The 72,089-nt window shown below is 41.4% G+C and overlaps 2 protein-coding genes across 6 annotated transcripts in view; one reads left to right on the plus strand and one right to left on the minus strand.

Moving 5' to 3' along the window:
* Nucleotides 1-13,864: 13,864 nt before the first annotated feature.
* GNE (glucosamine (UDP-N-acetyl)-2-epimerase/N-acetylmannosamine kinase) lies at nt 13,865-52,684 on the plus strand. 4 transcript variants are annotated; one of them, XM_072860064.1, is made up of 12 exons: nt 13,865-14,008; nt 32,791-32,999; nt 35,902-36,353; nt 37,493-37,645; nt 38,112-38,324; nt 39,029-39,116; nt 40,205-40,415; nt 43,954-44,083; nt 47,253-47,474; nt 48,479-48,661; nt 49,332-49,448; nt 50,173-52,684. In XM_072860064.1, exons 1-12 carry the CDS (start codon nt 13,958-13,960, stop codon nt 50,406-50,408), a joined length of 2,265 nt encoding a protein of 754 aa, XP_072716165.1. In that variant the 5' UTR covers nt 13,865-13,957; the 3' UTR covers nt 50,409-52,684. The 4 variants fall into 4 exon arrangements, with proteins under 4 accessions (XP_072716165.1, XP_072716167.1, XP_072716166.1 ...); XM_072860066.1 differs by lacking the exon at nt 13,865-14,008 and adding an exon at nt 28,782-28,932; XM_072860065.1 differs by lacking the exon at nt 13,865-14,008 and adding an exon at nt 29,022-29,038.
* Nucleotides 52,685-58,403: 5,719 nt separating this feature from the next.
* Nucleotides 58,404-72,089, minus strand: part of CLTA (clathrin light chain A) — a 15,134-nt gene continuing 1,448 nt past the window's right edge. The window contains exons 2-5 of one of the 2 annotated variants that reach the window (XM_072860068.1): nt 65,769-65,806; nt 63,824-63,941; nt 62,673-62,784; nt 58,404-58,857 (exon numbers count right to left, since the gene is read on the minus strand). In XM_072860068.1, coding sequence (XP_072716169.1) covers nt 58,686-58,857; nt 62,673-62,784; nt 63,824-63,941; nt 65,769-65,806 — 440 coding nt within the window. In that variant the 3' untranslated portion in view covers nt 58,404-58,685. Of the gene's footprint in view, nt 58,858-61,140; nt 61,223-62,672; nt 62,785-63,823; nt 63,942-65,768; nt 65,807-72,089 lie in introns of those variants that run through there. The other variant, XM_072860069.1, reaches the window with a different exon arrangement.

Raw genomic sequence — 72,089 nt, forward strand, 5'->3', positions numbered from 1 at the left:
CAGGTCTCAGCTTTCCCCTTACCTTCAGAGAACATTTCTCATATTCCAGTCCCAAGAGCTACAAATTCATTTTGCTGCTTCTTTAAAGTCCAAATTCAGACATCAAGTTCCATGAGACTGGCACTTGCAGTGCTAACACTGACGACACCGTGCTTCTTGGTGACTATCCTTGGAAGCAGCCCCTCATCAAACCCAACCCAAATTTTCCCAATGTGAAAGACAGTTTGATTTAGGTGGAACTGCCTACAGCTTCCCTTGATATCTGGCCTTCCTGTCAAAAACTTGTCCTTTCATCTTCTGGTGAGGCCATGTTTACCTTGATGTGTCATGATACCCATGTTGTCTTCAAATGCTGCACCCACAGCAGTGAGACAAAGAGCTGTGGTGAACTCTTCCAGGAAGACCCCATTAGCCCATGGTGAGCTGTGTTCAGCCACGTCAAGAAAGAGGCAACAATGCCAGAGCTAGCCAATTTAAAGGGGACTTGGCTTTCTCTACTTAAAATCACTTCTTCCTGGTCCCCTCATTGCTGCTGCAGATGAATTCTGGACACTTGTCTACAGCTCTTCTTGGTCCTTGCACACCTCAGCTCCATTTTGACTTCTTACATCCTAGTACAGTCTATTTGGCAACACCTGAATAAAACACACCATGAAGCTTCACAGAGTAACACAACCCAGCTGACCCATGTGAGTACTTCCCCTGCTGCTTTGCACCAGTTTTACTCCACTAAACCAGTTTTTGTGACTAGTTGTAGAGCACTTCGTATTGACAGGGAAGTCCCCACCTTATCTTATCACACAGCATTTCTCAGAGGCAATCTTTCCCTGCAAAAGGCCATGGTAAGATGCTCATGGCCTTCCTACCTGTCCCTAAGCTTAGACCATTAGGGAAGCAATGAAGGAGTCCCTTGTTCTTGCCACTCTAGGTATGCAGACTTTCAGGATACAGCACAGGTTTTCTCTAACAGTCTCCTTAGATCCTTCCAGTCTCAGGAAATGTATTTGTGTTTCTCCTCCCAAAAAGAAACTGGGCTCAAATGAACTGAAAGGGTGCAAGGGAAAGCAGAGAGAATCCCAGATACTTTATTTTTATTGTCTTATTCCCCAAAAAGGTAATGGACGATTTTGACACCATGCATTTTAGATTTTTTTAATTTCTAGAGAGAAAATCCCTCCCTGATCTCTGTTAGATGATCTAATACTCTCCTCACCCCTTCTGAAAGATGTACTGAAAGAGGTAAACACAATACACCTTGATTAAGGTACTGATTGAATAACTGCAAACATTCAGGTACAGATCAGCTGCATCTCTGCTGAAAAGGAAAAGTGAGTCACTTTCTGTTGACATCTTTGGGACAAATAAAACTTAAGACCCTGGAGACTAGGTAAATAAAAGATAAACAAAAGGAAGTTCCTAGTGCCAGTGGATCTAGGAAGTGGAAGGGAATGAAATCATTCCTTTTCACCTGTCTTGAAGCAGCATTCATTTCTCTCTGACAAAAAGCCAGTATATCCTGCTCACATGATCATGATTATTTATTTACCTCACTAAATTTGGGTTCAGGAGTGAATTATTTTTCCATTTGAAGTGGAAAGAGACTATCGGGACTTGGGTGGGGGCAGAAGAGTACAGCATCTCCTGTAGAAGTGTGGGGAACAGTTCCTTGTGTGAGTCCTCTGGGAGTTTTATTCAACAGATCTCCCATTGCCTTCAACAACTGAGAATCTTGGACTTGGGTATTAAATGTTCTATGCTTATAAAAGTGTTTATAGGTATAAAATACTGCTGTTAATTCTGACATGAATGATATCACCTACCAATACATTCTTCCCTGTGGACACACTGATAAAATCACATGAATAAGGGAATGTTACACACGTACCTTCTTGTCTGTGGGTTTCAAAAGCCACTTCCTACAGTCATCAAGTGGCCTTAGAAGGAGAATGCCTAAGGACTGAGAAAGACATGCAGAATTAAAGTTGTAAGGTGTTCCCACACTGTAGCCTTTCAACGCTCTCTCAAAGGAGAGGCCCAAGAGTACAACTAGAATGAAGATGAGTGTGCAACAACAATCAGCAAAATAGCACGGTGTGGGTTTACTCCATACTGATTTCAATAGGGAATAAGTATATGCTTAAATTTAGTAGTTAAATTCAAAAGACTTTTACTCATTCAGTCTGGCCAGCACAAGTGCACGTGCAAAAGCATATAGATGGGTGTCACAGTGATCTATGGTTAGTTTAAGTATGTGTTATAACTGGGTCATATTGGATTGGCTATGCCAAAGAACATCCACCTATATAGTGGTGGTGGTGGACATCCTAGATGGGATGGAGAAGTGGCTGGAAGTTACCTGATCACCAGCAGCCAGAGCAGGACATCTGACCACAGCCCTGCCCTTTGACCTGCTCACTCTTGAATGCTTGAAGCAGGTTCTGTGAGCTATTTTTGACTTGTTCTCAACTGTATTTTTCAAGAAGGCAAAGACTGGTCTGTGTTGGGTATTATATGCTGCAGATTTTAGCCAAATATTGGCAATCTTGAGTTGTTTGGGTGCTAGGCATGCCATTCTCACACAAGTATTACAGCTTTCTCTCCCTGACTGCACACTTTTGGCATACAGCAAAGCTCTGCTTATTCATTGAGAGAACTATGGGCGCTTGAGTTTTGCAGTTTAAACAGAGCCCTAAGAAAAGCCAGTCATATGCAAAGAGTAAAAGCACTCCCCCTTCTTCTCTATGCCACTAGACTGGCTGCAGAACATATAGCAGCAGTTTGCTAAGCACAGTGCTGGCACAGTGCTAGCACAGTGCTGCTGTGGGACTACATACCCAAGAGGGTGGAGTTGGGGTTTGGTGTGAGAACTGTACCTCTTTGTTAAAACAACTATGCAACCTAAAGGGAAGAAGGAAGCAAAAGGAGTGCTGCTTACCATGCTCTGCTTTGTACTGTGCCATGACGTGCCACCCCTGAAAGTCCTCTGACACAGAGGAAGAGGCAACAGCCCACACAGGTGGTGCCAAGTCTCAAAGTCCTGCCAGCCCTCCTGCAGGTTTGTTAATACTTTCCCTACCTTCAGCCAGGGCTGAAGTCCAGAATGACCGCACTCTCAGTTTCTTAACAGCCTCAGAGCTCTCTGCTTCAGGAAAAAGCTGGGCATCACACTGTCAGCTTCTCAAATACACTGTGGTCCCTCGAGATGAAGGAAGGTCTTGGTTGAGTTAGATCCCAATTGGCTAGGTACTAGAGGGAAGGGGAGTTCTGAATCTCAACACCTTCCAATGCATATTCAAAAATCCCAGTGATGTCTTTCTACATTTTAAGTACCAAAGTAGCTTTAAAAAGTTGCCCTCCCCCAACTAAAATTCAGCAAGACCTAGCTGTTAAAAATGCCTTTCAAAACTAGGGTGAGAAGAATTCAGCTAGGCCTGTTACGTGTTTCAGCACCTCTGAATTTTTTCATTGTGCATAACTTGCTCAAACAAAAATCTCTTTCAGTCTGAAATGTTCTAGTCTACTCTCTCAAAGGTGATTTATTTTCCTCCTTTATGACATGTTTCAGTTTGGCTATTTGGGGGTAATTAAAATACAAAGAATAAAACATATTCAAAAACTTTTCAGTTAACAGAAAGCCCATACATAAGTAATTGCAAAACATATGAAGCACTAAAACTTTTCAGTAAGTTTAATGCTAGGAATAGTTGAAACTTGTGCACTCTGCACATGCCTTATCCTTTCTGAAGTAGGCATGACATTTATGAAGATGGACACCCTGCAGCACTGGGAAAAGAGTCTCTTTTGAAGGCTTAGAAGGGGGATTTACCTCAGGACTCTCTCTGTGCTTAGGTCTGTACAGCAGTGAATGTTAGAGAAGCTTCGTGAAATCAATGGGGTAGGCTTTCACTGCAGAATTTGTGAAGAGGTGTCAGTTATACCCGACATCTCTGCTTACTAAACCCTCCCTCTACACTAGGCTGCTGGCCCCACCTAAAGAAAGGAGTCTGCTAGGGTCCTCACTAAAAACCCAGTGAGGACAGAACATAAACAAGAATGTCCTCCAGAGCTTTCCTATCTCTCTGTGGCAGAGATGGATAAGATCTCCCTCAGCTCAGCAGCGCACAGCCACAGAGCAGCTCAGCTGCAGAGCTAGGGTTTCTTCAATTCTGCCTCAGGAACAGTTTTCAGCAGACGTTTAGAAGAGAGGAATGAAAGCACCAGGCTGAACTGCTGCAATGAGGAGCTATTCTGTCAGTTTCTGACATAGGCCTGCACAGGAAAGACCCAGAAGGAAGCTTCAGACCAGCACCTCTATCAACACAGCTCTGAGGGGCCAGAGTGTGCCAAAGAGCAGTAGTAACAAAGCAGCGCTCACAAATACCACAGGAGGAGTTCAGCTCTCACAGGCCTGTGCTTTTATTGGGATACCACATTGTGCTCTTGGAGCAAAAGTGATACAAGTGTACAACATGTCTACTCACAGAGCTGCACTGCTGTGAAAGCACTTTGCTGGTACAGCATCCTGTAATTTTGGATGAGCAAAGTGCTGATGTAAGTGGGGACCTCACTTGTTCTTGAGGTGAACTCAAAAAACATAGTCTCAATATCTATGCAAGCTTTGTCTTGTCTTTGTAGAAGATTGTTAGCTACACACCTCATTGCAAATACCTTTGCCAAGAACAGAAAGACCTGCTCTGTCCCCTGTTCATCTCAGACTTAAAGTATGAACTCACCTTCAGGGCTGCTCTCACACAGTATAATCAGTGTTGTTCCCCTTGCATTTAGTGCAAGAATAGCAGCTTGCAAGGAGATGGCTCTGCCTTTCTGTCTTTAAAGGAAAACTTGCTTAATAAATACTCCTTTGAGTTTCCCTCTATTATATGTTCCTTTCTGCATGATGCCCACAAACATTCCTACTCTATCCATTATATACAGGAAATCTGCATCATCTAGGGCTTGTTTTCCCACCCCTGGATTTTCAAAGATCTTTTGGAGGTGTAGATCCAGTACCTTTCAGATCCAACACATTTCAGATCCTCACTTAAACTGTCATGACAGTATTAGGCCTTCTGTTTTGGGGACTGATCCAACAGTAAAAAATGGTCATGAAAGCAAGGCTGTCCTGTCAATCATAGTTTGCACCAGGAAAAAGCCCAAATCAAACAAAGATCTAAATTTCTCCACAGAGGAGAATCCAGTACAATGGTACTTGTCCAGTAGCTTTCTGTTTTAGTCTAGCTTATAGTCAGAAACAGGCAGGAAGAGATGTCAGATGATGTAGAATGGAAAGATCGTGTGTCTGTAAGCAACTGTAGTACAATCCTGAAAATTTTCCCTTGTCAATAAAGGGTTATTTTCCTTCTATTCAGCACACTCCAAATCCCAAATGGACCCCAAGCCTAACCCCTCAGCTGAAAGACACCAGTGCCCAACGTTGATTTCAACTCTTCTGTCAAAGTCTCCTGGCCCAGACCCTCTCTCCAAAAGCACCACATCCCAGGCACTTGGCTCAGAGCCACCAAGACTGTAATCTCTACCTTTGAAATATCAAGCAGCAAGGCCCAGATCTATAAAGGTATTTAGGCTCCCAGACCTTTTCTACCTTGATACTTGAGGCCACATGTTTCAAATTGTCCCTTGCCACCACAAAAGCTAAACACATATCTGGTCCTACAAGGATCCAAACTGCCAAACAATAGAATAAAAACCTGACCAAGAAAAAAAATGGAAAAAACAACACTGTAAAAAGTTTGTGCTTGGGAAAAAAAATGCAGGAATTTCTGCATTGTGTCATTTGACACACCAAACGAGCCAACACCTATAAGTCAAATATCTTCTTCCTCTTCAACAGGATCCACATCCTGCCCCCACCCTCCCACAAATACAACATTGAGTGAAACAGGTTTGCTCTGTGGAGAAGTTACTGCCAAGACACACTCAAGGAGTAATTCAGGCATTTAAACATAGGTGTCTGATATCATTTTAGAGACCTTTAAGTATCCGTCATGGCCTTCAGCTGCCAGTACATGACCTGTAGGATCTTTTTCATGTCTTTAATACTTTACAACATCTATCACAGAATCGTAGAATGGTTGAAGTTGGAAGCAATCTCTGGAGGTCATCTGGTCCAACACCCCTGCTCAAGCAGGGCCACCTAAAGCTGGGTGCCCAGAACCATGTCCAGGCAGCTTTTGAAAATCTCCAAGGGGGGAGACTCCACCAGCTCTCTGGGCAACGTGTGCCAGTGCTCAGTCACCCTCACAGTAAAAAAGTGTTTCCTGATGTTCGGGGAGAACCTCCTGTGTTTCAGTTTGTGCTCACTGCCTGTCGCTGGGCACCACTGAAAAGAGCTTGGCTCCCTCTTCTTTACACCCTCTCTTCAGATATCGGTACACATTGATGAGATTCCCCCTCTGAGCCTTCTCTGAGAGAGTACCAGCCCTCTCAGCCTTTTTTCATATGAAAGATGCTCCAGCCCCTTAATCATTTTTGTGGCCCTTTGCTGGACTCTCTCCAGTTGCTCCACCTCTCTCTTGTACTGAGGAGCCCAGAACTCAACACGGTATCCCAGGTGCGACCTTACCAGTGCTGAATAGAGGGGAAAGATCACTCTCTGAACCTGCTGGCAACACTCCTCCTGATGTAGCCCAGGATACCATTTACCTACTTTGCCACAAGGGCACTTTGCTGGTTCATGTTCAGCTTGGTGTCCACCATGACCCCAGGTCCTTTTCTGCAAAGCTGCTTTCCAGCCAGTTGGCCTCCACCATATACTGGTGCATGAGGTTATTCCTCCCCAGGTGCAAGACTTTGCACTTCCCTTTGCTGAACCGTATGAGGTCAAGGTCCCGCTAAACAGCAGCACAACCCTCTGGTGTATCAGCCACTCCTCCCAGTTTTGTATCAGCAGCAAACTTGCTGAGAGTGCACTCTGTCTCATCATCTAGATCATTAATGAAGATGTTGAGACAGTATTGGACTCAGTATTGACCCCTGGGGGTCACCATCAGTTCCTGGCCTCAAACTTTGTGCCATTGATCACTACCCTCTGAGCCCGGCTGTTCAGCCAGTTTTCAATCCATCTCACTGTCTGTTCATCCAGCCCATATGTCATCAGCTTCTCTGAGGCTCTTATGGGAAACAGTGTTAAAAGCCTTACTGAAGTCCAAGTAGGCAACAACTACTGCTCTCCCCTCATCTACCGAGGCAGTCTTTTCATCACAGAAGGCTATTGGCTTCATTAAGCAGGACTTCCTCTTTGTAAGTGCATGCTGACTAATCCAAATCACCTTCCTTTCAGGAATGAATAGTTTCCAGGATTAGTTGTTTCACCACCTTCTCAGGAGTCAAGATGAGGCTGACTAGCCTGCAGTTTCCTGGGTACTCCTTCTTGTCCTCTTTGAGGACAGGAGTGACATTTGCTTTCTTCCAGTCCTCAGAAACCTCTTTCAATTACCACGATTATTCAAAGATAATGGAGAGTGGACTCACAATGACATCTGCCAGCTCCCTCAGCACTCATGGGTGCATCTCATCAGGGCCCATGGCCTTAGGTATGTCCAATTTACTTAAATATTCCCTAACCTGAATCTCTTCCAACAAGAAGAGAACCAAGTCCTCCTTCCTTCAGACTTTCCCACAGTCTCCTGGACATCTAAAGAAATTAATTTCTACAGTGCTTAGTAAGAAAACAGCCAAACTGAGGCCAAACCATTCCTTGCAAGCAATGAGGCAGTCATTGTTTACTGACCACAGATAGGGGTGGGGGTGAAGCTGCAGGCCCGCTTTCTGACTGTTGGTAACGCATGAAAGACATTTTCAGTCTCCTGTGTCCAGCTCTGGGCTCCTTGGTTCATTATTTGGGACCAAAGTGAAAGTGTTTTGATTGTTCCCAAGTGCTAGGAACTGCACAAGTCCACTGGCGTCAATAACTCAGACCCTTTGGTGCACGCACATAGAAGAAGTAAAGACTTAATGTTAAACAGCAAGATTAGGGTGATAGGGAGGGCTGTTTCCTGTCTATGCCTGTATTTACTCAGTATGACACTTTCCAGATACGGCTGGGAGGATGCTCATTGCTAACTGTGGAGTGACTACCATTCTTCAGAGAAAAGACCCATGTAAATTTGGATCACTGTTGTTTTCTGACAGGAGCATGTTGTTTCTCTTGTCTATCTGCTATTAACCAAAAAACTGTACACCTCGATCCTTAGCTGTCCTCTGCTGCTCAGATATCTTCAGCTGTGGGAGAAAACCTCATGTTTCCACTGCTCTGACCAAGGACAGGAAGTGAGCAGTTGCCAGAGTCATACCAGAGCAGCTGGCTAAATCTTCCCAGGGCAACTTTCAAGCCTAGATATATGCTGCCACAGGGGTGAGCCACCTTCAGAGCAGGCACCTCTCTGAGACTTGGGACAGGAGCTCTCAGTGCCTCTCACTGGTCTGTCAGGGAAGACCTGACAGGGACCTCTGAGACCACCAGCCAGAGCTCTCTCATGCTCAGATACGTGACCACGGTGCTCCCTTAAGGAACAGTCAACTCTGTGAAGAGCCAGGGTTTATTGGAATGTGCTGGATCTTGCCTGGTCCCCCTGCTATAGCCCATCGCAGCAGTGAGGTAGAAGGCAGGTAAAGGTATCTTCCTCAAGTTCAGTCAAGGGCAGAGTTTGTCTGAGGACCATCCTCTAACAGCAGTGTTCTCTCCATAACAAACAAGTGCTCTCTTCTGCATGCTTTTTCTCACCAAAAAAGCATGTGCAAGCTGGCCTAACGGTCACACGGATCCATTTCCTGAAAGATTAATTAGACCTCATGACTCCTGCATATGGCCACAGGCCTCCTTAGAGAACTTTGAACCACGTGGCTTTCCTTGAGCTAATCACTCAACTCCCTCAAAACATCTGTTGTTATATTTGCCTTTTCTAGCACCAGAGCAAGTGTCAATCTGAGTCACCAAGGTATATGGGGATCTGCAATTTTACCAGGTAAAAACCTGTAAGCAAAACGTGGCTCTTTTTTTAATACAGGACACCAGATGGGCTCTTATTGTTTTCTAGGTTAACATCCTATGCCATCTCCAATGAATCCTACCTCCAGCCTGCTTCCATACATATCTAGCTATATAAACCTAGTGTTCCCAGAATCCTGCTTCACAAGAATGCAGCAGGGATTGTAGTTCAGTGCTGACTGAACAGTCAGAAGATAGCCACCAATACAAATACGTCCTTGAACTCCATCTGTGCAGGATCCTGCAGGTCCAGCAGAGCTTGAAGCTTTTGAAATTAGAAAAGCAGGAGTAAACATGCTTTGCTCTGGCACCACATATTTTGTGTACTAAACCATTACTCTGAGAACTTTATCACATACAGCCACATTATTGGGATTACAACAGAGGACTTAGCCAAAACCTGACTCAGGAGTAAGATCTGATTTCACTGAGTATTGGAACAGGCTGTGGACATGTAAATAAATGTGATGTTTTGCTTTTGGTAGCAGAGAGATGCTATTATATTTCAGATGCTATTGATTTTACTTTTAATGAGTTGTGGCTAACTAAATGTACTAGCCATCCACCACACTGTATGCCACTAGGTACAGAAACTCAAATGGCTTTACCATGTTAACACCCTTGGACTTCGAGATGGAGCTTTGACCTTTTTTTAAATATGAGTGAGTTAATATTCATCATCTGTTTGAATCTGAACAAGCTACTGGGTCTTATTAAGCTTGCAAGCCTAGGGATTTTCCACACAGACCTTTCCCATTCGCCTCCCTTTCAACTCAGAGTCCCTACTGTTGTGGGCCCAGGATCCCCTTTCCACTCCTGTCAGGCAGTCTAGTCAGGCTCTTACACAGGGGTTGAAAAGGGCCAGTGGAAGGCCCCAGCTGGCCTGAGGAGTTCACAGCTGCTCACTGCAGTAGTTGGTAGAAACCACCTCTTTTTCTGTCATCCTGGAAGTTCAGACTCTTCCTTTCTCCTTTGGTAACTCTGCTGTCCTAATTGTTATACTGAATTCCAGCAGTGTTTGCAGCAGCATTTTTATAACTGAGCCTGCATGAACTACTTAAAAAGTGTCTCCTCTTTTCTGAGTGGATTTTGTTCACATGCCATTTTCACAGGAACAGCCTGGAGGCAAATAAAGGGACAAAGAAGAGGGTAGAACGAGAAAAGCTAGTATAGCAAGGTTAATTGTTGCTTGATTGCTTGAAAAGTGCCTTCTATCCCTCCTTGCCCCAAAGCAGAGAGAAGTAAGTATATCCTAGAAGGGGTCAGAGGAGTTAACATTTACTCTCAACTTCGTGCAACATCAGCTCAGGGCTCTGAACTCCCACACAGGAACAGAAAAAACCTTCTTCAAAGCTTCCAGGTCCACATTTCAGTCTCCCCCATGCACAATCCCTCCTCACTTGGGCAGGGCAGAGGACTCCAGACTGTATAAACTGCAAAACAGAGATCAAGTGAACCTATAAGATGTTGTTGAAAGCCCAGGCAAAATTAGCAGGGAGAGGATGGTGCTACCTGCCTTCCAATAAGAAAGGCCGGTAGGAGGGTGTGGACAACAGGCATGGAAGTTTGAAGCCATCAGTGTATATCCTATATATTACTATACTATCCCTCATTTTAATATCCCATACCACTGTACAAAGGCAAAGCCTTTTTTTCTCCCCTCTCATTACCAGACAGCTGGGCTGCTGTCAGCCATGTGCCAGCTGCCCAACCTGGCCAACAACGCAAGTAGCACAGTTTGAGTTCACCATGCAGACCGTTTCTCAGAAGAACAACCCTGTTCACTGGGGTTATCTCCACCTCCAAGCCACTGGTCTGATCTAATGGGGAGAAGAGGGAGAGGAATTGAAACTTCTGCCAAATTGAAAAAAAATGATCAAAATGTTATTAAAACCAAAATTGTTATTAATTTTTTAGACTGTAGACTGAGTGGACATTGGGCAACAATATTTTACCAAGACTTCTTCCCTAAAGGAGAGGCCAGAAGACAAGGCCAGGTACGGCACCTGGAGGTCTGGTTTTGTGTGAGAATATAGGCACTTAGTTAGGCCCAAATAACTTGTATATCCTTAGGTGACTCACAAGCCCAGTCAAGATTAGGGACAATACAACTCTTTCCTATGTTTGTCATTTGTGCAGAGAAGGAGTGGAGGACATATCACTGAAAAGACCTGTTGCTACTCTGAGCCCAGGGATAGTGAGGGAAAACCTTGTCAAATGTTCACTTTATGCATCCAGCAGCCACCCCTCCTGCATCAAGCCTTACACTTATGCGTTACTGTGCCTATACAGGTATGTCTGTAGAGCCTGCCTGAGAGTAACAGTGACTTTTCAGCTAGGGAAGCCAAGACAAAGGCACATAACACTGAGCTGTTCATACTGCTTTGGTGCAGAGCCTCAAACACCTTGGGGGTACTTTACTGCACCTCTGAAGCCTGTGGTCGTGTTTTCCTGCACACTGGGGAAAGCACCAGTACAACTCATGCGGCACAAGGGACCAGGGCAAGAACACTTGACTGTGCCTGCAAGCACTTGAGTGTGCTCATTTGTCTGAAGGTGTTTGGTTAGTTTTCAGAGCAGACTCAAGAATGTCTCAAGCTGACATCCCATGCTCTGGGGCTCCTGCTTTTGCAAAGTTTCAGGAAAAGCAAAAGACAGAGACCTTATGCTGCGAGGTAAAGCTAACATGGAAGTGGCCCAGCAGATACAGTTCCTGGCAGACTTAAATTTTCCACAGGGCTACATAATACAGTACTAAAGAAACAATTAAGTTAAATAAATGAACTTACATTAGTATCAATCCAAAACAAAGGATTGTTTTGTTTCCCATCATTCTGGAAGTGGATTAATCATCAGGAGAGTAGGAAGTAAAGGTCCCATGCCAGACAAATGATCAGTGAGATTTGGAGAAGCAGGATGACAAATGTCTGCTAAAGTGGAAAAGTACAGTAAGAAGGGAATTGGCCTTGGGGAAGCCCAAGAGAATTTGGGCTTTTCTTTCTATGTAGTGTTGTCCCAGGGAAAAAACAGAGCCTCAAGCTCCAAATCTAACATCCTTTCTTGTCAACAATGAAGAAATTTTAGAAGCCAAGTATCTGATAAAGGGAAATTTGAATACAGCTTGTTTTCTGAAATCTCCCACAACTGGCAAACATGTTTAAAAAAAACATATACCTGCATATATATATTTATGTGTATGCATACACATATACACATGCATAATGCAGCCCTGGGAGAAGAAAATCTGTTAAGTGAATGTTTCAATGCTGAGAAGCAGGAGGAGTTGCAAACACATGTGTGGAGGATGTGACTTCAGTAAAACAGAGTCTAACACCTGGTGGGTTTTAGATAAGATTGCAGACAGAAAAATTAAGATATTTTTCTGAGACAAAGAAAGGAGAGAGCTTAACAGCAAAAGTTAAAACACATTGTGAAAAAAGAATCATGCAGATATGCAAGTATGTGGAAAACAGGGAAAAAAATTGCAACATATGGTTCACAACAAACTAACAAAGTACCTCCTTGTTCTCTGATTCTACAAGTGCCCACTCTTTTGAAGTCTTTTGTTGCTGCTTTATTGTTCTTCCTTTTCTTCTGATGCTTTATTTAGTAGCTTGCCTTGTAGATATATGAGATGCAGATATATGCATATAAAATGAGCAGCTAGAAACACGCTATACTAACAGAATGCAAAAAATTATAAACTGTCATGGCTACAAAGGGATGAATTAGAACAGGTATCGGCATAGCATGTTGATCCCAAGTTAAAATAATCTCTCAGCAATAATCATGGCCACTAATGTTGAATTGTTTGTGTATACGCATAAATCTGGTCACAGAGGAAGAGCCAATCAGTAAAATTTACAGGTGCTGTACACTGACCTGCTTACTGGAGTGCTTCTGCTATAAATTTATGTGTTAGGTTGAATGTGTGTGTTTCAGGAAAAACAAGCAGGAAAGGAGGGAATGGCTGGAGACAAGTAATTTATCTGCAAACACTAAGGCCCACATATCGGAAATCAAAAGACGGTTAGGAAAGAACTGCAAGTACCCCAAGATGACCCTGAAAATCAGGGGGTCACACAGGTGCCTACAGCAGCCTGGGGCCCTGTGTGAGAAGGGCAACTGCAGGGCTCCCTTGGGACGGGGCAAACATGCAGGACCCAGGACCTGAAAGGGGTCAGAGGTACAGCTGCAACCAAGCCGCAGCCTTGAAATGGTGTATAGGAAGGCAAGAAGAAGCTGGAATCAGGCTTCTAAAGTTCTGGCTGCTGCTGTTTTCCAGGCCTGCGCTTGGAAGACGCGCTTGTTTGATACAGGTGCTATACACACTTCCCAGGCTCCTTGCCTTGAGACAGCTGCAGGTTCCTGTTGTTCTGAACAGATCTGGGTAGTCTTGGCAATGTTAAAAACACGAGGTGTCATTGATACTAGCTGGTAATATCCACAGAGCAGGCTTAAGCAGCAGTAAGCTGCCTGCATCTCCTAACTGCTGTGCGTGAACAGGTGGTACCCAGCAAGGAAATGGCTCCCTGAGACACAGGAGCACACTAGGAGTCAATACCGCCCAAAACGCGGGGCACCCTGAGTACAGACCCCCGTTTTCCACGTTGCCCTGCAGGGATACCGGCACGGCCTTCGCAAATGCAGTGCTAAAGCCTTGGCCCCAGCACGCCTGACGACCCCCAGCACGGCTAGGCGCGGGCTCGTCCCAGAACAGCCCGGCATCCCCGGCAGAAGCCCGGCGACCCCCGGACCCTCCGGCGCCTTCCACCGCCGAGCGCGGCCCCCGCCCGGCGGCGGGCGGAGGCGGTGCTTGCGGCGCGGGGCGGGGCGGTCCCGGCGTGGACCCGGCCCCGGGTGCCGTTCCCGCGGCGGCCCGGCGGCCCCGGCCTGGCAGCGGCAGAGCCGCCCGGGAAGCGGCTCGGCGCCGGCGACCCGCCGGCCGCCATGGGGACCAACGCGCCGCCGCGCCGGGAGCCGCTCGCCCGCGGCCCCCACGTAAGTAGGCGGTTTCGCTCGCCGCCGGCGGGGGTCTCGAGGGGGGAGGGCCCGGCGGTGCGGGCGGGGGACCGCCTGCCGGCGTGCCCGCTGTGCAGGGGCGGCAGGAGCCGCCCTTTGTGAGCGGCTGTCCCCAGGCGGGCGAGCGAGCCGGGGCGGCGCGCAGCGGCCAGGCGGCCCGCGCCCTCCTTGGGGGTGGCAGCATTCCGCCGAGCCCGTGCCTGCAGGCGGCCCGGGCGAGGGCAGCCCTTCGCGGGAGGGCGAGCCGGCACCCAGCGTGTGGTGAACCCTGGGGGGTAGCTCCCCTGCCCGCTCGGCGGGGATGTCATGGCAGGTGCCGTCTCCAGGGCCAACGGGGACCCGTCTCTGTACTTCCGTTTCTCCATCTGGCATATGGATTTGCGGCCGTGCCGGCTAATGTGCTGGGCATTTAGAAGTTCTCCGGAGAACGGTGCTAAACGGTTGCCCGTTTGTGCCCATTCTCTCTGGATTCTCTTTTCATTATTAAGTCCACAGCAAGCTATGGGGAGCTGGTGACCTTCCCAAAGCTAGCACTCTATTCCTTGTCACGGTGACTTCCTTGTGGATTATTTCGGAGATGAGAGATTAGGGTTGGACTCACCCATGTTGGGGTACTACCTGGAGGGTGGTCTCTGCAGGGTTTTAGGATTACTAATCAGCTGTATTTTGCTGATGTAACGGTGGCAATGAGGAATAGCTCCACCATGCCAGGGGCTGTAAAGGCACAGTGGGAATAAAGACATGGACCCTCAAAGGATTCACATCCAAGCAGGTTATGGACAGAGGGTGGGAGAACATGAATGCAAGCAGGGTAACAAGGGGGCTTGATCTCTGTGGGGTAATTTTTTAGGTAGGTTTTCTCAGAAGGCATTCAGCTAACATGTGAAGTGAAAGCAACATTGAGGGAAAGGCAGAGGAGAGGCATACAGCAGGGAGAAGAGGGACAGCAGGTCCAGAAAGGTTGGGAAGGCTGCACTGGAGAGAGGGCGAAAGAGCCAGCGAAGCCCGATGGGGGTGGTCCTGATTCTGTGCCCCTTGGCCAGCGCTCCCACTGCAGGAAGTAGTTCTGCTGATGCTGTTGCCCCAGGCTGTTCACTTTGCCACATGTAGAGCAGGTTTTGTCGCTGTCTGTCAGCTGTTTTATGCTACCAGGGGATATGGCCTTCTGCATGCAGGAAGGCTGTGGAAAAGGCATCAGAGGTGATGTCTGTCAAAATACAAATCAAAAGGTGTGTGCCTATTATGCAAAGAAGGCCTGTCCCATTTGAATCTGAATGACTTACCATGTCAGCTGGAAAGGTCTCTTTCTCTGAAGTGTTTCTTTACATATCCTCCCTTTCCTCTTGCTTCCCAGACAGCTTTGACTTCAGATTTGGCTCCAGCTCTTCCTGAGATCTGGAGGTGTTGAGAAATATCATCATGTTGGATATTCTCCAATGAAGGCTTCCATCTAGGGCTTAGATTTAGGCTTTAAAGAAATGGATTTCCAACAAGCACTGAAAATATGTCCATTGTCCTTATTGTGAAGTAAGACATTGACAACATCTTTTGCCCTCTTGTAGCAGTGTTACCCTATGGTGCTCTAAGTCCAAATGTGACACCACCGTGTCAGTACATCAGATGCTAAAGAGTAAACCAGCTTAGGGACAGAAGTGAAAATTAACAAAGCTCCCCATTCACATGAAGGAAAGCAAGGGCACTGATGGAAACTATAGAACGTTTGCATGTCTCCCAAGGCTTTAAATTAGAATGTTGGTATGCAAAAACTAAATTGACTTTTTGATTTGGAAGCACTCTTCTACCAGAAGATTTCTCATCTCTGCTGCATTGCTCCTTTAGCATATCATACTTAACAAGTCTACCTGCAGCCTGGAGAACTTTAGCTAGTAAGAAGGTTGGCAGCCCACACTAGGGGAAGTAATTAAGGAAAGCAGATTCCCATCAACACTGTGCTGCTTAGGGAAAAGGGATTTTTATGGGTTATGTGAAACTGAGACTAGGGCAGAGTCAAGGATCCCTGTAATCTTTTCCATAAACCAGCATGATTTGATGTGGTAGAACGCAGTCATAGTGATTTTCTCACTGAGTACTTAGCTTTGAAAATACAAAATGTCCTTTTGAAAATCCTCTTCAAATTGAATGCTTTTTCTTACAATTTCATTGTAAAAGATTAAGATGGCTCATAGAACTTTGTATGGGAAAATACAGGCATAAGAGCATGCTACACAATGTCAGTATTTCATAACTGCCTTTCAGAGATACACAAGGAGGTTCCACAAAGCACAGGAAAAGTAAGAGGGAAAGCCTGTCACAATATGGCGTCTCACTAGCCAAATGGCAGGGACATTCAGGCTGAGTTTCTAATAATACTGCCTCAGCAGCCAGGCTAGTCAGAAGGTGATCGGTAGCTACATGATTTTGAGTAACCTCCTACATCCTGGCACACAGAGGTCCTTGGGAAAATAGACTGCTAGTCTCTCAATAGTGTATGGTTTTTCCCGGAGGGACTCAGCATAGCCTATGGACATGTGTGTTGAAGTTAGAACATCTATTGGAAGAGTTGCCCTTCCTGCAAAATCAGGGAATATTTTAGCAGTTGCTTTTATTTCTTTGTAGTTCTGAACCATCTTTCATTAAACATCCATTACTAAATCAAAGCTTTAATAAAAGAACATGGATAGCAAATCCAGCTGAGAAAATTAGACTATCCTGAAAGTTAAGTCAGAATAACAGCTGACTCAGATGCTCTTCACGTGACTTTTTTTCCAGATAAGTATCACAGAGAAGGAAGGAAAGAAGTAAATGGCCATTTAACATGTGGGGGGTTTTTTTCTTTCCTAAATGTCATCCTGAACTCCAAAGATTTGCTCTTCATCATTTACAAGGTCCTGGCTTCCTGTCCAAGTAAAGCACATTTACAGAAGGTTTGTTGGTTGAAGGCTTTCTATGCACTCTTTAGAGATAGTACCTCTTTTAAAATTGTGTGCTTGTTTTTACTTTTCCTTGACTTTTGTTTCTTGTTTGGAAAAGCAAAACCATTTCTGGAGGTAGCTGGTAATGAAAATAAGGGCTATAGATACTCCAAACAAAACATGAGGACATGTTATTCTTGACCCATAATTAAAAACAAAGATGTACTTTTGTGTAATGCCTGATGCAGAAAACACTGTGCTTTTGGCTGGCGTTTGAGCCTTCCATTACACCTCTGCAAGCTTCTTCAAATGAAAAATATGAAATTGTTTCAGGAAATTATAATAGCCATGTAACAGTTTAGGATTTAAGATTGCTGTAAAAGTCACATGATTAAAGAAGACTTTTGCATAACTCAGCTAATGATACCTAGTGTGTTACAAGCTTCCAAGACAGGAGGATTTACCCTTTGCTTAATGAACAGCTACAGCTACACTTCTTTGCCCATTTTATATTCTCTGTTTCTCAAGATTTCCTCATCTGTCTTTGAAACTGTAAACTGACTATATGCTTTGTACTGTAACCATCTTTACAATCACATTTTCTTCATTCATCGCATTTTTTGTCTTAGTGCAGTTAATACCCAAAGTAGAAGTCCACAGACTACACACAAAACAAATTATTTAAATATAGAAAAAAGGTGGAAATACATGTTTACTGTTAGCATTCCTTACTCCTGACATTAGATCTCTGTTTAACAGATCTTTTCTTGTCATTATGTAGTAGCATTAGTACCCCTTAAAATTAGAAATTAGGAATTACCAGTGAAGACAGAATATTTCAAATATTTGTCAGCTGACAGTCACATTGAAAACACAGATGTGTTCAAATAGGGTGCCATAGAGCCTCAGAATGGATAAGAAAGATGTAAAAAAGAGATACTAGTTGGACAAGAAGAGCAAAGAGGAACCTCTAGACCTGTTCGCAACACAGGAGATATTTATTAATAGTTACAAGAGGCCAGAGTTTGATGCAGTATTCCTCCTTACTGCCAGCCATTTAACTTTACTTTCTTTTCAACACTGTATGTCAATTTTGAGTGGAAAAATTAGGCAGTCTTATCACTAGATGATCATTTCTGGCTACTCCTCTCCTTTTCTCCCAGTTTCTGGCTTGTTGGACTTCCTGCTCCAAGACAGCACAGCTCTTGCACCTTTGTTAGAGCTCACAAGCATCCACAGATCCACATGCACAGCTGCTCCTCTCTGGACAGACAACACAATCCACCCTTAGTCTCTGCACCCACTGAAAAGAAGACTGCAGTGAGGGCAGAGGGCCGCATGGTGCAGAGCAGAACACAAGATTAGAACCACAGCACCACTGGAACATGGTAATTTTGGTATCTTCCATCTTTAAAATTGTGATAATACAGTAGGAATGAAGCAGAAATGACATAGGTTTAGCTTCCACTGAAAGCTGGATAGAGAATTAAGCTCAGTCTTGCAAACTTGCCTTTTTAAAGAAATAAAACAACTTGTTATTATGATAAAAGCCCAAAGTGACCAGAACTGAGAAAGTTTAACAGAACTTGCTTTCTGGTCTTTCCCATATGAGAACCATTTGCATCCAGATAACTTGGCTGTTTCTTCTGCATGATTTCCTTGACCAAGCATGCATAACAAATAACTCTCCCACCTGTAGCTGAGGTGGAAACTGGGATCTGGTGTTTGGCAAACTTACCCACTGTTCTTACCTAGTGATGACAGCTTCCAATCAAGTTGATTCCTCACTGGCTTTTGTCCAAATACTCTGAGTATGTACAGCGGCTCTATTCATTCCTGTTTGAACATACCCCAAGTTGTTTTAAGTAAACCGTGTTGACTGCTGATCAAGGGGTTTAGATGCAAAATCATCAGCACAGTAAGGGGAAGAATTCCATCACCAGAATCACCCCAGCCTAGGCTGCCATCATTGTTCAAGACCAACTGATTTAAAGCCAGCTTGGGTATGTTGAACTGTGTCATATTCTCCAGTAGATGTTTGATGTGTGTCAACAATCAGCAATAGCAATCATATTTATTCCAGCAGGACTGAAAAGGAGTGGAGCTTCAGAAGAAACAGACAAACCATAACCTTAAGAGCTTTTCATCCAAGTAAAGAAAACAGACCCTTTTGAAGGTTTAAACAGATCACACAAGCAGAGTGAATCACATGATGACAGCAAAAAGTGGGTCATTTCCACCATTTTATTTTTAGAGAGAGGGAGTGGGAAAGAAAATTTTTGTGGATTTTTTCAGCTGAAATTAAGATGAAAGCTCAAGTTGTTAGAGATGAGCGAACTGAAAAAAATCCTGTTGAGGTTGCCAGCACTCTTTCCAGTGCTTTGCATGGGTTTCAGATGGATACTATCGCACTCCCTCCACCCCCAACCAAGGAATCCCCTAGAACTTACTACAGCTTACTTTTCATACCATGCCTCTATTGTATCCTACAACTTTAGCTAGTTACTGGAAACTTGACTCAAATTTTATAGGATATAGGCAAATGCAATTCTATTGTAATACACCAGACATCAGCGTATGCCATCTTTCCAATAAGAAAGAAGAGGCTGTTAATATGTTATAGAACATTGGCAGCTCTAAAGAAAACCCTGTGATATTTTTTAGCTAATTCCTAGTTATTTCAATGAGATTCACAACTCTGCTTGTTACCTGGGTTTTTGACACACCTGATTTTAACATAGAATCATTTAGGTTGGAAAAGACACTTAAGAGCACCAAGTCCAACTGTTAACCTAACACTGCCAAGTCCACCACTAAACCATGTCCCTAAGCGCTACATCTACATGTCTTTTAAATACCTCCAGGGATGGTGACTCAACCACTTCCCTGGGCAGCCTGTTCCAATGCTCGACAACCCTTTCGGTGAAGAAATATTTCCTAATATCCAATCTAAACCTCCCCTGGTGCAACTTGAGGTCGTTTCCTCTCATCCTCTCACTTGTTACTTGGGAAAAGAGACTGACCCCCACCTCTCTACACCCTCCTTTCAGGTAGTTGCAGAGAGTGATAAGGTCTCCCCTGAGCCTCCTCTTCTCCAGACTAAACAACCCCAGTTCCCTCAGCTGCTCCTCATTAAGAGTTGTGCCCTAGACCCTTCACCAACTTTGTTGCTCTTCTTTGGACACATATCCTCCCTCAGACAGGGAACAAATTTTCCCATAGTTTTGGATTTCCTCTCCCTTGGCTGGGAATTCTGTGCCTAACGATCTTATCTACGTGCAGGTCCTCTTTTTGTGTTAGCATAAGGCACTGAGCAAAAATGTGAGAGGTCTATGTTGTGGTGACAAGAAAATAAAACTCCAAATTTCCCTTTGCATAGCATGTATGTCATTGTCTTATTCTCCATCTCTTTCCTTTCTCTGAAACATCAGATATAAGCTGCAAGCCCATGATGTGATACTGGCCTATCTAACACACTGCTGTGGTTGCTTACAGTTACTACTAACTGCACAGCTCACCTGGCAGTTTTAACTGGGAAGGACAAACAGGAAAATTCAGGAAGGTAGTAACTTGTTATGCTTTCCCTACCGTGTATATCTGCTTATATTCTCCTTATATCATGTATGTGTTACTTGGTCTTTTCCTATAAGGGATATTCATAATGGAGTGCATTCACAGCAGTTGAGCACTGCTGTGCCAGAATCTTCAAAAGTTATTAGTTTGGCTGTGTCAGAAGGACCTGCTCTTCTGAAAGCACTATAGTCCTTACCTTTAAAATTCAAGTTGCTTTCAAGTGTTTCAGGCTGGACAGTACAGAATTGACATGGACAGCTGCTTCTAGTTGCTTTTGAAAATCTTAGCCTAAGTTTTCACTTTCTTACACTCAGCAACTGGTTTTCACATAAATAAAATGGATGTAAACGAAGAATTAAGGGAAGAAGTAATTAAAACTCCACCTCATGTAGATGTTGATTTAAAGAGACATATTCCTTTGCTTTCAGGAGGGAAGAAGTAACACGGTGCTTAGCCCCAGTGCAGAAGATCACAGTGCTACTGACTGTCCACACTACCCATTTCCTGGACATAAGTCATGCACTGACAAATCCCTTGTCAGACCACAGTTTAGCACCTTTCACCTCTTTCAGGATGGGTTTCCAAAGAGTATGATCTTTGAGCCAGCTGCAAACCAAACCAGATGATCTTGGTCCTTCTGTTCAAATCTTAAGCAGTATGACCTCTCTAGAAAGAAGTAAGCTCTTCATCTCCAGCATTTCCCAGCACTTTATGTATTAACGTCCATTTAGTCCCTGCAGGCCTATTACCATTTCTGCATAGCTTTTTGATGAGGAGAGGGCCAATGAATTAATGTGAACACTGAGACCCTACTCCTCTAAGGAGCCCCAGTACTGCCTCAGGGCTTGGAAAGGACAGGAGGCCATCTTCAGTATCATTAAAGATTTTGAGCAGCAAAGGGTAAGGCTGACTGGAGCAGGCAGATTATGGGCTAAGGCTTCTGCTGCCATCTCATCTTTCTGGATAGCATTTGTCTCTACCCTGGAGAGACTTGGGGCAGGGCTCAGTCAGTAACACAAGATAAATTTCATCCTATTTATGTGCTATGTGAGGTCTGTGGGGGAGAAATAACCAAAAGGAGCATAAACTTTCCCCCTTCTTCTGCAGCTTGTGCTGCAAGATGCTGAAATACCATTAGAACATTTCTGGAAAAAACACATCAGGAGATGCACGGATGCTGTTGTAAGAATAATTAACTCTCAATTCAGTTGCTTCTAGCTGCATAAGTACTAGTATAATTCTGAATTTGTAAATATATATACACTGTCATACACTCATGATCAAATATGATTCAGGCTCTTCCTCAGCATTTTGTTTCAGTGAAACCAGCTGCAGATATACTGGTGAGCTTATCATAACCTGAAAGCATTTACAGGAGACAATTAAAACTTACTTACAATGTCATTTCCAGAACGCACATAGGTTTTTAAGCAATGTGCAATATGCACAAAAAAAAAATCTAGTGATGCAGAGAACAATGAAAACAACTTAAGTGAATGAATTGAACCTAAGGTTGTCACCGAAATCGGGAATCAAACTCCTTAACACCAATGTAGTATTAAGAAGCAGGCATTCTTTATTATGGCACCGGATGCACGGCGATCGTTCCACCTAGCGTGCATCCCGCAGGTTGCATCAACCAAAACTTATATTGTCCAATTACATACCTATGCATCAAATTTCCCAGAATGATCATGCATATTCATTCTATTTCCCAGAGCTAATTATCATATTCGCGTGGTCATTACACGTGCATCCTTGAGCTCTGAGGGGCTTCCGTGGAGGTCTCTGGTGGTCCTTGGTGGTCATACAGGTGTGTCCTTTAGTTGACCCCTTCTTATGGGCATGCGCAATCCCACCTTGCTTATGTAACCCGTTTTCCTTCTTCATGGTGCATGGTCCCTAACAATGATTTAGCACCCTTAACACAAACCAATTATTCTAACCACCTTCGACTCTTTGTCAAGATGGGCTGGGGCTGTACTGGGAACATAGAAGCATGACCATACTACTCCTCGTCCAATTGTCTTTGGGCATAGTAGCATATCCATAGCCATAGGTGTACAAACACAATATTAAAGCATTGTCTAACCTGCTCCTATCTCTATGTTGCTTAGTTACAAAGAATGAACTAATCGTTTTGGTTACGTCTGGTTACATTTCCCCCCTTTGGAAGTTTTGAAATAATTATCTTTTCAATAGTTCCACTCTTAATCTTTCATAACTCAACATAAGCAGGTGGCTTCTCTCCTGGCATTGGTGTACGATGCTTCATCACTGATTTTTAAATTGCTACAGAATTCCTAGACATTGTCTGGGTCAACATTTTCTTTAAACATTGATAAACCAAACAAATCACCAAAACAATTGTAATCAAAATGATTAGTGTCTGTAACAACTCAGTTATCCATCTTTTAAGAGGAAATCCAAAATGTCCCAAAATTTGGCCTAACCAATTTGTTTGCATTTCACTCCTTAAACCTTGAGTCTGCTGTGCCACCCTCGTCATACCATCTATTTGTTCATTCAAAGCAACTGTAACATTTGGGATGTGCACACAGCAATCTTGATTTCTGTAAATCCACAATCATCACTTCAATTCCCCCATGTGTTTCTCTGTTTTTCCTCTGCTATTTTTATCATTATTTGTGGGGTAACTATGACTTGTCAGGTGGATGTTACCTACCTCATTTTCTACTGCTCTCAACTGTTCTGCCAATAATCTGTCCAATTTACCATAATTTGGTTTCAGGGTTGGAAGTTTTACCTGTTTTACTGGTCCCAGGGCAAGGATGCTTTGCTCCACTGCCTCTCTAGCAGTTTTATCAGCAAATCGGTTGCCCACATTTACCATGGTTTGTCCAAATTGATGTGCTTTACAATGCACTACCACTACTTCCTTGGCCTGCTGGACATCCTGGAGGAGTTGAAGAATTTCTTCCTTATATTTAATGGGCGATCCTTGAGCTGACAACAGTCCTCTTTCCTTCTAGATAGCTCCATGTGTGTAAATCTGCTTTCTGTGCTGATGTATTCACAAGGAGAGCTTCAGCTTTCATCACTTGGGTGGTGGTGACCACTGCACACCCCGCCATCCGTTTTCCATCTCGGGCAAAACTGCTTCCATCTGTAAACAGCTCCAAATCAGGATTAGGCAACAGTTTGTCCTTCAGGTCCTGTCTGCTAGAATATACCAGTTCAATAGTTTGCAAACAATCATGGTGTAAAGACTCACCCACTTCTGAGCTCAAAAACATTGCTGGGTTCGCTGCTGTTGTAGTTTTAAGTTCCACATCATCCTGTTCCAAGAGAGTGACCTGGTATTTGAGCATGCGGCTCGGGGACAGCCAATGCTCGCCTCTTTGCTCCGAGACAGAAGTTACCATATGTGGGACATAAACGGTAATTTTCTGCCCCATGGTTAATTTCCTTGCTTCTTGGATTAAGAGTACAGTTGCTGCCACAGCTCGCAAACATCCAGGCCATCCCTTGCTGACATTATGCAATTGCTTAGAAAAATACCCAACGGCCCGTTTCCAAGTTCCTAATTTTTGAGTCAACATACCCAAAGCAAGATGTTATCACTCATGTACAAACATTGAAAAGGCTTTGCTAAATCTCGGAGTCCTAACACAGGTGTGGACATCAAAGCCTTCTTCAGATTTTTAAAAGCTGTCCAACACTCAGGTGTCCACAACAGGTAATTCTCCTGGGATCCTTTCAAAGCTGCATAATTGAGGATCCACAATCAACACCACCCGACCGTACCCAAAAATGTCCGCAATTCCTGTATCGTTCTGGGTTCTGGAACTTGACAAATTGCTTCCTTTCTGCCTGCTCCCGATCTTCTTTGTCCTTGCAAAATTTCAAAGCCTAAATATATCACAGTCTCTTTCCCAATCTGGGCCTTGCTTTTTGATACTCCGTATCCTGCTTGTCCCAAAAAAAAATTCAACAAGCTGATGGTCACTTGTAAACAGTGCTCTTGAGTCTCTGCTGCTATCAAGATGTCATCTACATACTGCAATATTATTCCTTCTGAATTTTTTTTTTCTCCAAACTTCCAATTCCTTTGCCAATTGATTACCAAATATTGTAGGATTATTTTTGAACCCTTGAGGTAGCACTGTCCAGGTGAGTTGTGTCTTGTGTCCAGTGGTGGGGCTTTCCATTCAAAGGCAAATATGCCTGGCTATCCTTGTCTAGAGGTATGCAGAAGAAAGCATCCTTGAGATCAAGTACAGTAAACCACTTATGTTTTTCTTTTAAAGATGTCAGCAAGGTATATGGGTTAGCTACTACTGGGTGAATGTCTTGAACAATCTGATTTACGGGTCTTAAATCTTGAGCTAACCTATATTCCTTGCCATTCTGCTTTTTCACTAGCAATATCAGGGTATTATATTCTGATTCACATTCTATCAATAATCCATAATTCAAAAATTTTGTTATTAATTCTTCCAACCCCTTTCTAGCTTCCCACTTAATAGGGTACTGGTTTTGTCTTACCGGTTTAGTTCCAGATTTTAGAACAACCTTTACTGGTTCTGCCAATTTAGACTGACCTGGAATTCCACTAGCCTATACCAAGGGTGTTACTGCATCCTCTCCTTCTGCAGGAATTTCTTCCTTCGGTCTTGGTGTGTTCTGTAACATAAAAATTCTCGCTTCCACAGCTTTTGATTCAGATATTAACAGCTGAGTCTCCCCCTTTTTTTTTTTTTTAATTATTTTGTGCATTCAATTTACTCAATATATCTCTTCCTAACAAAGATGATGGACATTCTGGCATATACAAAAATTGATGAGTTACCCATTGCTTTCCCAATTCAAATTTCAAAGGTTGTAAAAATGGCTGATTTTCTTTCTGCCCTGCTGCCTCAACAACACTTATAGTTTTATGACTAAACCCCCCTTTGCATATATTTAATACCGAATATGTTGTCCCTGTATCAGCTAAAAATTCTACTTCATCATTCCCCAGCTTTAATGTAACCAGGTGTTCAGCTGGGGTTGACTTCCCCAGTCTCCTTCAGTCCTCATCATTCAGTCATCAACTTAATTGCCTTTAGCGAAAGATCCAATTCTCTCACTTTGGGACATTCCCTTTTCCAATGCTACAGGCAGAGCAACATCATCTTAAACTCTTATTCCTTCCCTGTTTTTTTCCAAAGTCAATACCATAAAATCTTGCAGGATAATCCCACACTGTTTTTGCCACTCCAGATGATTTCTCAAAACAAAAATAAATACCTCATAAGGTATTTGATCTCATTTACCTTCCCTTTGGCAAAATAACATTAATTACAAGATGGTATCATATCACAATGTACTATTTTCTGGCCATTTCTCCCCACCTTCCAAGGTATACATTGGCCACCAATGATTGCAATATACAATTAATTGTTTCCGAGTCAAAGGATCACCCCCCAGATCTTTCCAATTTTTTAAAATACATCCTAAAGGTGTTCTTTGTGGGATGAGTTTCTTACACGGAAATGTACCCATTTCCCAAATGACTAGTGGTTGTGATTGTGCACTATCACAATCACTAGTCAGAGGGACCGCAACCCTTGTTGGAGCTCCCTCTGGGATTCCAGCCCCCTGCCAGAAATCCCAACCTTGGAGGCTTCAATGCCCCGTTGAAGACACCCCCTTGGGCCCTGCTCCACAGGCTTTCGCCTAGCAGAGACTTACCAACCGAGGTACCTCTTAGCCCAACCCTGTGTAGCTTTCGCCATGCCTTACGAGCAGGCTTTGGTGGGACTCTAACTCACGTCCTACCTAAGTGGGACTCTAACCCCACGTACTGCCCAGAGTGAGACTCTAACCCATGTCCTACCTAAAGTTCTGTTACCCGTTACAAGAATGCCTTATTACCTTGTTCCAGGGGATCTTGCTCAGAATTCTTCGGTCCGGGGATCAGAGGTTCTCCCCGAGAATCCCTCGGTGCCGGCTGGAGGTCCTGCGGTCCCTCGGATCCGTCAAAATTGAGAAGCCGGGTCCCATCTGGGTCGCCAAAACTGTCACCGAAATTGGGAATCAAACTCCTTAACACCAATGTAGTATTAAGAAGCAGGCATTCTTTATTATGGCACCGGATGCAAGGGGGATCGTTCCACCTAGCGTGCATCCCACAGGTTGCATCAACCAAAACTTATATTGTCCATTTACATACATATGCATCAAATTTCCCAGAATGATCATGCATATTCATTATGTTTCCCAGAACTAATTATCATATTTGCGTGGTCATTACACATGCATCCTTGAGCTCTGAGGGGCTTCCGTGGAGGTCTCTGGTGGTCCTTGGTGGTCATACAGGTGTGTCCTTTAGTTGACCCCTTCTTATGGGCATGCGCAATCCCACCTTGCTTATGTAACTTGTTTTCCTTCTTCATGGTGCATGGTCCCTAACAATGATTTGGCACCCTTAACACAAACCAATTATTCTAACCACCCTCGACTCTTTGTCAAGATGGGCTGGGGCTGTACTGGGAACATAGCAGCATGTCCGTACTACTCCTTGTCCAATTGTCTTTGGGCATAGTAGCATATCCATAGCCATAGGTGTACAAACACAATATTAAAGCATTGTCTAACCTGCTCCTATCTCTATGTTGCTTAGTTACAAAGAATGAACTAATCATTTTGGTTACGTCTGGTTACAAGGTGTCTTCCAGTTGCTCTTACTCAGTATTTCAAGTTAAGATCCCCAGTAATTTGAGAAGTGGGTGTGCTGCAATATTCTCAAAACACTGAGGCATTGAGGAGCTCTGACTCATTGGACCACAGCTGTCTGAGGATTTTATGAACGTCACCATAAGATGTTCTTTCTGTCTCTCTTGGGAAACAGTCAATTCAGAATTTTAAATTCTCTAGGCCAAGTCTTAAAGGTTTTTTACTTTACTTTTTAAATTATATTTCCATAATTCCTATTTAAGATTTTTTTTTAGTTGAAGACTTCAGTATTTGTTCCTCAAAGCCTTTCTAAACAAATATTCGTAACTGCTAGAAAAGTCAACTTTTTCTCCCTAGTAAAGGACAGGAATGCAACCACTCCCATTCCTTGCATCTATTTTCTTTTAGGAATGTCAGACATAGGAGTCACTATTAAGGCTAATTTTTCTGCAAAGTAGAGGGCAAAAAGCAGAAGGGATTTCAGACACCTCGGGTATTAATTATATGGATGAACAAAGATACAATTTGGACTGAAACACTGTGTCAGAGTACAGGTACCAAACAGCTGAATGTGGCACAGGCTTGATCAGGTGTCTGGCCCTACCATGTTAGACTGTCAGGCTTCAGCCACACAAATATGAGATCTATCAGAGGGAGAAAAATGGTGAAGAATTCTCATTTTACTAGGACCGTGTAACACGAGCTACCAAAACGTTTTATTTAGGTGCTTCCATTGCAAAATATAGTGGGCATAGGTTGCTGTTGTTACACATGGTGCCTAGGGTGTTGAACTAGGATCCGAGTCACCATAATCTCACTAATAAGAGGCAACACTGACCCCAAAACACATCCAGTGTGAGAAAACAAGACACATCTCTTTTACAATCAACTGAAACATACAGATGATCAACAATACTTGACAGCTCGTTTAACAGCTTTCTTGATTGTGTCACACACCAGTGAAGTCAACAGGATTTAAGGACACGGAGGCATTCTTGGCTGCATTAACACCAAAGTAATAGAATTCTGCAGCACGCCCAGAAACTCCTCATGAGCTACAGGCAGGTGCTCTAACCGTAGAGGGCGGTAGTTCCTCACAGCCTGCAAGTTCAGGCAACCTCCTTATACTTCCATGCATTGCCGTGGGCTGTTTCTGTCCTCGCTTTGCATCTCCTACAGGCAACCTCACAGTTCATAGTTTTCAGACAGCCCTCATTTTAAAAGCTCCTAACATGATGGTAATCCCCACTGGAGCTGTGAGGTCATTCAGCAGTTTTAACTGGATTCCTCCTATGCGTATTGCATCAGGTTATTCCATATATAAACCGACAGTAAGAGGCTGTCCTGACACAAGGATGCAGTTCCTCGTTATGAAGGCAAAGCAACCTTTGAAGCAACCTATGAAGACCCTGCAACCACCACCACGGACAGCCCCCGTGCTCAGCCCTTCGTCAGGGAGATACCCAGCTCGACGCCGCTCAGGGCTCCTGCCCCGTCACTCTGAAGACGCCCGCGACAGTAGGTCGGCGGTGCCAGGCCAGCAGAAAAGGCCGCAGCCCCGCGGCCGGCTCCGAGCTGGGGGGCGCGGCTGCCGGCGGCCCGGAGCCGCCCCTCCCCCAGCCCTCCGCGGAGGCGGGAGGGGCGGGACCGCCCTGCTGGGGGCGGGGCCTTCCTGCCGGCTTGGCCTTTGATGCGCTCGGCTCCAGCGCCGCCGTGGCGGCCTCGGCGGGGAGCGAGGTGACCGCGAAGCGGGGTTGCGCCGGCTCGGCTCGGCTCGGCTCGGCTCGGCTCGGCCTGGCCGACGCGGGGTGTCTGGGCGCCCAGAGGGGCCGGGGCCGCTCAGGTCGTGCTGCCGGGCGGGAAGGGCGCGCGGCACCGGCTAACGGCCTGGGGGGCGGGAGCTCTGCAGAGCCGCCGGTGGCCGCGCCCCGGCGTCGTCGGGCGGGAAACGCTGGGCCCGCTGCGCGCGGGCGCTGTCGTGCGCCGCGGCCAGCGTGGGGCTGGGGCTGGGGCTGGGGCTGGGGCGGGGGGGGAGGCCGGCGGGGCGCGCATGCGCCTGGGGCGCTGCTGCGAGGGTGGGTGCTGGGCGAAGCGTGCAGGGCGCGCGCAGGCGTGTGCGGCGGGGCATGAGGCGCGTGGGCCTGAGCGGGGGCTGAGTGCCCGGGTCTGTGGTGGGTGGAGTTCGGCGGGAACGGCCTTGCCGGGGCACGTGTGCGTCCTGGGGAGATGCAGGGGTCGGTGACTGCTGCAGATGGTGGGGTGCGCTTGAGTCCCTTCAGGGGAACAAAGAGAATGGCCGTAGGTGCGGGTGTGTACGCGTGCCCGTCGGGAGAATGGACGGGTTGTCCACAGAAAGGCACGTGTGTGCTTCGGCGCACTGGAGACGTCTTGAAGGACCTGACTTGCGTACGTGGCTTTAAGCGGCCTCTAGAGGAAAGGAGCCCGCACACGGATGTGTGCACACATGCATGTTGCGTGGCAGGAGGGTTTTCTGTGCACACGTGTGTGCTAGAGTGTATTGGGGGTGTACAGCAGGAACAGTACTTTGCAGGTGTGGAAGAAAGGTACAGAAAGGCAGACCCGGCACTTGGGTAATAAATGTACTTATAATAATAAATATACTTTGGAGTTGTAGAAGGGGTGATTCTACATGCACAGAAGGAAGGGACGCAGTGAAGAGGTTGATCTTATTCGTGAGGGGAAATGGTGGGAAGAGTTTCTCACCTCAGCACAGGGTAATATGTGCACAGGGTGATAACAAGAAACAAATGTGCAGGGTGATAGCGAGAATGCTTTTTCCACTCACACAGAAGTGTTCAAGGGTGCTGTTGAAAGACTTTTGTATATGGTCACCTGCATAGGGCTGCAGGAACAGGCCCCAGATGTATGTGCATACACATGATATGGAAGCAATGGCACCATGGGTGGCATGAATACGCATACTAGTACATGGTGTGGGAAGAGTTTTGGGCAGAATAACCTATACGCATACCACGCAGCGAAGCAAGTGGAAAGATCAAATGACTCCACAAGCACGCGGGCATATGCAGAGTGTAGAGATTGTAAAGAGGAGTATTCCAGGCTCTTTGATTTTGAAAATAATCACTTCAGAAATGTGAATGTAGAGTGTACAGGTGGTATAATTTGTTTGTGAAATGCTGATAAAGGGGTGTCTCATGCACTTGAGACTGCTAATGGAAACAGTAGCTACTTGGTTGCTGTAAAATCTGGCCCAGAATTCCCCAGTCTTAAAAAGTCCTTGAACTTCTAATAGTCTAAAAGCTTTAAGATAGGGTATGGAAGAGCAGTAGACCAAAACAAGTACAGATTACTTATTTCAAGTAGTCCTTCATGGAGCACTGTTTTATTTCTTCTCCTTTCTGGTGAAGATTACTAGTCCCACCTAGTAATGACTAGGTACTAAGTACTAGTCTGACCTACCTTTATACAGCATCTAAAATTCTGCAAAGTACTCTCTCTACATTTTCAACATGAGGTACTGAATTTCTTACATACATTTAAAATATTTCAAGCCTGTTGGACAAAAAGAAAGACAAGATTAAATTAAAACAGCCATCATATACGCATATAACAGCAGGCGTTTTCAGCATGAGGAAATAATTAGTTTGCCTGGAGGATTATCATCTGACCCTTTGAAAGGGTAAACCAGTAATTAGTTAGCATATTACTTTTGAAGTAAGGTTCAAATGTAAATTCAAATGAAGGGTCTCAATTTAAACCAGATACTATCTATTACTTTATGGCTGAATCCATAGTACTGAGCTTAATTTGTCATGATAGTAATCAAACGCTGAAATTCCAGGCTGTAGGTATTCTACCTAAGTTGATTGGCATAGCCATAGCTGCTTTCCTTGAGTAAATGAGAAATGCCATTTCTTATGAGCTTAGTCACGGCAGCCATCTTTGCTTTTTGGCACTTCAGTTTCATTCTGAAAGGTAATGTAAACTACTCTCTCAGGAATCATGGTTGTTGGAGTTAAACTAGCAAAAAATATCACTGCCAGTCATAGTTTTGCAGAGCCATAATGGATTGTAAGAGGAGACTAGAAATGTCTCTTACCTTTGATAACTTGGGATAGATTCCTGATCACCCTAACATGACTATTATACCACAAAATTGTTTCATTATGTGTGCTAAAACCTGAACTAATCTGTGTTAAAAATAGGGAAATCTTTGAAAAGTTACTGAATTTTGTAAGTTTCATAAGAGTGGGATGTCACAATAGCCTTTCTTTCAAAAATTTACTGAAAAAATTTAAATGTAATATAAAAGGAGCATGAAATTGGATGTCAGTATTGTCATGCTTGCATAGCAGCATCTCGGAAAGAGCTTCCCTAGCTGTCAAAGCCAGTAGAGAGACTGATACTGCTCTGAGTCAGAGATGAGCAATCCTTGTGCATTAATGTGGAAAAAGTTTACTTGCCATTAAACTGGATTAAAAATCTGACATAACATTAGATTTCATACCGAAAGAATGGTACTTACTTAAAATTCAGTTATTTTCAGAAGGAGAACAACAAAAAACTTATAAACAGCTGGTCTGATACCCTCTGCTACCAACTTAGCAGTTTCTGTTTGGGGGGGAGAGGGAATTTGGGTTATTTTGGGGGAGTTATTGCTGTATGATTTTTTAATAGGCTTTTTTTTTCTCTAAAAGTTTTTTTCCAATTGCTACATTAAAAAAAAAAAAAAAAAAACACTACCAAAAACCAGCAAGGTAAAATGGTAAACAGAGGGTAGGTAAACATTAAAAATGATCACATAGTTTAATTGGCTACTAAACAGGCTGTAAAATGGAATTAGAGAAGATGTCTTGTTACAGTAACTGTTGATGTTGCTTGTAAAAAATACTCGATTTCCATGGCATTTCAATTGTGAGAAACCCTTTTTTTTTCTTTCCAATAGCCTCCAAATTGCCTGATGATAATCATCATTCTTATTCGTCTGCTTGTCTCCACAAGTTGTTCTCTTATTGTAACCCAATATTATTGAATATCTTGATGTACTTTGGCCTGCAAAATAGTATGGAAGGGTTTAGAAGTCAATGTTTAACTCACTTTGCCTCACCAAAGTGTGTTTAAGAGATAAGTAAACTGACTCAGGCAAAAACTTTCTCTTTTTGTTCACAGAGTCTGTCAGTGGATATATCTTTTAGCAGATCGTGCCATTGTGTGGTTTTGGAATATGAGATTTTTTTCTTTCATTTAGCAAGGCATCAATAATTTTTCCACTTATACAGAAGTTTCCATCTGAACAGGAGAAAGTCATTTTACTGTTTAATTGCAGTTGAAGTTCATAATACTTCAATATTGTTTATACAGAATTTTTATGTATTAATTTTAATACCTCTATTTCTATAAATAAGTGAGTTTTAACTAAAAAAAAAAATCTTTACTTTTCTAAAATCTTCTAATGATGGGTACTGTAGGGTATCTGTTGTCTGTTATCAATGGATGAGTTAGTATGTGTCCACAATTCTGGGCTGCACTTGTGTATGCCAGTTCATTTACTTACTATAAAGATTATTATTAATGCTGCTTCTTTTTTTTTTTTTTTTACCCCCGTTATTTCAGGAAGTGTATTTCAAGAATCTTTCAAAACAGAAACAAAAAGAAGTCATGGAGAAGAATGGAAACAACCACAAACTTCGTGTTTGTGTTGCTACTTGCAACCGTGCTGATTATTCAAAATTAGCTCCCATTATGTTTGGTATTAAGGCAGAACCACAGTTCTTTGAGCTTGATGTCGTAGTGCTTGGTTCTCACCTGATTGATGATTATGGGTAAGGTGAATTTTTGTATCTCTGCCAGTCTTTTTCTGGGGTGTTAGCGATAACATCATGAATGTTAGGTAACAAAATCCTTGTCATCATGAACGTACACAAAAAAATTTTAAATGTATTTTTTCAGATTTTATTTCATTTTGCAGCTCCTTCAGAGATTGCATATTTCTGTGGTTTTTTCAACCAATCTTGGTATTTTAGAAAGTTTTGTAAATGCTGTAATTGAGATCAACAGGATCACAGACTATATGAAGTGAGAAACTCAATTGATTCAGACTTCCCTAAGAATCCGGTGATTATCCAATGAAAATGTGCTACAGTTTTTAATTTTCACAGAGAAAATATAATCTTCAGTCATTTTAAGTTGCAGCTCTTCCACTTTGCATAGTTATTGGAGAAAGTACTTACATATTCCATATCCCAGGGAATACTGTTAGTTCTTACTTCCAGGATTGTGGAGGAAGGAAAGGGTGGTTGTCTCTTCCTGACAAAATGAATAACTGATAGATATATTAGGTATGGTTTGGCAGGAGAGATTAGGGTTCCCTCTATAACACCCTATAACTAAGCAGCCAGATCACCTGCCTGGGAGGATGGAATGTCTTGGTCCAAATCCCTTCCTTTGGAAGGACTTCCCACATTGCAGGTGAATATTCTCCTATTTACTGGGGAAAAGGCAGAAGGAACAGCATGCATATTCTTGCTGGGGTTGTGGTGGTTTGATTGGTTTTGCTCAGGCTGCATTTACCAGATTGGGCCCAGTAAGTGAAATAGATAGGAAAATGCTTACTTCGCAAGTCAAAATCAGACTTCAGCATAAGGCTTGCAGTATATCAGCATTGTTGACCTTTTAGAAATGTTATGCATATGTCCAAGTAAAGACACTTTTTGCACTTTCCAACAAGAAATTTTTGCACTTTATAAGTTAGGGTGTGAGGAAGTTATATTATCTCAAACTACTAAGACAGGAAGTTCTACTGCTGCCCATTCTCCGTATAGTGCTCTGTTCCTTGCTTTGTACTGGACATTGTTTCCATCTAATAACATGACATGGCAAGGGGAATTCAACACGACAAAACTAACCTGATTTGAAAAAACAAACAAAAAATCCCAATCAAACTTCTTGCCAGGTTAGCATCTTGAATTGCATCCTGTCTGATTGGAGAAATAAGGTAATCCTATTTCATTTGCTGAAGAGGAGAAACACGGCCCTGATTTTTCTGTAGTCCTGAACCCTTTGCTGTCTGCAAGACTTGTGCAAAGTAATATGAAATACTACTTTTCCAATTCCAAGGTGTTTAACACTTGTCTTTCCGATGTAAATGATTTGTAATGCACAAAGCAATAGAGATTTTGATCTGACAAATGTTGTTGCTGTTAGTTGCTTTGTGGTAAGTCTTCTTAAACCCTGGTATGGTTTGGGGTTTTTTTGGGACCTAGCCCTACACTCCTTAATCGGGGGGATCCTAGAGAATTAGTGGGTCCTCAAAATGTATGTGTTCCAGTGATTTGAGTAGGGTAATCAACAGTAGCAGAACTCATATGATAGTGATCCTGTGAAATGTTTCTTACTGAAACGTTTGGAGGATAGTAAAAGAAACAAAACACCAAAAATGCAGTCTTGTTTGCTCCCTAGATTTTGACCTTTCAGAAGGGAAAGAATATAGAAGAAAAGAGAAGAAAGTTTTTTGAGATACATGCACATAGTAGGGAAAAAGGCAAGTCTATGAAGAGTAATTGTAAATGGAATTGGAAATGTAATGCAGTTTATGCTATAAAAATCTGAGCCGCTTCACTCAGTCGCATAAAAAGGATTTGCCTTTTAAAAAAAAAATTACCTGACAGGTTACTTGTAGGAATATATCCTGTGTGTAACAGCAGTGAGCAGAATTGAGTACATATATAGGATTTTCTTTAGTTACACAGAATGGAGATTGCTTCTTTACTTCAGTTGGAGCACTTTATATTCTTTGCTGTCTTTGCTCAGCTTGCAGATTGCAATTTTCATTTGCAGAATGTGAGTAGCAGAGTGGATTTAATGAAAATTAAATCTGATTTAAATCAGTTTAAAAGTGTAATCCTTTGAATAAGACAGTGAGTGTGTCAGATGGGTTGAAGGCAAAATTGGAAAACTTCTGGGGTTTTTCTCTCTTATTCCAGCCAGAGTGTGCAGACTACTTAGCTCAGGTTTAGTGAATGTGGAAGACAGGTAATCTTATACAGATGTATGATCTTTTATGTTTCAAATAGGTAACTGTAAACAATAACAATTCTCAGTATTCAAGGAATGTTTTAACTTTCTTATTATGGAATGAAGCTGGTAGTATGTGTGGAAAACCTTTTTTCTTTAGTGCAAAAGCGTGTTTCCTTTGAACTTAAGGCCTCTTTGTGCAGTGATTTCTTAAGTCTATAAGTCTTGATACAACTCAAATACAGAATCTGAAAAACAGATGCTAACTGCAAGGTATTTTCCTTGAACATACAGGCCTCCGCTTTGCATCATATCTGTTGTATTTATACATTTGTCCAGCAAAGTCAGTATATTGGTGAGGAGTCAACATACCTTTCCTGAAAGGAAATCATGCCATACCTATTCACTGAAAAGCTCTGCAAACACATGAACAAAGAGTTTGATTTCTGAGGGTTTCCAGAACACATTTAGCAAGGCTCCTCATTAAAGGTGCCTAGAAAAACTTGATGCTTGGAATATGAGGGAAGTTATTCATATGGATGAGAACATTCTGTTAAAATCTTCAAAACTAGTTTCCTCAATGAAGGAGATGTGATAAGCAGGCCTTTGCTCAAACCCAGTACAACTATTCTAATATGCAGTTATTTTGTCAAGCTATGTTGCTGTAAAACCAAGTTGTATTTACTCTAACCTTTTTCCTCTTACCTTCAGTAATACCTATCGTATGATTGAACAAGATGACTTCGATATTCATACAAGATTGCACACCATTGTGAGAGGGGAGGATGAGGCAGCTATGGTGGAGTCTGTGGGCCTTGCATTAGTCAAGTTACCGGATGTCCTGAACCGCCTGAAACCTGACATAATGATAGTTCATGGGGACAGATTTGATGCTTTGGCCCTAGCCACATCTGCAGCCCTGATGAATATTCGCATTCTTCACATTGAAGGTGGGGAAGTGAGTGGGACCATTGATGACTCTATCAGACACGCTATAACCAAACTGGCCCATTACCACGTGTGCTGCACAAGGAGTGCAGAGCAGCATTTGATAGCCATGTGTGAAGACCATGACCGCATCCTTTTAGCGGGCTGTCCCTCATATGACAAGCTTCTCTCTGCCAAAAATAAGGACTACATGAGTATTATACGCATGTGGCTAGGTGAGCAGTCCATTTTTTATGTTTTTCATATGACTTTCAACACTAGACAAACTCAGTAACTAGGTTATCAGTCTGTGGGGTCTGTTGACCAGTGGCTCTGAGAAAAGTACAGGAAAGAAACAGACGGACTTCTTGCTAGTGAGTTTAAGTTTGCTTAATTGGAGATGATTATCAGGCATCAACCTGCTTCTCAAAAAACTAGTATATTTGGTAATACTATCTAGTATTTCTTTCTTTCTACATTTTCTTTTTCTTTTGATCTGTGTTCTACCATGTATAGCTGGAAAGCTACAAATCTGTCCTAGTAAACACATCCGGTCCTTTTGCCAAATCAGACTCCTTAAATGGGTAATTTCTCTGAACTGAACAATTTAAAAACAGAACAGTCGTATAAGAACAGTTATTTTGGTGTAAAGGATGTGTTTAAATAGAATCGGAGCTGTTCAGGGCTAATCTAAAAAAGTCAAAGGGAATTTGTATTATGAACATTCTTTTGAGGAATTCACTGCAACAGGGCAACACATGCCAAAGGCTTTTGGTGTTTCATATTCATTTACTTACAACTAATTCCTGTAAACAATGGGGTTTTGTGTTTGCTTTTTACCTTTCACAAAGCAATCTCCTATATGGTACATTAACCTGTGTAGTTGGAAGCTGGAATCTTCTTAGATCAATAGGTGAATATTTTGCAGATAAACTTTTTTATCAAATGTACTAAAACAAGTATGACTTTTTTAAAGCAATGGCAATGAAGTCTTTGCTTGAGGATGAAGAACTGACAGAAAACCCGAGCAGCTTCAGGGCTTTCTTGTTATTCCAGGTTTACACGGGTGTGAGAACAGACTCTTGACCCTGGTATAGTCTTGCAAAGCTTTAGATGTAGGCCTGCAAGTTAACAGTTTCTTGGGGTTTAGGTAGTGGTCTCTAAAGTTATAAGACTTGCTTAGAGAGGCAAATAACAAACTAGATCCTCCTGGTACTACCTTGAGTTTTATTGTAGCATTGAAATTTGTGTTAGATATCCCATTCAGTGCCTTGACTGTTCAGGCTTTCACATTGGTAGTTTCAAACGTATGTCCTCCCTTCCTCTTACTATTCTACGCCAATAAAAAAACTTCTCTTGGGTTCCATTTGGACAGGTGAAGATGTCAAAACCAGAGATTATATAGTTGCTCTGCAGCATCCTGTAACCACAGATATTAAACATTCCATAAAGATGTTTGAGTTGACACTAGATGCACTCATCTCCTTCAACAAGAGAACACTTGTTCTATTCCCTAATGTTGATGCAGGTGAGTAAAATACCTTCATGACAGAGGGACACAGAACAGATTGTCTTTAAAGCATACATTGGTTCTTACGGAGTGCTTTTATCCCAGAACCTCCAGCCAGATGGAAATAGCTGGATGGTCTCAGCATCAGGTGCATCCACTGCAGCTTGCATGTTCACATTGCTGGAAGACATGTCAGCTTTTCAGTGTGGGGAGGAAGATGAAGGGAAACCATGTGACATGTAGAAGCAATATTAGTGCCTCTTAAATTAACTAAAAACTACAAAAAGATTTTTGCAGTAGATTTTTGGATCAAACTTGGGCTTGCATTCCCAGCTCTGTCACTTACACTGTGAAGATAAAAAGAGAACAAAACCAGCTTGGAGCTGGCAACTCAGTGAACAGCTATTAGCTCCTTTGCATGTTTGGACTTTCAGTTTAACAATAGAACCTGAATCATTTATTCTGCCTCTTGTTTTTTCTGTAGGAAGCAAAGAGATGGTTCGGGTGATGAGGAAGAAAGGCATTGAACATCATCCCAATTTTCGGGCAGTAAAGCATGTCCCATTTGACCAGTTCATTCAGCTAGTTGCTCATGCTGGTTGTATGATTGGTAACAGCAGTTGTGGTGTCAGAGAGGTGGGAGCGTTTGGTACACCTGTCATCAACTTGGGGACACGTCAGACAGGAAGAGAAACAGGTACATGTTTGCTTAACTACTTTAATTTCCTCATGATTCTGAGGTCTTTTTGTTCCACAGGATAAAGTCAAATGAATGCTTGACAGAGGCCATCTTGCAGTATCAGTGCAACATAATTTTTGACCCATTTTAAAGCTTTGTTGGTTACTCCTGTATCATGTTAGTGCTGCTTGTGTGTTTTATGTAAGGTAATGAGGCTTTTATCTATAGACAAGTTAAAATATATCTCCATTTGCAGTGGATTCCATTTAGCAAAATAGGGAACTAATTGTTTTCCTTTATAGCTAGTTTGATGGTTGACATCTATTAAAATTTCACTTTAAAAAATATGAGCTCTTCACCACTTCAGGAAGTAACTATTGTGGCATTTCACAGATATGCAGATATGACACAAATAGCTATTTACCCTGTTTTCATTCGTGCATTTTAAATTTAATAATAGAATTCTGTTGAAGGCTAATATTCTACTCTCTAGTGTTTTGTAATGCATGACAGCATATCATAGGAGTCACCATTGCTTTATTGGGAGCAAAGGCAGGCACATAACTGATGAAGAGCGATGTCAATCTGGCTGGAGTCTTTCCTGCTCAGAGGAAACAAAACCAATTTATTCATTTCTATTTATTCATTTTTAAAGTAGTTCTTATCCTCTAATGTAATTTGAGGAGCTGACTTGTCCTATTGTGTTAACTTTTGTCATCTAGGTGAAAATGTTCTTCATGTTCGTGATGCTGATACACAGGATAAGATTCTGCATGCTCTACAGCTGCAGTTTGGTAAACAGTATCCATGGTAAGTACATTCATCTTGCTTCATTGGAGGGGATGTTAAAGAAGTAGAGTAAAAGGCATTTAGTCCTGAGGTGGTTCATCATATTTGATTGCAGTGGTTTTAATGCACTAGTCTGAGGTTACAAATTATTTTTCATTTCACATGCCTCGTTCAGAATCATAGTGCAATGTCCAGTATGCAGATTAGTATTTGTAGAGCAAAATGTTACTAGTAATGTTTTGATATAACTAGTAATTTAACATCCAACAGAAAGTCAAGAGGACAAAATTCATATGTTAGCTTAGACTAGCATGGTTAAGAGAGCTTGTTCCATAGGTGCAGCATGGGGGAGAACATCCTGTCTGCCTACCTCTGACTTGTGCCTGATTTATGCCTGAGGTCAATCCAGCTATGAAACGTAGAGAGTCCTGAGTGCAAGCTTCCAAGGGAGCTGCAGGATTATAGGAAGATGCTTTTCATTATTCTTCAGCCATACAGCATTGACCCTCAGTTCTTTAACGTATAAGTTCTTATAAACTTCAAGAGATAATATTTGTCTAATTAAGAACAAGAATCAAAAGTATATTTCTTAAGAACCTCAGTAGAGTAATAAAACTGAATTCTGTCATACCAAGTGTCTGACACCATGTATGATGATATTTTAAAGGCAGACTTACATGTTGCAAACTGACATGAAGCTACCATTTATTATTATGTAGTTGTCATCTGTGTGATAAGTACATCTTATCTGGACGTGTAGCACATACATAAACTTTCCATAATTTTAGAGCTCTATTACGTGAGTCTTTTCATTAAACTCTTAATTTCTTTTTTTCATCATTAGCTTTCCAGTTTTCTACATTCCATGTCTCGTATTCCAAAATGGAACTAATGCCCAACTTGCACAATCTGTTGTGTGATCTTCCAGCTACTGACACTATCTACCATATCCCATGAAAGACTTGAGTAGTGTGAGCTGCAGTATTGTCATAGTAGCCCTATCATAATTTTGTAATGACACAGTGCTTACAGTCTTCTGTCACATAAAGAACCTTATAGATTGCAGTGTTATTTCCAATTAAATTGATTTTTTTTTTTTCATATTATAGCTCAAAAATATATGGAGATGGTAATGCTGTTCCAAGAATTTTGAAGTTCCTCAAATCTATTGATCTCAAAGAGCCATTACAAAAGAAATTCTGTTTTCCTCCTGTCAAAGATAATATCTCTCAAGATATTGACCATATTCTAGAGACACAGAGTGCTCTGGCTGTGGATCTAGGTGGAACAAATCTCCGAGTAGCAATTGTCAGTATGAAGGTAAATATTCTGTTGTGCTTTTAGATATTCTGCAAACTCCACTGGGCTTTGTGGTTTTGTTCCTACAGTGGGGATATGGGCTTACGATGCAAAAGAGCTCCAAAACAAAGCAGTCCTACTGGCTTTTGCTGTTGAGGGGTAAAGTAGATTTTTCCCTCATTTGTTGCACCTCTCATACAGTCTTGGTACCATTTGCCTGCTGGCTTGCTCTTGTAAGGTTGCTGCTAAACTAGCAAAGCCCATTTTGCTAGTGCATGGTCCTAGCTGCTCCCTCCCTGCAGGAATTCATACATACCTGGAAGAATAGGACAACTTTTGGGTGTGTTGGTTCCCTGTGAAAGGTGACTCAGTTCACCCTGCCACTTTTTATATGTCAAGCAAAAAAGGGGAAGGCTCCAAGAGTGGTCTTTTTACTTCCCTGCTGCCTTACACAGCCATGTAATGGACACACAGAACCATTTTGAGCAACAATGAGCATCTAGCAAAGCAATTTACTGACGGAGGGTGGTGGGTTCATGGTGGGTGGGTACAGGATACAGAATTTTGCATCTCTTCTACCAAGAGAAGAACAGCCAGTAATAAAAAATTCTCAGTATCTTCCTGCATAGAAGCATAATCAGTAAGACAGTATCGACCCTCAGCTGGAACAGTGTTCACTGTAATGCATTACACCACAGAGATGTAGACCAATTGGAGAGAGAATCAGGAGAAAAAAACGCATTAATTATTACAGACATGGAAAATGGGGAAAAGTTGAAGAAACTAGAATTGTTTAGTCTAGAGAAGAGGAAACTGACTGGGAGGGGGTGGGGGTGAAAGTCTTCAGATATGTTGAAGCCTCTTCCCTGAAGAAAAAAATTAGATTCACTTGTGCATGAATGAGTAGTGAAGTATTAAAACAGTAGAAGGGAAAATTATTTTAAAGTTTTTCTTATTATCCAGCTTAGCTGTCAATGCAAGAGAAGGCTGGAATAGATAGTCTGGAAGGGTATGGTGTCTTCATTGCCAAAAGAGTAGGAACTGGTTTAAAAAGGTCTTCTAAAACTAGCTGAATTATAGTTCGTTGACCTTGCATTGGAAAAGCGTGGTGGATTTGAGTTGTATGATCTTATAAAATTCCTATCAGGGTTTTTGGTATGTTGTTTTTAATTGTATTTGATGTATGAAAAGAGGTGCTTGATGGCTTAATACCATCATCAGAGTAAGCAGAATTTGATACATACCCTAGAATTCATAGAGACTTTAAAGACTGAGTGAGTTTTGAGTCTGAAGTGCCACTCTTCCTATAAAAGTAACCCATTTGAAATAGGCTTGAAGTTACAGCCTTCTAAAGGCTGTATGGAGAGATGTTCAGGTTTAGGGATACTGTGTGATGTAATGGTCTCCACGCTTAGAAGTTCCTCGACCCCTTTCCCTGGTAATGGCACAGTAGGAAGCTTTCCTTTGCCTGTGTCATAGCGCTAGTTAGGTATGCATTGCTTGCATAGTTCTGCCATAGACAACATACTACAAATGTTTGACAGCTAAATTAGAAAGATAAAAGTTCATACTTGGCAAACATAACAAAACCTGAAGTCTTAAAAAACAGCAAGTGAGGCTACCAAAATGGCATCAGTCTGGTGCCAGATTTCTTGCAAAGGCATCATATAGTGAAACAAGTAAATACACCCATGACCATCAGCTGATTATCCAGATCAATGAAAAAAACACAAAATCTCTATTTAAACTTGTGAGCTTCAAGCTTATGGGATAAAAATCACTTGGTGATGATGTAAAAATATTTGAAATAATTCTTATCCAGGTTGATAAATAAAAGGATAGTTAGGACTGAAGAATTTTACCTCATTTAGATACCCATCTACCTGTTGTTGAGAAGTCTTTGGCTTTTATTCTCAGCAGTACTGGACAATTACTCCTACTGTTACACTGCATACTTCCAGATAACTAGATCAGTTAGACATAGTTACCCAGAAAGAAAAGTAAGTTGCCTGCAGAAAGATGAAAGGCTATGTAAATTGACCTGATATGGTCCAGAATTTTTGTATTCATTTAAAAGGAGATGTCTGGCAGATCTTTAAGGTCTTAAAGAAAACTTTTAAAAGTATAATTTTTTAGAAGTAAAATTGACACCACATTTTCTGCCAATGCAGCCAGGAAAAAAAATGAATTGGAAAAAAAACCTGTCCATTTTGCACAGTGTAGCTTGAGGTGGCATTTATGAAAGTTGAAATGTTAGCAAGTCAGAGCGAAAAGGATCAGACTTTCATAATAAAATTTACACAACAGATATAAGTATTTAACAGGAAATGGCAGAGTTGAAGGTGTAATTTTCTTTTCATGAAGAAAATAACTGAGTTTTCAAAAGCTCCTTTTAAAAGCCGTTGTGTCTTCTGATGATGTTTGCTGCAGCCTTGTCTTCCAAAATAACTTCCTCTGATTCCCCTCCCCTGCCAAACCAAAAGTTAAGAGGAAGCTAAACATCATAAAAATCCCCAAACCCTATTGCTGATGTGATGCTGAGATGGTGGGATCTAATACTCAAATCATTGACGTCTTGGAATTCTCTAAGTTATTGTGGCAACGATGACTCAGCCATGTTGCATGCAGACTGTCTTTGTTACTCCTTTTTGCGTAGTTGTATTAATATACTGCTGTTCACTTAGATATATTGTAGAGTACTGGGGATATAATAGGAAGAATAAGCATTGCTAAGCAGCTTATCTGATGCAGTTTCCTGGCCTAATCCTGCAATGTTAACATTACATTAAGATTAGTTCCTTAGTACTCACAGATTCAGGCATGCATAATGAATGCTTTCATTACTACTGCATGACTTCTAGGGTTGAAAATAATCCCTTCCTCCTGAACCCTCCCTCCCCCGTACAACATACATCACAGTAGATGATACTCCAGAAATATTTCAAGTGACTCAGAAGTATAATTGCTTAGAAGAAAAGTTATTTCTGAAAGGATAGTAAATTTTGCATTGAAATTTCTAGCATTTCTCTCTGGCTCTCCTCCTGCTGGTAAAATAGTAGTGTCTGTGACACCATGCAAAACTTTCATGTAATCAAACTGGAAACATTTTATTCTTCAAGCACTATGGGTTTTCTGTCCTTTTTTGCAATTGCTACTCTCTTTTTTTTTTTAACACTTTATAATATTGAGCTTAAGTATGTTGCTGTATCACGGTTTACTCCTAACAATAGTTCCAGTAGCTCCTGTGGTATTTCCTTATACAGTCCATGTATTCCTTAAAGTATGTATTTTATTTCAGGGGAGGTTGATTACAGAAGCAGAATGTAATGCCTAATCTTGCAAACTTCTCCCCCAGAGTTGTCAGGAATCTTGCACAGAACAGCCTGCAGGACCAATATCTAAGGCATGCATCTGGGTTTTTTGGTTTTGGTTTTGTTTTTTTTTTTAAAGAGAGAAGTTATGACTCTCTATTTTCAAGGTGACCTATAGTTTGAATTGAAGAGAAATTTCATCATGAAGTACATTTCTATGGGCATGTTTTGTTGTTTTTAATTTCTAGGGTGAAATAGTTAAGAAGTATACCCAGCTCAACCCTAAAACTTATGAAGACAGACTAGAATTAATTCTAAAGATGTGTGTAGAGGCTGCATCAGAGGCAGTAAATGTGAACTGCAGAATTTTGGGAGTAGGTAAGTTAACAAATACTTTGTCTTTTCATCTAAGTTTTTCAACATGAAGTGCAACCACTACTGATTAATTTAAAATACCTTTCTAAAACAGATCTTGTGTATTTTAAGCTCTTAAATTATATTCTTAACACAAAAACTTTAAGTGTCTGTGAAAACGAGAAGCTGACTATAAAGATTGAAGTTGCCCCAGTCTGTAACAGCCATGAAAGTAATCTGCTAAGTTATATCTAAACTATATCTAAAATGTGTGGTATATAGATTTTGTGGATTTTGAAGCTCCCTGCAGTCTCAGAATTGTGAGTCAGATGCTTAGCGTATATTGAAACAGCTCTTGAAACAACTGCAGCTGAGTCAGGTTTCCTCTACTGTCTGTAAGGCTTTCTTTATGGCTAGTATCAACTGTGCAGCAGAATCCTCAGTTAACCAGGGCAGACTAAAAAGGCTAAAACATTAGATTAAATTTGCAGCTAACAGAGACAAAAGCAACCTTTTTGTTGATGTCCGGTCTACTTACACTGTAGTAGCGTTCCAAGTTAAACTCTGTGGTTAGGACAGGACAGACAGGACTTCTTCAGTTTAATGATGACTGGGAGCTTTGGTCTTAGATATTACAGTTATTTATGAAGGCGTCAATTAATGTGTCCTGGATTTTTAAGGAGGACATAAAATCCTCATTGTAGCTGAGAAATGCTCCAAAAGAAAAGTAGTTTGCTCCAGACCAAAACTTACTTGAATCACACAGTAGGAAGAAAAGTTAATTTGAACTTCTTTTAAAAGTATTTTTCAAAACAATGTTAAGTATACAAAGCCATAAGAAGAAATATGTCAGACCTTCAAATCAAATCTTTCAGATTGTCTGTTGGGTAATATATATGACTTAATCACCCAGATTATTTTATTGTGTCCAAATGCTAAATCTTGAAAGCCTCATAGTTCCTGTAGAAAAGATGGTAAACTCTGCAGTAGTCACTATTGAAGGTATCTAAGAATAGTTTACAGTCAGCTACATTTATTAGGATAATGAAACCATAAACTGGTTTACAGGGGAAAAACTTTCCTTTTGTTTGTCATTTTAAAAGAATTACATTCCTATTTATTCTTCAGCCCCCTTCCTTCTGTGACTGACTGCTTACTGTTCAATTACTGAGCAATGAGGGGAACAGTTGTGCTACAGAATAAGAAATTTCTTACCTGGCTATATTTGTTAGCTGCTCTTTGCCTCATTCAGACTCCATAATTGGAATCAGAATACTATCTGAAATGGCAAGTTGTCTTTAGAGGATGACATGTAATTCCTATGGGAATAATGTATTGGATTCTAGTAATTTTGTTAGGGCTAATAATCATTAGATGGAGAGTTCCTATTGGAGAACTTCTTCCAAGACTGAGCGGAAGGGCTGGACTTAATCCTGGATTTTTTTATCAGTAACACTGGCCTTCTTCCAGCTATCACAGGTAAGGGTAAAAGTAATAACCATTGGAAATGAATAAGGAGAAAGAGCTACTAACAGAAAGCAATGAGAAAAAGTGGTTTCCTCATTTTAATCCTATAAACCGCTGTCAGCACTCAAAATACTAGCTACATGAGCTAGTACTACATGAGCTAGTACTACATGAGCTAGTACTACATGAGCTAGTACTACATGAGCTAGTACTAGCTTCAACTGAAGAACTCCCACTACTACAAAACAGGTTTGCAGAGTGATTTAAAAAGTAGGACTGTGGAAAAAAAATCATAATTTTCAACATCTTTTTGTCTTGATGATCAAATAAGTCTAGATTGCAACAGCTCTGCAGTTAGTTTCAATTTTGTTACTTTTGTTTATTTTTTTCACTCAAAGCATTTATATTAAAAACAGCTTTATGGAAGTGAGGGAAAAGTAAAGACTATCAGGCCCAAAGAACACTAGCAGCTGTTACTGAATTATTTTTTTTTTACTTTTACAAAACACAAATTTTACACCAAAGGAGACCCAGATCTATACACAAATGTTGCACAGAGGTACTTGAGAGAGCTATCTGTTTACTGCTATTGGCAGTATTTAAGTTACCTTTCTGGAGCTGATAATAGAGAAAAGAGGATAAAGAGAGAGCTTCTGCTAATTCCCATAGTCATTTACATCAATTACAGAATTATGGCATTTAGAAAAAGTAGACATCTTTTACTAAACTATTACTGAGTTAGCAAATAAGTATTAAGTAAGGTTTTGTTGTAATAAACAGTTGGTTCTTAGAATCCTAAGGAGATCTTCACAGATTGACATTGGGAATGTCACTTCTATTAGGTACTTGCTGACAGGTTCTCAAATGATTTGTTCTTTACAAAGTGAGATTTTTGGCAGTCTTACAGCTTCAGTTTAGCTGCTTGTCTTGTAGCTTTTGTGCTGCTTTCTATTATAATGTTAACCATGACTCTTTTTTTCTGAACATCTTTAGATAAGCGGACACAATTATATAATCTCTGTACAAGAATAATAGAGAAAATGTTCCAACTTTGTTGTCCAGAGCTAAATACCTCCATGATAGAGTGGCCTGCTTTTCAGAGGTCCTGACAGAGTCCATCAACTTTGGAAGCCTCTCCAGCTAGAGAAAACTGGTTTGGCTAATAGTGTCTATTATTAGCCATTAGTCTGCTCAGTAGACAAATCTCTAAACACAGTCTTGGTTTTTCTGGGTAACAGTGTATTTTTAAGTAGAAATGACTACTCAAAGTCCAGTGATTATTTTTAGTCATTCTAAACCTCGAGAGTTACAGCAAATTTCAGGACACTTCTACTGTTACATGGTTTGAACAATTTATTTTGTACAGTTTGTTATTGTATGTCTTTCATACATGACTAAAAAGAAACACAAATATTTAAGTGATTTGCTGCAATCTTGCCTGAAGTTGGAACATTAACTCTCTGACTAACACTAACCATTACCCATCTAGTTATTCCTAAGATATTGGGTGCATTGTGATTAGAGCAGTGGAGTTCCATGAATTATCTTTACATGTCAGAAATCGCACTGCCAGTAATACTTAGAAATTTTTATTTTCACGCTCTGCTTCAAAGCCTAGTATTAGAAATAAAAATACTTGTCATTGCAAAGAGAAAAATAGATCTTTTACTTAAAGTATTACAGAGACTTAGTTTTGATTTTTCTCTCCTGTATTTCTGGGACTTAGGTGTTTCCACAGGGGGACGGGTAAACCCCCGAGAAGGAATTGTGCTTCACTCTACAAAACTCATTCAGGAGTGGAGCTCTGTAGATCTCAGAACTCCAATATCTGATGCTCTGCACCTGCCAGTCTGGGTGGACAATGATGGAAACTGTGCTGCTCTAGCAGAGAGGAAATTTGGTCATGGAAAAGGAATAGAAAATTTTGTAACACTCATTACTGGTACAGGTGGGTATGTTATAGTTCAATGAAACCCAAAGTCAAAATACCACCACCATCATTCAGAAGCTCAGCTGATCTTAAAAGCATAAACACCACCACTGTGCCTGCAAAACCCTAATATATTAGGTGCTTAAACCAAAAATCCTTTTGCCCCTATATCTATTTGTTTCTTTTAAGGTACTTTTCAATTTATCCAGGCAAATGAAATCTTTTGCATAGTATAAGCTTCTTGATAAAAGAAATTCTGCTGATACAGCTATGCAGGCAAGCCATTTTTTCAAAATAAGGAAAATCTGAGCAACATTAGCTGGAATAATTTTGCTTTTTTCAGCTTTATAGTTTAATTATCTTCCAGCTGCAGAAAGACAAGTCAGATCAGGATATGTATCTAGAAGATAAGCAACTGACTATGAGAGATGATGCTTATTATATCTCAAATGCAAATGTGGGATAACTTTTTTCCATTGTTAAGTATATAGTCCTTTAGAATGGTGACAATAATAACTAGCTGATGAAACCCCACCCAGGGTTTGGGAAGGGACAGCAGAGGATTGCAGATTTAAGTGTCCTGGCTCTACAGCACACAGGTTTAGCTGTCTAAATACAGCATTAAAACATCTCCTCTGAAATGCAAAATTTGAAGGCCACTTGAAAGGTTAGTTTTGTGCATAAAGAGCATGACTCACGAGCTTAAATGACCTGTCATAGTAGTTCAGTACCATCCATAGGCTTTTTAAGAAAGGAGAAACATTATATACCATTTTGATATATACATATGAATAGGAGGGAGCTATAAGCTTGCTTAATAGGTATGTCAGAGAAGAGTTCTTCAATAACCAGTAATTTTTGTTTTCCAATATAGAAGACCACTGATGCACATATTTTATCATGCCTGTATTAGAATAAGCAAATATGAATGTCCTGTAGAACTGGGGCCTTTTAAAAAACGTATTTGATTTTTAAGTTTGTGTGGGTTTTTTTTAATCATAGAAATTTTCATATCTTTGCAGGAATTGGAGGTGGAATCATTCATCAACACGAGTTGATCCATGGCAGTTCTTTCTGTGCTGCTGAGCTTGGGCATATTATTGTATCTTTAGATGGACCAGAGTGCCTGTGTGGTAGCCAAGGATGTATAGAAGCATATGCCTCTGGAATAGCATTACAGAGAGAAGCTAAGAAACTGCATGATGGTATCTACATACTTTATTTTTGAAATCGTGATTATTAAATTGCAGTATAGGAAGAAATTTGCAAAGATGATATTACGAAAAATAGACCTGCCATCTTTTCTAGGAGGAGATGAGAACAGGTGTACAGGCAGCCAGACAGGATTCCTCTGTATGGCCAACCCAGGAGCTGCCACAACCTGCATAGTACAATACAATTCTTTTTCAGTGATGGCAATATCCAGGCAAGCCACATTTGGAACCACTGGTCTCAGAATTACCAGAACCATGCAGGAGAGTTTAGTCTCTCCTTTTTAAGCATGCTGGTAAGGAAATCTGACAGGCATTCTGTGAGGTTTGGTTTCACAGTGATTGTTTTTCAGCAATAGCTTCTCAGTCTTAGATCTGAGAACATTTATATTTCATTTTACTAACTTCTGGGGCTGACAAGACCAGTGAATTACTATACTATAACTGTTTGAATTGATGCCTTGCTTCAACAAGTAGTTCCCTGAATAATATGGATATGACCGCTTTGGCTAAACTCAGGGTTGGACGGATTGCTCAGGATTCAGGCTTCAGTGTGCAAGTAAAAGAAATGTAAAGATCTTAACTGTGTGTTTGTCACCCTCCATTTCTTGACTTACCACATTACCATGTTTTTGTCTTGGCTTCTCTCCTCCTCTTCAAACAGAGGATCTGCTTTTAGTAGAAGGAATGTCAATGAAGAAGGAGGAGGTTGTTAGCGCTGCACATCTCATTCAAGCAGCTAAGCTTGGGAACACAAAAGCAGACAGCATTCTCAGAACAGGTGAGAACATAGCCCAAAGTGGGGAACCCTTCCATGATAGGATTTTTGGGGATACAGAAATGGTAGTGCACCATAACACTACAAACACAACTCTACACGTTGAAGACCTCTCTATATAAAATTACTAATGCTAATGAAATGTTAAATATAAATGTTGGAAGAAATGTAAGCAGAAGTGTGCATTAAAAGTCTCTGTTCAAAGAAATGAGAAGATGAAAAGTTTCTGCAAAGATCAGTTTAAAAGAAGTGAGGTCTCAACATTCTTATATTGGAAAATGTGGGAACGTTTCATTGTAGGCAAGTGAATGGCTAATCTGAGTAAGCAAAGGCAATTTACATATTACTTTACATGGGATATTTTACTGTTTTACTGGCTTTAAACACAGTCCTCTTCCTCATACATAGCTGATAGCACTAAGATGGTAGAATAATACTTTCCTATTTTCTCTTAGCTTACACGAGTGGTAATGCATTGCTTTGTCTTTCACATCTGTATCATTGCACTATGCATTATTGTGCAATAAAATTGCCTTTTTCTTTTACTTTTGAAAGAAAAATTAATGGCAAACTCATATTGTCTGATAATATAAACTCAAAACTGTCTGCCATAAGGAATAAACACTTTCCTGACAGTGTCATTTGTTGCTAACAGACCTATTTCAACAACTGATGCTTGGACTGCTTTGAGTATTCTACTTAATTTCTTTTTATTTTATCTTTTCAGCTGGGACAGCATTGGGCCTTGGAGTTGTGAACATTCTGCACACCATGAACCCCTCTCTTGTGATCCTTTCTGGAGTTCTAGCTAGCCACTATGTTAATGCTGTCAAAGATGTGATAAATCGACAGGCTCTGTCCTCTGTTAAAACTGTGGATGTGGTGGTCTCAAATCTAGCAGATCCTGCTCTCCTTGGAGCTGCTAGCCTGGTACTGGATTATACTACACGTAGAATATACTAGGTATCTGGAAGAATTATAGAAATGGACTATTCAAATTCCTAATGGGTGGAGGGAATACTCTGCCCAAAATTTTTCTTTGACGAGAGCAGCTACTGAATCAGAGTAGTGTTCTGAATAGTTAGTGAATACTTCAGCATTTCCTAATTGAGGTGGTATCTTTTTGTATTTTTCCTAAATTTCATCTGAGTTCATAGGAACTAGTGTGCAATTCTGTTGGTTTTAATCACCTCTGTTGGTAAGCCCATATGTTGCTTTAAGTGCAGCTGAATTATTTATGAGCATATGTTGATGTATGGTGGGGAGTATGTGTATGGTGTGTCAAATTAGAGCTAACATTTGGGGATCCAGATCTCATTTCCCACCTATGTGAAATGAGAAGTCTACAATGTGACCAGCTTTTCAGTTTTCAGGCTTCCACCCACAAAGTAAATACAATGTAATCACCAATAGCACATAGTAATTTCATTGGGTGGAAACGAGGACGTTGCCTCTACAACCAAAAGGCTGCATCTAGAAATTGTGGTTCATGAAGGACTTGGTGGAGGCAGTTACTTATTACATCATCTTTAGAGGGCAGAGTCCCATTTTAGAAGCTTTGCATATGAAGGAAAAAGATCATGGTCTAGTGAGCTTACAGCCTGCAGAGCAGTCCAAAGAAACTGACAAGTATAGCAGTAAGCATCTTTGTGTTCTGGCTGTGGCCAACAGTAAATTATTTGAATTTCATTGTTTGGGGTTTTCTCAAGGGACTTAGTCTACTACTTTGTCTGCCAAATTAGCAGAGAGGGGACTGTTTATTCTTTGGTAGCCAGTTAGCTGAAATTCAGCTGTGGCGCATCTGAGCATAAAGTCTCTACCTTTCAAGAAATCTCTTCCACTGCAGAGTGACATAGTGCATCTCCTTAGCACTTCTGGTGGCTGCTGGTACACTGTTCTTTTCCTGCACTCACCATCAGCTCACAGGATGGAAAGTCAAATCTGAGCCTCATCCTTACCTTCAAGACATTCAGCAGCCTGGGAGCAAAGTATGCCAAATAGCAATGAAGGCTTGCCTTAGGTAAACCATGGTTTATGTTTCTTTAACTAGTCCTTTTTCATATATAGTTCTGTCTTTATCCAGCTGCTTTTTAGCACGCTTCAAGATACTGTAGTAATGGCAGCTATTTGACACAAGGAGAAACTGAAAAACAGACCCATCTAACTGATCAGCTATCCCAGAAAGCAGATACCTGTGGAGCAACAGTCACAAGACCATCCTCTGTCCTGCATTCAATAGCCTGTTTTGACATCTAACTCAGCCACCACCGATTTATATTCTCAGAAGTCCAGTAATGTAGTAGTACAGGGGAATAAAAGGGGCTATTTCCACAGCTGAACTTCTTCTCCAACCAAAATGAAACAACCTTCTGCAACCACTGCCCTGTGCTGTACAATAATGTTGGACTGAATAGCTGTTAGTATAGTGAACCATGCTACTGGCTAATTCTGGGATATAACCTACACAAGTCACCTTCACTTCAACCTCTCTTCCGCAAGGAATGCTTACTGAGAACTCATATCTTCATAGCAGACTTCAGAAACACTACCAGATCTCCTTGGTATTTCCAGGAATAATTGTGCAGCCTCTATACCATATTTTTTCTCAGAATCAGCAAGTACTGGCTCTTAACCATTTACAAAGTTGTAGTAGGCTTTGTCACAGGGGGTTCTTAGTTCCTTTTTCTGTGTGTCTTGGTTTACTTGGTGATTCCCAGTAACTTCAATACCAGAGTGGTAGCTCCATAAGCAGGTGAAGGAGAAATCGGCTTATGCTCTATGGTGATGGTAGCTCAGGTCAGGAGTAACAGTATTGAGGTTCTAACAGAAAGGAGTCCTGTCATTTGATCTTTCCATCCTCTGGCATCACAAGGAATGCCTGACTAAAAGTGGGACCAGACTTTTGCTTTCCAGACCTCCTGAAACTAGGATATTTTTGATATCTCAGACTCTGGATGTGTTTTTCTCTAGCAGCTGAAGGGAGGGTGCAGGCATAGAGAAAACACAAAAGACTAAAACAATTTGGAAAGTTTTACTCTAAACAAACACCTTTAATGTCTAGTCCTGTTAAGAAAATGGTTCTTCAAATGCTTTTGGAAAATGTTTTTTCTGTCAACTGGACAAGAACCTACTTCATATGTGCAAGTGGTGCAGAAGTCCTTGCAGTTTTCCCTGAGAAGTTTGTAGGTTTATAAAATCAAAAAGAATAAATAGTATAATAGCATTTAATAGCATAATAATGATTTTATTTGTTTGTTTCTCCTTCCTCCCCTGTTCAGAAACCTCCCTCACACTTCAGGCACTTTATTGTGGACTAGAGGTTTTATGGACACTAGCTCCCAATTGTATCCAATCCCAGGTGGAGCAAATATCAGATGCTCACAGAACATCTGCAGTACTTTGCTATCTGGTTACTTGGGTGCTGGCTCTATGTCCTTTAGAGCAGCCCATACCATGAAAGTCATGGCTCCAGTGAGGGCAAACCAGCCTTTATATCCATTACTGGGAGGGAAGAAGGGGAGCAAAAGCACAAGACAACAGCTGAACTCTTTCCCCAGCTATTATCAGCATTTCAGAGCCTAAAGAAGCAGTGCCTTCTCATTACCTGCATTGGCAGCATCTGCTAATACTACCTGTTGTAGGAAGAGGTTTGGTTTTGCAGTTCCTGGTAAGTGCATGCAGTATCCTAACTGTGCTGAAGCCTTAGCAAGAATGCCACTGTCCAGACCTCTAAGCAGAACTGCATATGACACTCAAGTTTGGGGAGGAGGAGACCCCTCTCAGACATCCATGTTTGTTTATATTCAGCTTTGCATGAGCAAGTACCAGCAGTACTTAAAACTGCAGAGTGACAAAAGGTTGGAAAGTGACTTAAAAGTGGAGTTCTTAGTGCTGTAGCTTGTAATTCATGTAACCAATGTGGGACCTCTATTAGTCCGTATACTGCATTGCTTATCCTTGCATCTGGTGGAAGAAGACTGCTTTGTCCATGACAGCTGTACCTAAGCATAGAAATGCAACCAGCCAGAACTTGGGACCATGAGGAAGCCAGCTGAGTTTTGCTAGCTATCTTTAACAGATCACTGCTGATGCTTTGCAAAAGTCACATAGCTAATCAATACAGCATCAAGGTTTGGAATTTCTTTTTGGTCTCCTGAGCAGCAAGTTTAGTTACTCAGTATTTTGAGTCTTTGATCTGCGATCAAGACTCAAAAAATGCCTCAGCATTCTGGTGGTCTTGAAGCACTGTCCCCCCTCCCTTTACGTGTATCAAAATTTTCAGAAGGGCATATTACCAGTGGACACTGTCCAGTTTGTATCACAGAACCATATCACAGACAGTAAGGTACAGACAGAGTTTATACTCTGATTCAATCTGTATCAGTGAAATCTGATTGCTGTGTCCCTTTCAAATGCTGTAGAGAGTTTACAGGCATTAGTAAGGGTAAAACACCTGGACTGTATACCCCTTGAACTATTCCAGATAACTGTGTTTGGAAACCGGTTTATCAAAGGCACATTAGAACTAGTGCTTTGGCAGCTGAGCTGTAGGTACTAAAGCCATGTTATTTAGTATAGTTGTTTTAGTCTAGAACCAAGCAGTGTTTACTTCATAATCTGAAAGCAGATGCTTTGCCCTGTGGGCACATAATGTGTTTTAGTAACAACTAAAAATGCTCAAGAGATTCTAAAGAAGGCACAGAATGCCAGATTTTTCTTAAGCCTTACTTAAGTTTGCACATACGATTGTAGCACTGCTAGGTTGGTTCATTTGGCAAGTTCACACAAAACAAGATCAAACCGTATATTGCTGTGGTGCCCAAACCACCCACTGCTTGGATGTTGCAGTTCAGTATAAAATCAGACAAAGATGACTGACTGCTTTTTCAGATTGAGCAAAGCAATGAGAAGACAAGTAATACTGCCAGTTCTTTCTGCTGCTGTCATAATTGAGGGAAGCTTTGGGTTCACAACCCTCCTTCTGACCTCACACAGCTATCAGCTATACCCTTAACAAATCACAAATTACTGCTAGGCTACTGCTAGCTGAAGAAAGCTTTGCCTGATTGAAAGCACACTTTTTTTTCCATTAGTCTAAAAAGAGTCCACACCACTTTTGCCTTGCTTGTACTATTAGGCCACCATTGCTGTAACTCTGTATCTGCAGGGATTCCAAATACTAGGTCTTCCAGCTTTTTTTGCATGAAGCACATTATTTGCATTTAAAATTTCTGTGTAATGTGCCAAATTTGGGCTTAATTAAACAGAAGGTCTATGAAGACTGCATTTAAGGTAAAATTTTGAAGAAATAATCTGATTTTTTCCCAAAGATTCCTTTATTTTTAATTTTATTTTTACAAGCCTGTGATAAGTATGGATACAGCACTTCTTAAAAAGCTAGTAAGATTTTACCTCATCCATACCTCATGCCTTGAGCTGGGTAGAATTTCTGCAGGTGGTAGCCAGCTGTGACCAGTAAACAGCCACATGAAGCAAGAGATTAAATGCATACTTGTAACTGTAGCCAAGGCATTGTAACACTACATATGTAACTGCCAGTGAAAGTTGCATTACTGATGCAAGATCTAATGAAACCCTCCCCTGTTGAATGGTGTTGAGTAGCCCTTCCTTCCTCAGACTAGAACACACGAAACACTTAAATGGACATTCCCTACGAAGTCAGACCACAAAGGCCTCGGTCGTCAGTAACCTTGTAACATCTGAGGATCCCGCAGATCTAGTACAGCCCCAGGCACACGACCACCCAGTGGCACAGTGTGCTGCTGCAGCACTGTTCTGCAGCAGAACAAGATTCCCCACATGACAGGTACTATTGGAGGAAACCTCTTCTGGCAAAAACAACAGACACCCACCTTGTCCATTCTAAAATACAAGTCAGTAAACTATAATTTTCCCTCTTTACCAGCTGCTTAGAAAAAAACATCAGCAAGAAACAGGCAAGCCATAGCATGTTGGTTTATGGCTACTTAAAACTGTTATCCATGTTCCTCAGGCTAAGAGGATGAAGGTGCAACACTGTCGTTTTCAGGCTCCCTGCTTTCTAATGAACCCATGAGCTTCTCTCTATTCCCCTTCTTCTCTACAAATGCTCATTATCATTTCAGACCAGATGGGTGACAGCTGCCACCTGATTACAAGCTAAACAAAGCAAGTTCTATACCAGGATGTACTCAGCAGGAGTCTGCAGCTTCTCACAGTGCTGCATGCCATCTTTGTGCACATGCACCTGGGGTTTTGTTTGAAGGATAGGAAGCATCCAGGGTTTTTCTCCAGATTCCACTGACTGACTCAGTTTTCTGCATCAGCTACATGCTATAGAGATAAGCAGCAACAGTAGGAAGTTAAGGCCAGTTAACAGAGGAATGAGTATGCTCAACTAGGCCAGATGTAGCACCGAATTGCCACATGAAGTCACAAAACAAAGTGACAGATGCTGACCTCTGAAGGAAACAAGTCAGTGTTCAGAAGCACACACAAGGGCTCAGATTTGCCCAAATAAAGCTTAGTGTTCTTTTGCTCAGTGTCACAAGGTCTAAGTAGCTAAAATAATTCTCAGACACAGAAAGTCTGAGTAGAGCACTGGTGAGGCCACACCACCAGGGAGGCCACATCTGGAATGCTGGGTCCAGTTCTGGGCTCTGCAGCACAAGAGACATGGTCACACTGGAGAATCCAGCAAAGGGACACAAAGATGATTAAGCAACTAAAGCATCTCTCCTATGAGGAAAGACTGAGAGAGCTGGGACTGTTCAGCCTGGAGAAGAGAAGGCTCAGGGGGATCTCACTGTGTACAAATATCTGGAGGGCAGGTGCACATATGACAGAGCCAGACTCTTTTCAGTGGTGCCCAGTTACAGGACAAGAGGCAATGAGCACAGACTGAAACATGGGAGGTTCCTCCTGAACATCAGGAAACACTTTTTCACTGCAAAGGTGACCAAGCACTGGCACAGGTTGCCCAGAGAGGTGGTGGAGTCTCCCTCCTTGGAGATCTTCAGAAGTGGCATGGACATGATCCTGGGTACCCAGCTCTAGGTGGCTGTGCTTCAGCAAGGGGGTTGGACAAAGTGACATCCAGAGGTCCCTTCCAACCTCAGCCGGTCTGTGATTGTGACAGCACTGATATAGAAGGTAGGAGGGAGACAGTGAGCTAGCATACTTGAATGTAAAATTAAGGCAGAAGAGAGAATCTACAAAGTCTCTGCACAAGAGCTAGAGGAGGTAACCAAAAACCGCAGAGCTGCTTTTTAAGTGTTCCAGCTAGATGGTGTACACAAAAAACCCTGCAGACACACTGTTACCCCTGCAAACCCAGCTCATAAAACACTGCTTTAACTTCTATAACATTGCTTTGGCCTTGAATTTGAGACTCTTTGCCCATTTTCTTGGATTGCAGCTCAAACCCATGCCCTTAGCACAAATAACATGTCCTATGAGATAAGGCAATGGGGTGATTAATCAGTTCCATAACTCAGTGTGCAGGAACCCCCTCTAATCTGCTGATCTTTCAAATTCCAGTAAATTCAAATTAACATTTTAAACATCACATATTGAATGCAGTGGAATTTTCTTTATTAAATTACCAATTCATTTTAGAAGCCTTTGTTTGTAGAGCTTTGGGGTGAGTAAAAAAAGGAAGTTTTCAGTCAAGGTGAATGCATAACTGGTCAAGGCTAGCATTGAGTATCAGTATTCTACGGAGCTGCTCTGTGCTTCAGTCTTATTAAACTCACTTGTGGTATCCCTGCAGAGTTCAAAAAATATTTTCCTGCTTTAGTCTTCCATGGAATTAAGCTTCCAGATCTGTAGTCTACTATCATTTTCATCACCACTCATTAGTAGCTTGTGAATACACTTGCAAGTATGAGAATAGCTCCAGTCACTATAGACAACAGTAAGGTACAGCTTAACTATTGAAACCCAACTGGCAACCATTTATTCAGTATCTTATCCACCAAAGGGTCACAGCTGCTAGTAAGACAGTTGCTGTGCAGCAACTCCCTGAACCTTAGTAAGTTTTAATCTGCATCTGCAGCCCTCTTCAAGCTGTCTGGACTAACTTTCCAGCTTGTACACAAAAGGTATTAAAGCAATTCTGCTACATGCTAGTTGAGCTACTGCATCTTTGATAAAAATGGTGAAATAATGTATGAGACTGAACAGACTATTACAAGATAGACAGCTAAGGTAAGTCTTACCAGAGCAAGGCTAGAATACAGCCCCTGTGAATGCTGGGTGAGATCAGAGAGCCAAGGAAGCAGCAGAAGAGAGATTTGCTGGATCAGTTTGTCTCAAATTCAACCACCTTGGCAGACAGAGCTTCAACCCAGTAGATGTGCAGCAGTAAAAGCAAGTCTTCATTTCTCTTGCTCTCCTAATCTCCAGTCCACCACCCTGGTGGGAGAAAGTGTCTGCAAGAGTCAGTAAGGACAAGGACACAATTCAAAACTACCCAAACAGCCTCTGCACAACAGGACTTTGTATATGAAGCCAGTGTTGAATACATGCCAGAACAGAATATGCAGTAGAGTATCAAAGGCTTTAACTATTCGGTGCCCTGTACTGTATTTCTAGCCTAAGATCTGCAGCTGGAGTGACAGCAGAAAACTACACAGAACTGCTTACCTGCAGAAAGCAGTGTCCTCAGTTCCACTAGAAGTGAGATAAGCTTCTTAACAAGCCTGCTGCTCCAGTTTCCTAGAGCTTCTATCTTGTATGATAAATTGGATAGGAAAGCAGTTTTTAAACTAAAGCTCTCAAGAGCTTTAAGAAAGCTTATGAAGACAAGCAGGACAGCCTCTCTGAGACCAGGAGCATTACTGGCTGGTCAGTCATCAGCAAGGTGAAATCACTAGCAATTAAGAGAAATGTTTGCTCACACTCAATTCAAACACCCCCTGTCGAAAGGGAGCAGGAGAGCTTCTTAATTCATCCAAAGTCAACACATTTTGCTGTTTAACAGATCTTTAATATCAGTAATGTGGGAAATGGTATCTCAGTGCACAATAGCACAGAGACTACAGTTTTGGAGGTTCTCCCATTTCAGACACAGAAAGGAAACATGAGGAAGAACATGCAATAAAACAATGATCAGCTCTAGATACATCATGAGGTTTGGTCCAAAAAAAACATTGAAACAATTAATCCAATTACTGCAAACATAGGTTCTCTGAGTAAGGTTAAGATATTGCATTTGTAGTGTTTCCATTGTGCTTTCCTTCAGCGAACCAGCGGAGCCTGCTTGAGTGAGATGAGGACTGAACGCATGCGGGACACATCTTTTGCCTGCTTACTAGACTTGGGATTAAAGTCACAGAGCTGAGCCACACGTTCCCACTCAGTGCCCGGAAAAATGTCTTCTGCATCATTCACAAAGGCTTCTTCAGCTGCCCTAAAAGCAATGCAATGCACCTCACATTAATGCCCAACATATAAGGCACTCTTTCCCTCTTACAGGATGCAGTTTCTTTCAGCATGTTTCATAAGAAATGTGACCTGACAGCTGCTTGTGGACATTATGGCTACTTAAGCTCCCACTGCCCCAACCCTGGAGATGAAAGTAGGCTGCAGTAGTATGCTATGCACAAGCAGTGCAGAGGATTGCTGTGTAAAATGTTGGAATACAGGTGTTTGGTTTTAAGAATGGTTATTGAGTCTTTGCCTAAGGAGTCACCACACAAACTGCCAGGAAGTAAGGTACTCCTATGTAGGCATTCTATTTATGGAGAAATGCCCAAGTCTTAAGTAGTTAAGCCTCTTCCACTTGATGGCTTATATTGGACACTTGCCAACTGGAAATTGACAGCTCCCTGCAAGCATGTCTTAAAACAGATTCCATTTGAATATTTAAATCAGCCCCAAGGCCTACAGGCCATCATAAAACTATCTGCTGATTATTCCCAATGCTGTACTGAAGCAGCATGAATAAAAAGGAATTTAAGTCATGAATCCCATGCTTGTGGGCGCTATAGACTAAAGCATATCTTGGCAGAGGGGATGACTCATCTGAGGTCAGCTCACAGGATAAACGTATTTCCCCTGCTCTCACCCTAAGGAGACTTTTTACATTACGTACAGGTTAGTGCCAGTGGCTTCCCAGATGTATTCTTTTGGCATGGCTATGCTGCCAACAGCATTGCTTCAATGCACGGAAAAGACTCCAGCATCTAGTTTACATGAACTGTGGGGCCCTGGTAGCTGCCTGAGTGCAAGAACAGTAAGCATCAAGAGATCAAACCAAATCCATCTACTCCAACAAGCAGTACAGAAAAAGCAGTGAAGATGACTCTCCCATGAGGGTTCAGCACTGTTCACAGGGATGATAAGGTTACAGACACCACTGAAGACAAGGGTCACTACAACACTGCTACTTTATGTGACATGACACTTTTAAGGGGCAGTGAAGATTTTTTTTACTTAACTGTTCTAGGCTGTAGCAAGGATGATTTATGTTTGTGCTTAAAGGTGAAGAGAAGAAAAGAAACAAGGAGAGAAAGTTTAAGTCAGATATAGAAAATGAGAATGAGTTTAATGCAGATGATCAGCTGGCTGAACATGCACTAGTAGCTTAGCCTACATTCAGGCAACAGGCTGCCAATTTTATTGTGCAGCACTTATACTGCACATTTGCATTGGATATATGAAAATAAGGGTTTTAATGGAAAAATCTGTCAAAATCAACTCCAGGAGACTTCAGCAAAGTCAAATACCACCTGTAAATCCACCATTTCACAAGTCTTTGTTTACATCCACCTACAGCTAGGTAATGAATTCCACACTGGACCTTCAATATTAATCCACTCAAAGCCACACCGTGGCTCACCAATACACCTTCTAAAGGTGTCACCTTAGAACCTGTGACATGGCCATCTTTCAATTCAAGTCTACAAATTAAGGGAAGAAATTAAAACACAAGAACAAACAATGAACATTGCAATCCTTCCACCCACAGAAACTAACATACTCACTGAGGCTTGAAAGTCATGGCTGTTATTCTCATTGATCCATTAGGCTGGCAAAATGTCTACAGAGCTGTTCCTAAATGTTCTCCCAGCAGCTAATGATGATTTTTCAATACCATCTTCTACTTTTCATCTGTTCTCTAATAGCATCCTAATTCTATATGCACACACCTCTTCTACCCTGATTTACAGCAGCTGATTCCTTTCCACCCTCCTTGGCTTGCAGAGCTTTATGTGCAAGCATTGCTTGAATATTTTTCTTATTATGCAGGCAAATGAACACAGATCAGGAGCTCAATGCCTATTACAGAGAATGCAGAGTTAAACATTGTGCTTCTCTGTGGAAGTGACTAGGACTAAGTACAGCACCCATGTGAGACTGCAGACGCTAACCCACATACCCAGCAAAGCATCCTGCTAAGCAGTGTTCACTGGCCTGGAAACTACTGTAAACCCCTACATCTAAAGATTACTGAAGTCATTACCACAATTCCAGTGGTATGTATACTACATTGACTTAATCTGAAAGTGGTGGATGTTGTGCAGTGTATGGGATCCTTACAGGAAAACTGCACTTAATACTGCAGATGAGAGTCAGTCCAAAAAGTAAAGACTATTTACTTATATTACCTTATACTGCCCTGAAATATTCAGAAATCACCTTCAGACATTCAGCACTATTTCTGATCCTCCTCATTACCTAGCTGACCAGCAAACAGAATTAGTAGTTAAGCAACATACACATAACCAATCACGTCAGCGAAGGGTTGTTTGTAGAAAGCTTCATCTGCCACCCTAGGTAGCAAGTAGTCCAACAGGCAGGCAAGCAGGCAGGAGAAAAGAGATAAGGATGAGAAGTACGGAACACAGCTGAAGGCAGTTTTAACAAGCACATTAACCTTGTATTACCTACACTTACTGTAACAGGAAAGCAGCTACTACATGGAATGTATCAATTAAGCCATTGACTGTATCAATTAAGCCATTGACTGTATCAATTAAGCCATTGACTCAGAGGGGCAACACAAAAGCATCCTAGAAGTTGGGACCAGCTAGTTTAGGACTACAGTCCCTGTGTTAGCATTAGGCTACTCCCAATGGGCAGAAGCTACCATTAGGAGAGAGATCTCACCAGGCTGATGAGAATGCCAAACAATCCTTCCGCGCAACACTTGTTAAATGGACTCTGTTCCATAATGCATACCCTGCACTCAAACACTGGCCACAATAAAGCTATGGGAGTATCATGAGCTCTGGCCACCAACTAGAAGAGTGCCAATCCTGTTTCCCTTTCTTGGCCCAACCAAAACACTGTACCTCAATGAATGCAAGTGTCAAATCCATAATTTGTAAGAAGTGTAGGCCTCCTTTCTTCCTTTAGTAAGAAGTAGAGTCTACCTAAGACTCTACTTACTCAAGACAAACCTGCTGGCCATTTTGATAAGAAAAATGGTGTTTCAAAAAAAAAGTTCATCTTGAAGTCTGTGTGTTCCTCAAGTATAAAGCAGCCTTGATGATTACCTGGACAGAATGACACTGGCAACCCTAGGTAAGAAGTAGAGATCTACATGGTATTAAGTCAGTACTATCATATTTACCTTTGCGTAACTTGAAGTCAAAATTCCACAGGAAACCTCTAAGAAAGTGTAAGAGCTTACTAGACTAGCAGCCATGTCATTAGTTTCTGCCCCAGGGCCCATAATTAGACAATTCAAACCCAACATAAGTACAGTCAGCATTTCATTCTTCACTAGCAGAACTGAGTCAGGGTATTTCTCAAACACTTCCAAAAGGAGGAGCCAAAGGTTAAGATATCTAACAAAATAACTTGTAGCAAAGACTAACTAGAAGGCTACTTCCATGTGTTCTAAAGATAGCAAATAAGATTGCTATCTTATTTGCTTTATCAGGGTAGGTAATTACAGTCACTGAAGACCTGTACAGCTAGTAGCATGCAAACAAGTGGGTAGAATAAAACTTTTTCTGGCCACGTTCAAACTGTGTCTTAAGGAATCTTCAGTAATTCTGGTTCATTATCTTAATGCTTTCTCTTGCTATTTTTGGACATTTAATCTAAATTCTAAGAAAACTTAAAAAGACAGTCTACAACTGGAGACCCATTTCTTAGTAGGAGAGGTTACTTTAATGATCTGAAGGACTAGTGCCTTAGGACATACTAGAAGTATTCTAACCTCTCTCTCCCATTACTTTCATATCCAGTACCATAACTGTTATGAGACCTTACCTGTTGCTCGCTTTTGTTTTCTGGAGCTTTTCATCTTGCCTTGCATACCACTCCTCCAACTCCTTTATTGCTTTCTCCTTCCATTCTGCTTCCTGCTTTCGTGAGTTTGCATCTGAAGATTTAAGACTTGATTTGTCAGTCATGTTTGTTCCAGCTGGATCTTGCTAACATTTCAGCTGATGGCTCAGGGTGCACTCTAGGGCAGACAGTTGCTTGATCTACTCAGATAAGGGTTAGAAAATTTCCTCATTTAGGCCATGAGAACCCTAAATAACATTCAGAGGATTAGCTAAACAGAATGACTGCGCTGCATAACTGGGACAGTCCACTTCAGTTTAGGATAGGCATTTGTAGACTAATTCAGATTCAGTAAGTCTGTTCACCTGCAAACTGTTCAAAAACAGAACCAGTCACCTTGCTATGCTTGTACTAGAACAAAGCTCAGTAAAGCCTCTGTGCTTAGACAAAGTGAGGGAGCCTGGCACTCAGCATGCTTTTATACCCTGCCTACAGTTCAGGACAAGCTCATCTGCTGTAACTAGTCCAGAAGAGGAGCAACAGGCTCAGTTTTATCCAGAATCACATTGTACAGAAGGTTCTGCCCTAACAATTTCAAGCAAAGCCTCCTCCCTAATGTAAGTGGAAAGCATACCAGTTTGTAGGCTCTTAGAAGCTGTCCACAGGTAGGTATAACTGCATTTGATAGCTGTATTTAGGTTCGTTACTAGTCCATTAATAACTTTGCTATTAGATTGAGATCTGTGTGACAACAGATGGCCTCAGCAATTACAAAATGAGCAAAAAAGGAAATAATTTTTTCCAAAGGATTTATCCTTTGGAAAAAAGTGCTGATGGTTGCAGTATTTACTCACTCTTTTCTGCTAATAAAAGCTGTTCATTTTCTGTCAGCTTATTTGTAAGTAAAGGGCAGGCCATGTGAATACTCTGAAGGTTCAGAGAGCCACTTGCTTGCTGACTCCTACACCAGTACTAAGTCTGCTTACTGGAAGACTCATCCAGACTTGCTGCTCAAACTCAAGCATGTTAGATTCCCAAGAGCCAGAAGCCATGGTTGAGAATTCTGCTGCTTAAGAAGCCTCCACTAAGTCACTCACAAGCAAGAACACTACCGCAACAAACACCCTCCTTACCAAGTTGCTCCAGCCGCTCCTTTTGCTCCTCTCTCCACTTACGAATACTCTCTGGTTCTGACTGCAGTCGATCTACTTGGGATATGGCAGCATAGGAGTCTGTTGGACCATTACTCTCCTTAAAGGGAAGGAATAATGTCATTTATACACCATAACTGAATATTTCAGATAACTACCTGCAAGCTACATAAAATTAGACTATTTGAACTGAGCACATAACACATTCATCTGATGTTATACCACATTTCCACATGAAAAACACCTTGCACAAATTACAGCAGGATTGAAGAAAATTAACACAGGATTGAAGCAAATTAATACAGGATCAATCATAACTCAGGGATCAAAACCAAATTCAAGTTGACTGGGAAGTCAAACTGTGCCAGAGCTCTATGCCTGAAGAAAGCAGAAGACAATGCCTAGCACCTCGCTATGCAGTTGTAGGCCTAGAGATCCTCCAGTTCATTCCACCTTAAATATTTGCTGTGAAAGTAATTTTTAATTTTTTTACAGTTTTGTGCATAGGGATTTAAAATGTTCTCTGTAACTTATTTGTCTACTTCAGAGACATTTGTGAACTTAACTGATAGTAAAAACCAATGTCCTTTAAATACATTACAGAATTTGGATTGCTGTATGCAGCTTAGAACGCAAGAGGCATTTCAACATTTAAGCATCAAAACAGTGTAAGTACTAGCATATTTTTTACTATACAATAGCTCAAAGACTTGCAATGAATTGGTCTATCATTCATACACCAGATTTGCAAAGCTAATGAATATTGTGCTATTTGCCACAAAGGATATTCCAAGTGCAACAACTTTTATTGGTTCACCCTACTCTTACAGACCTAAGAAATACCACTCCTGACAGTACCAGATGGATTGCAGCTAATGACAGATTTGGCTGTGTCTTGCCCCTCTTTGCACCTCATGTAGCCCTCGATGAAGGAATAATGCAAAGAGAAGGAGCTAGGCTGGTGCAACAGGACCAGGCTTCACAGTCAATCCAAAACAAAATAAACTGGCCAGTTGCAGGTCCAAACTAGTTACAGGTAGCTAAAACAAAAGTTACATATAGCCCACTCAGTCTGTTCTTCTTCATTAAGAGGAAGCTCTATCAACCAAAGCAGCTGGTCACTTGAAGTATCTTGATTTTGTGTTTGTAAAATGTAAGCAGCAGTGAAAGCTGTTTGTGTCTCCACAAAGCTCAGTGTTCACTTAAAACTCTATGGAGAAGTAGCTCATACGCTGCCCACTTCCCAAGCATTCATTTAATCAGGGCTATCTAGCCAACTCTGATACCAGGCAATGACAATACCTTAGCCAAAACTGGTGTGAAATTCAGTTACAACACAGTAATTGCCTTAGCATGCCTCATTCCTTCCTGACACTAATACAGCAAGTATCTCCTCCTTTTGTCATTACCATGGCTGCCTAACATACTTTCATAGTATGATTGAGCTATTTAGCCAGCAGCTTAATTTCATGCAACTTTATGTCACTAAGAATTGCATAATGTTTGCAGTCAGCTCCTTGTAAGACCAATCTTAATAAGACAACCAGGACACATGAACTATCCTTAAAAAGCAAGCAATTCAGAAAACTGCTCTAAACTAGATAATCAGAGCATGCTTTCAGCTTATTAGCCAGTAGCAAGCCAATGTTAAGTCACACCACAGAGCCTGTCAGTCTGCTCACAGTGGTCATGTCCTATTAAGCCACAATTCAAAATGGACTGCTGCTTTAAGTTGCCTCTAAGTTCAGAGAAGGGGCATATTAAGAGCATTAACAACTTTATGAGATGAGCTATCAGAACAGAAGTTCCTCGTGAGAGATGAGGTAAAAGTACATTAGAGACCAGAAATGGGAAGTATTAGTCTAGATTAAGGTAAAGTTCTCAGAGTAGAACAGCACATTCTAAGTACAGAATACTTCTACCTTACCTGATAGACATCTCCATTAACCACTCCATCAACAGCACCTGTAAAGAAATGACTGTAGTTTAGCCATTTGAGAAAAGACAGAACAGCCAGATTTACTGATTTCAGTAATTTGTATGGAAAGCTTTACTAGAGTATCTAATGTTGGGAGTTATGCAAATGAGTGTTACTTGATACCCTGCAGGGTCACTTCCTTATCTCTGCACTTTCCCAGACGGGCACAAGAAACCAAGTAAGTCATTATTCTGCAGAACAAATAATACAAGGTCATTTCTTCACCATGAGATCATGCTTCAGACTACATAAACAGCAGAGCTGACACTGCCGAGAAGCTGTTAGTGTTCTAAAAGTTACTCCCACTTTCTTCTCCCTGTCTTGAAGCTGACTACTAGATAACTGTTCAGAACTTAAGAAGTGTGACTCTCACTATTTCAGTCTCTACCCAGAAGATTAACAATCCTGCAGCCAACACTTATTAATTCTTATCCTAGTTTGGTTACCTCCTAATTCTTAATCAGCTCAAAAGATATAGCTAACATTCCTAGCAAAGTCACCTTTCTGCTACCTTCTGTGATGACATGTTTGATAGCTTCCTACCTCAGCTGCAGCATTATTCCCTCTGAAGTGACACTGGCAGTAGAGCCTCAGGAACAGCATCAGCTAGGAATCTTTGCCATAGAACCCTAAAATTTCATCTTACTAAAACACAGCCATAGGGAACACACAACAGTTGTGAAACAAACATTTGAGTTTGTGAAACTATTTAAATCTCGAGGCTAAGCAAAACACACCAAAATTTTCAAGAACTGCTAAATCTCAGCAAGGCATCTCTCTGGAACAGTGCTGTGGAACATCTGCCTGCATGATATAAACAAGTTATGTTACTACCTTTGTCTCACCCGTAATGCTACCACGGATAAACTTATCACACAGAAGTGTTTTCCGCCATGTTAATAACACTTCACTGAAAGAAGAGACAGTACCAAAGTCACCCAATAGTAAGCAGAAAATCAAGTTATTTTGGACCACCTTCTTAAATAAGATAGCTAATTCACCTAAAACTAAGAGCATTATGCTGCTGTATCCTCTATTTCTTTGCAGCAATGTATGCCCCAGTTTCACACTAGTGTTAATGGCACACAGGAAGCTCTTCATACTCCTTTGTCATGGGACTAGGCAAGTATTATTAAGTCCTTATCCCTGAGCCCTGAATAGCAATCATTAACTGTATTAGGTAGAAGACTCAAGTCATCAGTTCAAACATGGTAGTTAAGCTGGAAGATATTAGTCGCCAAGAACATAGTTACTAGCTTCAGTAGGGGAAGACTCAAGTTAACAAAACCTAGCTTTTAAGTTACAAGAACGTAGTATTTCATAACTAGACTCCTGTATCTGAAAGATGGTAGCTACTTTGTCTGATTGCTACTCCTCTGCAAGTTACAGGAGCCAAAAAGAACTGGTTTGAGAGGCACATAAAGCTAACAGCATCTGTCTGCTTCACAGCAGCTACCCTGCGCATCAGTTAACATCAGTCTGGAAGCTCTCTCAAAGCAGATTTGTAGAGATCACTGCATGTACGCTGACTTGGGCAGTTACAGCTACAAATAACAGTTCTACTGAATAGGTTTATGAAGACTAAAGCCCACAAAGAAAACATGCTTACACTTCACTCTCCTCCAATTTAAGTCCATCTGCACTACATATGCATGCTGCAGCTGTTCACCTTGTTTTGACAGGGCTGGAATTAAAGCTAAGCCAGGGTCTATAACTCATATTGGCATTAACAGCTTGAATAAGCCAGATGCCCCCTCTGCCTACCTTGGAAGAGCAGAGAGCAGTTCACACGTTCAGACAATCAAACTGGAGACACAAGTTTATTGCTACAACACCCAAGACAGGCTAGCCTTTAAATAGATGTAATTCTCATCTCCAGAAGGAAGGCAGTTGTTTCATGAGAGATGCACCTTGGGAAGCATTGACTCACCAGCTAGGTGAGAGGGCTAATAACTTAATCATTATCACAGTTCTTGGAATAAACTTCAAAAGTTTTCTTGTTACACCAAAACACATTCATTAAGGTCTTCAGTACTCAGGCTGGTAGTCTGCTGAGGTCAAACAACATTATTGCCGAGAGCTGCAGCTGAGACAAGAACAGATGTGTGTCTTAGGGCTGCTTTTCTTCTGCGCAGAAACAGCCACTAACTGGCACAGAGCTAAGTGTTTCCATAGGGCACCCAGGTCAGATGCACTAAAAGTATTAAAAAAAACTTCCCATCTGTTTTGAGCTCCCTAGAACTTGTGATTAAGATGCAGAGTCAGCATGCTGACTGAACATAGCGCAAGTAGAAGAGGAAATGGCACTGTACCATATGCTGTCATATGTCAAGTATGCTAACTGGAACCAGACCACTAGTCAAACATTGTCTCATTTCAGCTCTCCAGTTTCAGTGTTTGTATAATTCAGTATGAAGTCTAGAAAAACTATCTGCTTGTCAGCTTTCATATCAGTAATCAATGATAGTCATGTATCAGATTTCTTTGTCCACAGAAACATGTCATTTCATGCCTGACTTCCTACAGAAAAAGCCTAAATACTGTTACTGCTATTATGTTTTCATCAGCCATGAACAATGAGAGCTCTCTACTGGCTTCAGAGTCCATCCAATTCTATCACAGTATTGCATCTCGAAGCTCCTGAAGTTAACACTGCACACTTAGAAGTATTCTAGTTAGTAATGATCCATATTCCTTGGTGTTTGCTTCTGAACTTAAGATAAAGCTTTATTTCTAAGGATACTGTTGCAAAGAACATATCCAAACATCTACAGTTCTGTAACACATGCTGACAATAGGGTAATAATGAACTTCCACACAGCAACCCAGATAGTTTTTAAAGTCTGGAAGGGTTCAGACAGGATAAGCCATATCAGCTACCCTGCATTCACAGCAGAGAAACAACAGCCAAGCTTGCCAGAAACAGACAGCTAGAATCAGTGCCCTCCACATGTTCTACAGCTTACAAAAGAAAGGGCTGGGTAGCTTGAAGATATACAACAACAGTTTTGTCACTTCAGTCCTACAAGTCAATGTATGGCTTCAGAGGCTTATCGCAAAGACTATCAACTACTCTCAACCCAACTACTTGGCAAAAGGTATTGCTTGGCATAAAAGGAAGTTTGCTTAGCCTTGTTCACTAGCATCTCTGAAGTCTTACTCTCAATGCAAAGGAAGATTGCTATCAGAACAGTCAGAGGCAGGACTTTGCAGAGGCAGCTCTTCTAACACAAGTCCAACCATTTCCTAACTCATGGATTAGTTCCTCCTGAGGTCTTCCTATCCAGCTATCCTTTGGACAATATCCTCATACAGGAAGAATGAACTTCAATATGACCATACATAAAAGTATTTTTAATGAGCTACTTTCAGCATTTCTTTTAAACGATAAGTACTCTACTACTTCATTGCTATTTTGAGTGAACTAGTAGCAATAGTTAAAGCAACAGAAGAACATAACCAAGTTGAATATACTCTGGCGTAAGGTTAAGTAACTTCACCACTCAAGGCCTAGTTTCCCATCCTTTTTCTTTTGGGCATAAATCATGCTTCCCCTTCACCTACCTCTCATCCATAAAAGGATGAGAAAGAAGAATCTTCTCCACAGTTTTTGTTTAGATAGTTTTGCAAGAAACTGAGGAAGAAAGTTTTTCTATCCATAACTCATTCTCATGCCTGTGTGCAAAATAAAGGCAGGCAGGTCAGGAAGAGTGCTTCTTTCATGTGTTTTAGTGCCAACCTGCTGTCATACCAAAACCCATTAGAGTTCCCTCATTTTCAATACAATCAATAGGCTAGTACTAGACCACACCTTCTATCTGCAATAATGCTGTGCCATAAGAGCTTCTGTAACTTCCCAACAGATGCAGTATTCTCTTGTAAACAGAAAAATGGGTTTTTCTGCCGTGAGCTTCATAATAAGGCAGTACCACCACAAGACAGGAAATACAAGTTAAACAGATACCATCCCCTTATTATACCTTTCTTTGTGCTACCTTATGGTGCTCTGAAGCCTCAAGATACTGCTTGCACAGCAAAACCCAGAACAATGGCTGTTCAAACAATTAAGAAAAAATATCAATAGTCACAAACAAGTAACTCTTTCTGTCTGTGGTGCTAACTAGAGAGACAGGCAGAAACAATTCTTTCCTAATGATATTTTCAAGTTAATTGATATTCAGTCCCTGAAAGGCTATAAAATGTGGTTTATGGAAAAACCAAATGCAATTAAGTTTCTTAATTCCTAGAGAGGCTCATGAGCCTCTTCAGAAGATGAAGAAACATCATTCATTCAAATTCCTATAAAAACGACAGTTTGAAACTGTGAAGGCAGTGTTTGAGACTAGACAGCCTACATTAAACTTGTGTGTATTTCCATGATTGTTAACATATAAACCTGCTTGTCTTTGAATGTAATTCTCCATAAGAAGGTACTTGACAACCTGTCACAAGGTTTTTATATTGACATACAGGTTCTAGAAGCCACACACTTCAACCTGAACACACTCTCTCCTGCTCAGAGGACATAGCAAGTGAACTGCTATAACCTGAAGACCTCGTATGGAGAGAATTGAAGAATTTGACTAAATCAATGCCTGCATTTATTTATCACTGAAAAGGAGATCTCATAAAAGACCAAGTTACTAATAACTAGGCAACAGCACTTTATTACTTGACTTATACAGTACTTCCCGTTTTCTGAAGCAGTGATTATGCTTCATCTTTCAAGGGAAATAAGATTAGTTTTCACATGCCCTGGAAGCTTGAATCGGATAGCTATTTACATAATTAATGGCCTACTGGCTCAGGCCAGTATTACAACCCTGACCATGGCAATATGAAGTGAGGCTGAGCAAGACACATGAGCTTGGCAACATTCTGCCATTCCCCCCATACTCACCCAGTATCCACCATTACTACAATTAACAGAAATATACACTGATATCAGTTTCCTGATATTGATATTAACAGTTCATGGAGTTCACTACTGTCCATGTATTTGTCTAATCTTTTTTTAGGAGGATGCAATTTAAAAACCATTTGTTGCATGAGACATGTTCCTTACAAGTGTATTTCAAGAAGCTGGTGACTGCATCTCAATATTTGAAGTGAAGATCTTCAAATTTCGGCTGAGAGCTGCCTGAACTACAACTTTTAGCCCAGTATTTAGAAAGAAAACTTATCCAATAGACCTTTAAATGAGTTCAAAAAAGTTATGGTTAAAAAAAGTAAATCCACAAATCCCTCATCACAATGCTTAAGGATTTACATCAGAATTTGTATTATTTCAATAAATTTGCATTCAACTATTTAACTACAAAACAGTTTAATAAACTAATATGCACTAGAGACTAGAGCTGTCTGGTATTTGTTAGGATACTGATCAGATGATGAGAAATCTCAAACACAAACAGCAACAGAAGTAATTCGGTCATTTGTCACCACGCCTGAACCAGTACATTTTGCACTGCTGCAGTCTGCACTTTTTAACAAGAAGGGAGTAAGTGCAGGCTCTGACAGTCAACAAATGGATGTTCTGTTAAAAACTGGGACCACCAAAAGTGCACAAGCACAATCTGCTATGCCTATTTAACAGGCCAGAGCATAAATGCAATCCCAGTGCATACAAGAAAGCAAGATGACATACAGATCACACCTAGACTTCCCAGATCCTTAGATACTGTTATCATATTCATTATTTTATGACCCTCTTTCTAGAGAAAGTTCTCCAATAAGTTTTGGATTCCATGACAAGTGAACTTACGTGACTTGAGAAAAAACTCTTGAAAACCAGTTCAAGAACTACTTTTACATATCAAGTCAATCTAGCAGTATTTAATAAGTTGAATTTTTGACAAGGAATCACTCTGCAATAGCCACATTGCATGCATGTCGAGAAGGTATGAATCTAATTGGTTCTAGCACCCTGCAAGAAAGGCCAATATCAGAACTTTCTCCAAACAAATTAGCTCTCAAACAGCTACTTTAATGTTCCAGAGTCTGTTTGGAATGTAAAGACCATATAAGGCATAATGCTTGTCTGAGGCTTCTGAAAGAGGGGAGGTGTCCACTGTGTCTGCTTCTGCATTGTACATAGAATACAGAAGCCAAATTCTGTCTGACATCAAAACAGGATGGTGTTCTGATAATGCTTATCCTCATGTTCTAGTCCTTGAGCAAGCTACTCCCCTGTAAACAACCTTTTTACAGGAAGTATGTAGTCCATATGCTTTGAACTTCATGAATGAGCTGACTCCAAGGGCTGCACTA

Source organism: Ciconia boyciana, chromosome 4 (genome assembly GCF_034638445.1).
Source record: "Ciconia boyciana chromosome 4, ASM3463844v1, whole genome shotgun sequence".
NCBI classification, from domain to species: Eukaryota; Metazoa; Chordata; class Aves; order Ciconiiformes; family Ciconiidae; genus Ciconia; species Ciconia boyciana.

Excerpts from the sequence above, each read along its gene's own strand:
- GNE (XM_072860063.1), top strand. The coding sequence starts at position 29,488 with ATGGCCGTAGGTGCGGGTGTGTACGCGTGCCCGTCGGGAGAATGGACG. Across the intron at positions 29,602-32,790 it reads TCTTGAAGGACCTGACTTGC|GAAGTGTATTTCAAGAATCT; the intron begins GTACGTGGCTTT and ends CCGTTATTTCAG. Across the intron at positions 36,354-37,492 it reads TATTATACGCATGTGGCTAG|GTGAAGATGTCAAAACCAGA; the intron begins GTGAGCAGTCCA and ends CCATTTGGACAG.